The sequence below is a fragment of the Oryza sativa genome, chromosome 9 (assembly GCF_034140825.1).
Source record: "Oryza sativa Japonica Group chromosome 9, ASM3414082v1".
Taxonomy (NCBI): domain Eukaryota; kingdom Viridiplantae; phylum Streptophyta; class Magnoliopsida; order Poales; family Poaceae; genus Oryza; species Oryza sativa.
In genome coordinates, this window is record NC_089043.1 from 9,501,904 (window position 1) to 9,573,992 (window position 72,089).

Below are 72,089 nucleotides of genomic sequence, written 5' to 3' on the forward strand. Positions count from 1 at the left end.
CTATGTTTACGCTCAGCATATCCCAACAATACATCATCAGGGGTGATGCGTGTCCTACTCCTACCCAAAAGTAAGAAAGACATGGCCTTTATTCTTCTGCAGTATATATGTTCTATGTGGCTATGTGCATAATGCCAATTGTTTTCTCTCTTTAGTAGCATTCTTTTATTTGGTTGGTATAGAAGTGTAGACTGCATAAACTAAAGCTAGTAGAATCACAGTTACTAGGATATGTTTTCTACAAGGGAGCGTATCCTATGCACACAGGCCCTCGCATGTACACACCGTGTACACCAACTAAAAATTATCACAAAAAATTCTAGGAAAATTCATACATGTACTTTCAATAGTATTACATCTACGTGCAAAGTCACATCTTCAAATTCATTCACAATAGAGAATAAAAAAAAAGATAAAATTCTGACAAAATTGCAATCTTAAAACTGTCAGATTTTTTGTTTTTTTTGTTACGGCTAAAATATAATGAATTTGACGTTAAGATTTTAACCCTAGGTGTAATACAATTGAAAGTATGTGTATGATTTTTTCTAGATTTTTTGGTGACATTTTTAGTTGGTGTGCACGTGTGTACACGTGAGGGCCTGTGTGTATAGGATATGTTGTCTACAACCATATAATCCAGTTACAGATGATTAAATCTAAGGGATTGTCTAGAGTGTAAACCAACAATACAGCAATTCAAACAAAACTTCTTGTTTTGTGGACCAAAGAAACTGGTATTTTAAAACAAAAACTAGGATAAGTTTTATGACATACTTTAAAACTTACGGAAGGAAAATAGAGGTGTTGGATAAAACCAACAAAGAGACCATATCCATGACTTATCGGCTTATCACAGCTGGCTACAATTCTTTTTTTCTCTCAGTGTATTTTCTTCAGCTTGCTGCACACAGTTTTACAGATAGAGCATCATTGATAATATATACCTTTATCCCTTCAAATTGCATTGAGCAGGTAATACCAGACGAAAAAGTTACATCTCTACGAATCTTCTAGCTATTTAATGGAATTTGGACCAGCACAAGAAATACCATCAGATGGTCATCACACATCTGATTGTTACCGGCCTGTCATTATATAATTTTCGTCAAAGCATCGAATAAAATGTTCCAGAATCTACACTGCAAGCCTGCATATTGCTCCATGGTTTCTCCGCAATTCAGGTTTACGTCAATGTTCTGCTTGGCCATGATGATTTGTACTGTAAGGGATCTATTTGTAATGTAAATAAAAACTAAACTTGTGATTTTTTTTTCATGTGTGTAAGTTGTAATACAAACATATTTTTTAAATACATTTTGGTTTGCTTCATATTTTGTAATGCATGGGCCTATGTTGCAGTCTGGAGTCTCGCACCATGGTCCATGGAGAGCCTGAATGTCGCAAACATTTTCTTTATAGTAAACTACATGGCCGGTCCTTAAGTTGGAGCGAGGTGTCGCTTAGATTCATGATCTTGAAAAATCGATATTAGGATCCGCGATCTTGTTTAAGGGACTCATTGAGTTCCAAAGGACCTCTGACTAGGTTGACTAACTTACGTGGCCGTCTAGAGTTGCAACATATTTGCATTTCAGCACGACGACGATAACGACAATGAGGAGGGAGGCGGGTATGGCGGCAGGTTGGCAAGCGTGCGTAGAGAGGGAGAAGGGCGGTGACGGGCAGGGAGAAGGGCGGGACGGCGGCAAGCCCTTCTCAGCGTCGCTTGTGGTGGCTGCAGTGGGACCTGCAAGCGCTGGGCAGGCCGTCTCGAGGACCCAGAACTGGCCGAGTCGAGGTTGCCCCACGCTAAAGGGAGCGGGAAGGGCGAGCAGGGCAGTGGTAGGCGGCTTCTAGGGTTTTGGAGGGTTCAGCTTGCAGCGGCGAAGGCGAGATGGTGTCGGAGAGGGTGAAGGGGACGGTGAAGTGGTTCGACGCTACCGCGGCTATGGAGGCGACTGCAGCAACGGCGGGGGAGGAGGCGGCCGTGTGTGCTACATGTGTGGTGAGGAGGGCCACAAGGCCAGGGACTGCTCCTAGGACGGCGACGACGGCATGGGAGGTGTACAACGGACGATGGCCTCATCAGACATGGCCTACCTCGACGGCAGCGGCGGCAGCGGCGAGGTCATTTCCTCTAGACCTCCACTATGTCCGGGTCAACGAACCCCGACTCAGCGTCGTCCACGGTGCCGGTGTTGTTGTCACCGCCCTCCCTGAGAATACTCCTAGCTATGTGAGTAGGTGAGGGCTTCCACTGGTGGTAGCTGGGCTCGTGGGTAGAAGACGAAGATTTGGGGGAGAAGGGTTGCATCGGAAGCGGGGGAGCCAAAATGCGGGGGGAGGGGGGCGAAATGCAAATATGCTGCTACTCTGGACAACAACGTAAGCCAGTTAACCCGGTCAGAGGTCCTTTGGACTTGAATGAGTCACTTAAATAAGATCGTGGACCCTAATGTCGATTTTTCAAGATCATGTACCTAAGTAACTGATGAGCACCCGGCGGCGAATGCCCTAATTTATCCCTCTCTTTCACGGTACCAATAATAATCAAATAATTAAAGCTCTAAATTTTCCTAGACAGCAGCAAATTTAATGCACACGATAGCAAATCAAGCAGAGCGACCAAATTAATCCAGCTTAATAGCAAAATATGAAAGGACCAGTCTTGGCTTACAGTAGTAAAAACCAATCCCTAGATAGTAGTACTCCACCCGTGTTCCTGAGACACGATCAAAGTAAGTGGACTTCCAGTAAAATCCAGAAAACGTCCCTAAGAGATGGATCTCCTGATCACGTCACTCTCCAAACCTCAGCCGGCGGCAGCGACACTTCAATAGATAACAGATGGGAGCGCCATAAGCTTTTTCCGAGAGAACAAACCTCGATGAAAAAAAAAACCCCCTCCCGTACTGCTTGGTAGAGTTTATATATAGTATATACGGCACGCAGGCCGCAGGCCAACTCAAATACGGCGCATAGGCCCATGACACAGACTAACAGAACTCTGTTTGGACTCAAAACAGGAAAAGTCTAATCACTTTGCTAATTCAGCCGCTAATGACCCTGCTAATGATAATTAGCTAATTAGCCTACCGGTAGAGGAACTGAACCAATATATATATTCTTTGAATTGCTTCTTTTCTTCCTGCACAGCAACTTGTATTTCTTCCACCAAAAATACCTGGCTCTTGAACACATCAGTAACACCTTTCTCTAACTTTAAGGACCGGCCATATACTTTACTCTTTTCTTTAATTGAAACAATGCAGGAGAAGCCCCCCACAATATAATTTGGATACCTCCTCTGTTTCATATTATTTGTCGTTCTAGCATTTTTTTTTATTCAAAGTACTTGTCATTCTCACATTCAAAAGCACTTTTAAAGGTGACATTGCCTCTATCCTTCACTAATGTAATCACAACTAGATAGAGGCAACGAAATCAGTGAGGATAGCAACGGAATCAGCCGAATCTCATAGGTTTGCGTGAGATTGGCTAGAATATATATATATATATATATATATATATATATATATATATATATATATAACTGTTTAAGACGATATAGAAGAAGGGCATCAGATTTTACGAGCCACACAGCTTAAACGCAGCTAGGCAATTCTTCGAACATATGTGGTTTGTGGAAGATTTGCATAACCGAAAGAAGCAACATGGAGGAAGGATTGCACTGCTTCCCATATCAGCCACCCTCGCGGCAGCAAACTAACTGAAGTCAACCAGAGTAAATTTTTTTTTTTAAAAAAAGAGGGACTAATTTTCTAAACAATTGTGTGCAGAACTGCAGTCTGCAGACTCAAATCGATGATCATCCCCAACTTTTGGGCCAGCCCAATGCAAGGGAAGGAGAAACAGGCATCACAACTAAGGGCGCGGGATTATCAGCAGCTTACCTTGCGGTCTTGTCAGGATCGACGGCGGTTGAGAAGACGAGGAGGAGGAGGAAGGCGAGGCGGGGCGCTGGCGTCGGATCTCCAACCGTGAGCTACAACAGATGGCACATATGCTGACGGGTCCAATATCTCTCCCTCCGGGCAAATCCAGTCCAGCCCATCAGCGATCTGCGGCCCACTGTAAAGCCCAATCGTGATTCTGCCTTCCAATCAAGGCTCATATAGGTTTCCGGATGATGGGCCTGTTTTTAAAAACGAAATCAGCAGGTTGGATATTTTTTTCGTTAACGAAAATGAATTCAGAAATATTTTGTCGGAAAAGGAATCGAATATGATAAAAGCAGTTTCCGTCGGAATTTGGAATCAGGCGGAAACTTTCCAAAATTTTTTTCGAAATTTCCGAAGTTATAGGCCCATACAATACAATAGCCAAATACTTTCCCAAACGCAACAATACCTCCCCTAACCCTAGACTTAAAGAGAAGAGAGTGAGGGACAGTGAGAGAAATTGAAGATTCCAGAGCCGAGCGGTGGAGCGGCTAGGGTTGGCAACCGGACTGGTTGGGGCCAGGTTGGGCTGAAATGGCCCCACCCACGACCCCCCGACTTCTCCACCTGGCCAAATCAACTTGCAGGGCCAAATCAACCCCTGGCCCCGGCCCCTCCGGGGCGCCTCAACTTGCAAGGAGGTGCTGTCCGACCAATATTCTGCAATTTCAGTAAACTCCAGGATCTGCGCATGGGATGGTCCAAAATGCAAACAGATCCAATTTTTCATTGTCACACATGTTGAATCTACTTGAACTTCATCTTTGTAGGGTCTATGAGGGAAATATGATGACTTTTCGAGCTGGCTGGTTTCCAAAACTCGAGAAACTGTACTTAGCTGACATGGAGCATCTCAGTGTGATTGAAAGGGAGAGTAGCACCATGCCGATCATAAATTATGTAAAGCTAATTGGTTTGAAAAGTATGATGACAGTTCCAGCAGGGTTTCAATATCTTACCTCACTTGAAGAGGTAGTTGTTGAGGATATGCCTGAAGAATTCAAAAGGAGGTGGCAAGGACAAGACCATGTGTACATCCAACATATCCCAACATATCATTTGCACTGATGCAACTCCAGTCCAAAAGTAAGAAAATTGGCTTTTGTTCCTCTGCATTATGCTCTATGTGCAGAGTCTCTAGTTTCTTTTTCCCCTCTTTGGTAATACATTCTTGATTCAGCTGCTGTAGAACTGTATAATGCAGAAATTGAAGCCGGTAGAATCAGCTACTACCTTTCAGACTATATAATCTAGTTACAAATTCTGAAAAATAAACTAAGAAGCCAGAAGCTGGAGAAGCTGGGTTTCAGAGCTTTTCCAGATTCTCAGAAGCTGGCTACCAAACAGCTGCTTCTCAGAATCTAAAGCTCCCCCAAACAGGCCCCACATAAGGGACTGTCTCTAGTGTCAACTAATAATATGGTTAATCATGCAAAAACTTCTTGATTTGCAGAAAATCAACTTAATTTTAAAAACAAAAATAGGATGAAGTGTTATAGCATTCTTAAAAATTCCAAATCATAAATAGAGGTGTTAGACAAAACCAATATCAATGACTTACCGCATCTGAAGCTGCCGCCATACATTTTGTTTATTTCTCACTGTATATGTTATTCGGCTTGTTGCACATAAACTTGTAAGATTGTATGCCATTGACAATTGATAGGGTAATATATATGTGAGCAATATTGATATATCTTTTTGCCATGCAAATTGCATTGAGCAGGTAACACCAGATGGAGAAGTTAGTTCTGTACGAAGAACCAGCTAGCTGTTTAATTGGAGGTTGTACCAGCAGAAAACATACCATCAGATGCTCATCACACTGTGACTGTTAGTCTGTTACTTGTCATTAAATAATTTTCATCAAAGCACCGAATGTGTAATAAAAAGATCCAGAACGTCCACCGCAAGACTTCATAACGCTCCATGGTTGCTCTGCCATTCAGGTTTACGTCGATGTTCTGCTCTAAGTGATTTGTTTACTGTGAGGTGTCTATTACTATTATTGTATATTTATTTGTACTGTGTGGTAAAAGCTAATTACTTGTGATTTTGTCATGTGTGTAAGTTGCAACACAAACACATATTTGAAAGACCTTTTGGTTTGCTTCATATTTTGTAATGCATGCACCTATGCTATGCTGTAGTGTGGCGGCTCGCACCATGGTCCATGGAGAGCCCGAAACGTCCAAAACAAATTTACAGGCCACACAGGCTTACACGCACCTAGGTAGGCTTTCATCGTGCTACCAAAAACACAAATATCTCGAATTTATTACGAACCGGTAGTACAGATGTTCTTTAATGCCGGCTAAAATGCCAAACGGTACATCGGTTCAAATATTATCGGACCGTATTAGGTCTCCCGAATCTTTAGTATCAGTTGGTGTCAGTACTAAAGATCAGCACTTTAGTATCAGGTGATGTCACCAACTAGTACTAAAGATTATATTGATCTTTAGTACTAGTAACACCCACTGATAGTAAATATCATGTCCTTTTTATAGGTCTTTTGCCTCCTCCAGCCCGAGCCATTGCTGCAAAGTAAAGGAGGAGGAAGAGAGGTGCTGCTAAATTTTTTTGTGAAAATATTTTGGTGCTATTATATAAATCTAAGGGATCTAAAAGGTTAGCAAATTTGATTCACCGTGATTAGTCTCATCCTTAATAATTTGGCTTAATATAACTAGTTTAGTTCAGGTGGTTGGTTGGACATGTTGCAACGTGTTGTAGCGTTCGACAGTGGAGATTAATATTGGTTAATTTACTTCAATTGTTTTAATTCTTTCAACTACTGCTTTTAAATGCTTGCTTTATGCAAATAACCACCTAGCCTCCCTTGGAATACCTTGTATCATACCTCCTCTTGGTATTACTTGCTGAGTATAGTGGGTAGTACTCAGTCTTGCTTTATCTTTTCCACCTCAGTGAGGGAGTACTTTTCGGATGGAGTGGGCTTCGTCACTGCCATCAAGGATGCCTGTGGGGTGGAGTCGCCACGCTGCGAGCATCAAGTTGTTTAGTTTAACTCGCCTTTCTCTTTTCCACTGCATTTGCAAGACTTTTTAGAGAATCTGTCTCTTGAAACCCATTTCGTCATAACCTTTAGCACGAAAGTCGCCCTACCTAGCACGTCACTGTCGACGGAGTAGATCGTGACTATGGTATTTGCATAGTATGGGGATCGTTGAAACCAAAGTACGTAGGACTGAGGTCAAAGAGACGAGAGACCAGGATTTTTATACAGGTTCGGACTCCCTTAACTGACAGGTAATAGCCCTACTCCTGTTGGTCGAAGCAGGCGTTGCTCTTATATATCAGAATCACACAAGTACAATATTTGGGATAACCTATCTAGTCGTTGTCGCCTTGGCGGCATGGCTCTCCACACGTAGTCGACTGCTGGTAGTCTTCTTCCTCAAATATGAATTCGGTGTGATCAAAGACGACGCTAGATCCCACTTGTCGGCCTCTGTGGCTTCAGATTAGGTATGTCTAGGCTTCTCCTTGATGTCAGTATCTGTCTTGGCGTGTATTGATGTGTGTTGGGTATCTCTCCTCTCCTCCTACAGGTCTTTGTATTTATATCCACATATGTCCCCTTATCCAAATATAACTTGAGAGGCAAATATGGATACAATCTGAGTAGTCCTTTTAGTTTTCAACTTGAACTCTGCTTCTCCTTTCTTATTCGGAATACCTTCCGTATATGAGACATGATTCCGTATAAGACTTGAAATATGGTGGGTCACATCGAGCTCAACCCAAAACTATTGGGTATGCCTTATCCATAACTTTGACAAGCCGACACTCGACGGAGGTGAACTTTGCCCCGCAATCAGCGCGGAGGACGCACAATTTGCAACCGGTCACCACTTCCACCCTTGCCTTGAAGCATTTAATGGTTGCAGGAGCCTCACTCTTTGATGTTAGTAGGAAAAGCCACATGTAGCGAGTCAGATCATCAATGAGCAAAAGGAAATATTTTTTACTGCCATGCATGAGTTGACGGCAAGATGGGTCCACGGATGTAACCGTGCACTAGGCCAAACCAGCCAGTTGCTCAGTGCAACGACACCGTCGGGAACGGTGCACACTGCTGCTTGCCTATCAGACACCCATCGCACACTTGGGTCACATGCTCCATCATAGGGATGTCGCAAGCTGTGCCGTAGCTTGCCAACGAGAAGTGCGTCGAAGTTGATGTGTCCGTATCTGGCGTGCCAGACCTATGCTTGATCGTTCGTTTCCCTTCGCAACGAGGGACATCAGTTGTGAAAGCTCGATGTGAAGCACATAGAGGCAGCCTGCCCCCCGGTGCACCCTGCACAGCAGATGTCGTTTCGGATCATGCAAGGTGAGGACGCCGTCATCGATCACTGTCTTGCAATGTGCCTTGTCGAGCTCTCCGAGGCTCACCATGTTGCTTCGAAGCTTTGGGATGTAGTAGACCCCGGTGAGTGTGCAGTGTTCGCTGTTCTTGTAGGCAAACAACACTATGCTGCATCCTTCGATCCACGCTCTAGATGCATTGCCGAACTTGACCTTGCCATGATGCCGGTGTCGAGCTCGAAGAAGGCGTCCCGGGAACCAATCATGTGGTTCAAGACGCCCGTGTCTAGAATCCAGTCCAAATCAATAGGCAACCCTTCATCCCGGAGAGGTGAGGGTGTTCCTCTTTCAGAGTTACCTCCCAATCAGCCATCAAGTGATCGGCGGCAGGGGCGAGCTCGCACACTTGCACCATCAAAAGTGTTGGCTTGCCTTCTTCCTTGGTCCGTTCTGGTTCAGCCACGACGAGGTTCGCCTAGGCCAGCTTCTCGCGATTGCTCTTGGCTTTGCGGCAGTCCATGGCCCAATGGCCAAGTTTGCCGCTATAGTGGCACTTGTCCTTGGAGAGGTTGCGGCCTTGGGCTTGCGCGTTCGACGGTCCAGACTTGCTATTAGTCTTGTTCCCATCACGCCCACGCCCGCCACGGCCGCGTTGCTGCGAGCTCAACGCGTTCACCCCCCCAGTGCCAGTGTCGTGGGAAGGGTGCCCACCATCCTTGGCAAAGAGTGCATGGCCCGTGTGCTCCCTGTCGAAATCCGGGTGGTCATCAACGATGAGGAGCCGGCCTGTGAGATCCTCGATGGAAAGATTACTCAAGTCAAGCAAAGTTTCAATGGACACTGCCATTTGATGATACCTGCAGGGTACAACCCAGAGCAGCTTCTGCACGAGCTTCTCCTTAGACATGTCATCACCAAGGAGGCGGAGGTTGCTGACAACCACCTGGAGCCAAAGGCTGAAATCCTCGACTTGCTCGTCGCTTCTGAATCCCATGGACTCAAAGGTTTGGCGAAGTTTTCTGTGCTCATGACTCCTTCACACTATGTGCCCCCAATCACATGGACTTGAGAGCGTCCCAGGCATCCTTGCATTGTCCTTCTCGGCGAGCGGCCAGAGCATCTCCACAAGCACGGCTCACAGGATTGCCGAAAGCACCTGGTGAACCTCGTGAAACGGCACGTTGCCAGCGTCGACAGCACCCCACAGGCCCTAAGCCTACAGGTTGACGTGCATCAACACCGCCCAGTCAGAGTAGTTGGAGCATGTGAGTATAGGATAGGAGATGAAGTCGCTCTCCTTGACGACCCGCTGCATGACGAGTTGTCATCTGCGTTGCCGCGGTGGAGACGGTGAACGTCACTCGCCCGCATGTGCGACGCGGCGTGTGGAACTGGCCACCAACGGGAGCTGACATGGCTCTGATACCAAATGTCACTTGCACGCTGATTTTCTCTCTGAAATTAGAAGAACGCACGCGGACAGAATTTTTGGTGCTGCAAACAACCCCGCGACATTTTCTGGTTTTCTTCTTTGCACTACTACAAAAGTGATTTTTATGTACGAGGCCCCCTCATTTTTCCATGCGGACCATAACTAGTGGCGTCTGCAAAAATCGAGGGTCATTTTCCTATATGGCTGCTTAAGTGGCCTGTATGGAAAAATCGATTTTCCCATACGGACCTCTTAAGAGGGCCGCATGCAGCTCACTTAAGCGCCCGCATGGAAAAATCGATTTTTCCATACAGGCTACTTAAGAAGCCGTATGCAAAAATAAAATTTGAAAAAATTGAAAAAATTGAAACTAGTGTATCTCACTCATATGAACTCCAAATTGGATGATTTTTTTTTCTAAATGTTTCTAAAATCATGCTCTATTATGTTATTGTGTTCTTACTGGTATTATTTTGGCTATTTTTTCTTGTGACTTTGTTTTATCAATTAAAAATTTGAATTTCAAAAGTTCAAATAATAGTTTTATAAAAACTATATAAGTGTGCATTTTGTGAACAATTTTACAAATCACTTTGTCGGATGAAGAAATGACCAAAATAGAAGTTATACAACTTTGTTATTGATGACTTTTTCAGATGAAATCATTTTGTATTTGAAAATGTTGTTTGAAGTTGTTATATTTTGAAATTCAAATTCAAACTGTTCAAACCAATACATATAGAAAAATGATCAATACAAAAGTTGTATATCTTGATAAGTTATACAACTTTGTTGTTGACAACTTTTCTATTTGAAATCATTTACTATGTTAAAAATTTATTTGAATTTCTTATATTATAAAGTTCAAATTTTATATAGTTCAATCAAACTCGGATGGAGAAATGACCAAAACAAAATTGGTAGATCTCAACGAGTTCTAAAACTTTGTTTTTGGTAACTTTTTCATATGAGTTCATTTAATATCATAAAATTTGATTCGAAGTTATCATATTTTTCAATTAATTTTTTAATAACTATTTTCGCATGCAGTCCACTTAAGGAGCCGCATGCAAAAATCGGCTCCTTAAGTAGTCCGCATGCAAAAATACCACCCTAATTTTTCATCTCCCTCCACTCTCTTTTCCTTCCCACCACTTCAAATTTTTTCTACCTCATCTCCTCTTTCCCCCTATTAATTTATTACTCTTTCCCCTCTCTCTCTCCTCTCTCTCCCTCTCTCCCTCTCAGAGTAGCTGGGCGGCGGATGGCAACGGTGTCGATGGCATCGGCGGGTGGCGGATCCTGCGGCGCCGCCCTCGGGAGGGCCGGATCCACCGCCATAGGGAGTGGCTACAGCGGCGGCGAGCGGCACGGCTACGGCGGCGGCTCGGCGTAGCAGCTACGGCCCCTGCTCCGTAGCGGCGTCGATGGCATCGGCGGGCGGCACGGCTACGGCGGCGGCTCGGCGGCCCGTCACCCCCCTCCTCACCGCCGCCGACAACAACAACGATGAGGCGACCCTCCCCCCTTCCTCAACGCCGCGACGGCGGGGGCGGCTTGGCCGCCTCGGGTGGCGCCGCCGCACCACGCGGATCCGGCGGGGGCGATGACAGCGGGCGGCGGGGGAGACGGATCTGCCGCCGGCGACGACGCCAGGCGGCTGGGGCGACGGATCTGGTGCCGCCACCAACAGATCCGGCGGGGGCGGCGGGGGGAGACGGATCCACCGCCGGCAACGACGCCGGGCGGCTGGGGCAACGGATCCGGTGGGGGCGACGACGGCGGGCGGCGGTGGGGCGGCGGGGGCGATGGATCCGCCACCGGCGACGGCGTGCGGTGTGGATGCGGCGCTCCGGTGGTGGGCTAGGGTTTGGGATTTTTGGATATTTATTTTTTTTGTTTGCTGAATTTATTTTCGCAAGCGGCCGGTATAAACGACCGCATGTGAAAATCGCATCTTTGTATGTGGATGCGCCAGCCGCATGCAAAAAGAGTGGTTTTTGCAGACGATTTTGTCCATGCGGTTGGGACAACCGCATGCAAAGATGCTTCCCAACCGTATGGAAAAACCCTTTGTGTAGTAGTGTCGACTTAAGTACTAAGCTTACATGCAGACTCCAAGAAATGAAAAACCCGAGAGGCCAAAAAGACCTCCGCCTCTCGCGTCATCACCCACATTGAGGCGAAACTGCGACCTCTACTGCTAAAGACTCGCTCGGCATGACTGGACCAGAGCACAACGCCCACACTGCAAAAACGCAGTCGTGTACAACGAAAGACAACAAGAAACACGAGAAAATTAAAAAAACAGACCGACAAAAGACGTGCTACAGTGAACATGAAAAACACACAGGATTACAATTGCGAACAGCGGCATCGATCGTGGGACGTGTGGCATTCGGCAGCGAGAAGAGGGTGGAAGCGACGATGGCTACCAGCAGGGGCAGCAGCGGCCACGATCCGGGTCCCTAGTGCTTTCCGATCGAAGTAAGTTCTATTTGCATAGAAATCCATGCACAAATTATTAATTTTGATTAATGTAAAATTTCAAGTCCACAAAGGTTTTCTTGTAGATTTGTTTGGGAGGCGATTCTCAAGGATAAGTGTGACATATGAATATAGATGGCCATAAGGCCCGCCTGGCACGGCCCAAGGCAATCGGGCCAGCACGGCACGGTCGGCCGTGCCTGCCCACGGGCTGCACCTCAGGCTTAGGCACGACCCAGCAGCAGTCGGGCCGTACCATGCCAGCCCGAAGGCACGGGCAGCCCATCGTGTCTTCTTTGAAATAAGTCTATTTTTCTATCTCCTCTTTGGGCTGTGACATATATATAACTAAAATAAGTCTATTTTACCTCCCACTTTTTTGGGTCGTGCCATAATACATCTATTTTTCCTCCTTATTTTTGTGCGTGTCTTACATATGGTTGAAAATAAGTCTCTATTTTGCATCCCTGAACTTCGTGCCAGACCGTGCTGGCCTAGCGTGCCAAGGTAGCGTCCCAGGCACGGCACGGCTGTCTGGCCGGGCTGGCACGGGCACGACCCGAGTAAGGCCGTGTCGTGCCTGGGCCAGACCAAATCACCGGGCCTTGGGCCGGGCTGTCGGGCCTCAGGCCATATGGCCATCTATACATATGAATGCACGCACGGTTCAATCAAACCAAATCTTGGCCACCCACCACTGCCTCACTTGTGCTAGCACATGCATGGACGCGAAACGATCCCTGACTAGGCATCTGGATGAATATCGGTTTGTGCGCCAGCATAAATCGGCTTTGAATGGAAGAGATTACCAGCTTTGGCAAGGGTGATCCTTGAGTTGGCCATGGTGGCATGATCAATTGGAAAACTATCAAAAATATCCCACTACGATCCTGTTTAGCACAACTCTAAATCTTTTTTTCTAATTCTAAATCTCAGATCTATATATGGTAGGATTTATCGGCGTTGTGCTTCTAGTGGTAGGCGACGTACCCGTCGATAGCGAGGCGCCTGTGGTGACTTCGTCAATCTCAAGTATTTACCGGCGCAGTCTTCGAAGATGCTCATAGGGGTAGGGTTTGCGTGCATGCGTTTATAGGGGTGAGTGCGCGTGTGTTGTGAGTGTCTGTATTGTACTCTGTAATTTCAAAAAAAAATGGGAACAAAATTATTTATCCAAATGTATATTTAGATCTATGAATTTATGGAGATAGAATAACCAGCAAAAATAAATATTGGATCCGGAGTCGTGCCAAAAAGGATCTAATAGCAACATTGCACGAGCTTATCTAACTTTTATTATTCCACTGTTTATATAATGGTACACTCTATTGTCATTAACTCACGCGATTTCCTCGTTTATATTGTAACAAATTTTATTTTACTTCTATGTACCCTACACATAGCCCATCGGAAGCAAGGTTTACACCCTTTCTTTATCAAATAAAGAAATTGTGTAGTCTTTTGTCATGTTTCCGTGCAACTGCATGGTTCAGATAGTCATTTTTTTTAACATAGTTCATCAGCCCACAGATGTATGGTGCTTTCTTGCTGATGTTTGATCCAGCTATCCTTGGCCTCCTGCTCCAAACTGAATGTTGAGTTCATAGTTACATCTTCAAATATGATATCCCACATATTCTCCGAGAATAAAGACATGTCAGGCACTGCAAACAAATTTTCAGGCTTCATATCGTTCTTAGGCTGATGATCATCCGAATGATTAGTCAGCCTTGTGCTAGCATATTTGTCGTTGATGGAAGAGTATTTTGGGGAATCTGTCTCAACAATGTCTGGACACACCATGTCATTGCCAAACTTGCATGTATGTTTGCCAAAGTAATCAACGTTGTAGAGTTTCACCACACTGTTGCTGCTATTGTCATTCTCTATTTGTTGCACAGTCTTGGTTGCCATACAACCTTGTCCTTTTTGGTTGGTGCATCTATAATAACTCCTGGAGACATGCATGTACATTGCAGCATTATTGCATGTCCTAAAGTACACAAACTTTTGTCAATTTAGTATCTGTAATTGAGTGGTAATCGACTTCTAACCTGGAGTGCTTGGTTTTAGAAATTGACTTTTGCCCATACTTTCTCCATTCATATCCATCGTAATCTGGAGTTGCTGTAACAACTGAACCGGTGTGCTGAGCATTCTTCCTGCAAACATGAAAATAACAAATTATACATCCGTTATTCCTTACTCCAGCCATGCCATCCCCTAAGATTTTTTACATCTTCTCAAAATGAGTGTAGTATCATCTAACAAGTGTCTTTTCGTTTATTCGTGCCAACGGTAAATATGCATCATTAAAGGTGTTGCATGCAACCAAGCAAGGATAATTTTTATTAGTGCAATGACATGCAACATTTAAAGTATGAGCAATCCACGAAACACGAATCGACGAAACACCTTAACCGATGAGGATTAATTTGAGAATGATGAATATTTAGGCTCCGTTCGTTACCTCCCTTTCCCAACCTCCCTCTCTCGTTTTTCGCACGCACGCTTTTCAAACTGCTAAACGGTGCGTTTTTTGTAAAAAATTTCTATATGAAAGTTGCTTAAAAAATCATATTAATCTATTTTTAGAAAAAAAATAGCAAATACTTAATTAATGATACAATAATAGGTGCTTTGTTTTGCGTGCCGCCCGAACACAGCCTTAGGTGTCCCTGGGCCTTTTACGTAGGCCATCCCAACCCAGAAACTATCAAGTAGTTTCTATACTTGCCATATCATATAGACACTATGTGTAGAAACTATACATCCAATGGATGGTGTCTTCAAATTAAATTCCCATTCAATCATCTCTCTTCTCTCTCATTTTATCCAGCTATCCCATTATTTTCATTCTTGGTTATTGTGTAGGCCATTCCCAACCCAATGACTAGGATGATGTCCATAGCATTAAATAAGTTGTCACATCGGATAAAAAATGATGTGGCAAGTGAATAAATGAGGAAAGAGAAGGAAACCATGTCTTGCATAAGACATGGTTTCTACATAACATCCAAGACATCATGTAAGATAAATAATATTAAATTTAAGTATGGAATAGTGGTGTTTGCATTTAAGAGTAGTGTTTTAGTACTAGTTTCTTGATGATGTGGAGTTTATGGAAACTATGTCTGGTGTCTTGGGTTGGGAATGACCGTAGAGATGGTTTCTTGCATGAAAAATGGTTTCATCTTTTTACATCTCTCCTCATTAACTTTCTTGCCACATCATATTTTTACTTATGTGGTGATGTATTTAATGTTATAGACACTAGATGACATAAAGGGTTGGGGATGGCCTTAGGAGCTGATTAAACTGGGATGGAGGGAGAAATTCCTAAAAGAACAAAATAATTAAACACTTTATTAAGTATATTTTCGGAGAAACGCACCTTCTCTTGTTTTTGGTAACTGTACCATCCTCAATAAAGACCTTCATGTTGTCTAAAGCATTCCTACCATTCCCTTTGTCTATTCCAGGATCCGAGTTCCCGCCGTCACATACCTCAGCCTGAATTTTGGAAATAATTCCATTGGAGCAGCAGAGAATATCATCGAAGGCATGTACAATATGATCTGCTTGCACGTTGTTGAATCGAAGGATTGGTATGATGTGATTCTTCAGATCAATAAGAAGACCGTGCTCTCGTTTCATCTCCTGAATGATCATTCGGTGGTCAATGCAACAGAAGGATTCAATATTGGCACTCATCTTCAGTTACATAAAAAGTGATAATACCGAATCCTTAGCTTGCTAAATACTTCAGTTCCCTTGCAGATATTTATAATACGATTGCATGAATGAATGTGGGGAAGCCTGGAACTAATAATTAGAACAAGTCAACAGCAAAACAGTACCCAGCTACATCGTAGGGATGTGTTGTCACTATTGGAGAAACCATCTTTATCGGGTCGGCCAAAATCCACAGTAACCCTAGTTCATTAAAAAACCGGGACTAAAAAGTACCTTTAGCCCCGGTTATAAGCGCAGCAAGAAGGGGTCGTCAGCCACCCTCCTCCCCCAAGATCTTTAGTCCTGGTTGATAACACTAACCGGGACTAAAGATCATGCAGATATTTACACCCAGTTGGTAACACCAATCGAGACTAAAGTTAGCTTCCTTTATATATGTCTTCTTCCTCCTTCAGCCTAAGCTAAGCTTCAAAATTTCTTGAGGAGGGGAGGTGCTGCTAAAATTTTCTGTGAATTTATTTTGGTGATAATATACAAATTGGAGGTGTCTAAAAAGTAAGCAACTTTATCCTCCAATGTTTTTTCTTAGCATATTACATTTAGAGTTATGTTTTGTATACATTATTGCCTCTAAAAACTTTGATGGAAGTTGATCATAGAGAAAATTTGTGTAGGAAAGAAAGAATATAGAAATTTTGTTTATTTAGAATTTTATAAAAAGATGTGATAACAGAGTTGAGAAGGAAAAAATATTGAAAATTAATCTAAAAGAATAGAAAACAAAGTTAATTTAAAATTAAAATAAGTACAAGACATTAAATATTTGTTTACAACTTTAAAAAAATTAAAACAAGAATGATATGTGGGATTATTTTATAATTATAGTATGAATAATTATATATAATTATTGTATAATTGCTTAATTGGTATGACTTTTGTTGTTTATTTTTACGATTTTTGTGCATTTCATGTAGATGGATCAGCAATGGTTGTATGCGGACCGACGGTCGAAACAGTTTATTGACGGCGTGCATTATTTTTTGGGAGTGGCCGATGCTAACAAGCATAAGGGTTTTATCTGTTGTCCATGCATTAAGTGCAAAAAAAAATTAGAAGGGGTATTCTGCATTAAGAACTATTCATTTCTACTTGCTTGAGTCGAGGTTCATGCTTAGCTATAATTGTTAGACCTCGCACGGAGAGCTAGGGGTTCAAATGGAAGAAGATGAAGTGGAAGACGAGAACATTCTGGACTGGGCTCAGTACGATGGATTTGAAGGAAATAGAACGGGCGAGGTGGACGGGGCTGTTAAAGATAACAACGCTGCGGATGATCTTGGTCAGATGCTGCGGAATGCCAAGGAGGACTGTGAAAGTGAAAAGGAGGTCTAGAAATTAGAACGTATCTTAGCGGACCACAAAACATCATTGTACCCAGGTTGCGAACAGGGGCACAGAAAGTTGGGTACCGCTCTGAAAATTGTTGTAATGGAAGGCAAAAAATGGTGTTAGTGAGAAGGCATTTGGCGATTTATTGAAACTCGTAAAGAATATTCTTCCGGAGGGAAATAAATTGCCCAAAACAACGTACGAAGCTAAGAAGATAGTCTGCCCTCTAGGACTGAAAGTTCAGAAGACATACACATGTCCGAACGATTGTATCCTCTATCGCGGTGAGGAGTACAAGAACCTAGAATCATGCCCTGTTTGTAAGGCACTACGATACAAGATTAGACGAGATGATACAAGTGAAGTTGACGGACAACCATCGAAGAAGAGAATTCCTGCTAAGGTGATGTGATATTCCCCTATAATACTACGGCTCAGGCGTTTGTTCAGAAACAAAGAGCATGCTAGAATGATGCGCTGGCACGCAGAAGAACATGGGATGTTGAGACACCCCGCCGATGGTTTGCAGTGGCGAAACATCGACAGAACATTTAAAGACTTTGGAGATGATGCACGAAATGTAAGATTCGGTTTAAGTACGGATGGCAAGAATCCATTTGAAGAGATGAGCAGAAGCCATAGCACTTGGACTGTTTGCCAAAGTAATCAACGTTGTAGAGTTTCACCACACTATTGCTGCTATTGCCATTATCTATATGTTGCAGAGTCTTGGTTGCCATACAACCTTGTTCTTTTTGGTTGGTGCATTTATAATAACTCCTGGAGACATGCATGTACACAAACTTTTCTCAATTTAGTAGCTGTAATTGAGTAGTAATCGACTTCTTACCTGGAGTGCTTTGTTTTAGAAATTGACTTCTGCCCATACTTTCTCCATTCATATCCATCGTAATCTGGAGTTGCTCTAACAACTGAACAGGTGTGTTGAGCATTCTTCCTGCAAGCACGGAAAGAACCAATTATACATCCGTTATTCACTACTCCATTCATGCCATTTTGATCATCCCCTAAGTTTTTCTACGTCTTCTCAAAATGACCATCATCTAACAAGTGTATTTTCATTTATTTGTGCAAACAGTAAATATGCATCATTAAAGGTGTTGCATGCAACCAATCAAGAGTAATTTTTATTAGTACAATGACATGCAACATTTAAAGTATGAGCAATCCATGGAACACGAAGCGACGAAGCACCTTAACTGAAGAGGATTAATTTAAGAATGATGAATATTGTGCCTTTTACTTAGGAGCTGATTAAACTAGGATGGAGGGATAAATTCCTAACTAGAACAAAATAATTAAACACTTTATTATCTTTCTTTTGTTTTTGTAACTGTACCATCCTCAATAAAGACCTTCATGTTGTCTAATGTCGAAACAGTACTAGAAGAGCGGTTTTTCCGTGCGGTCAAATGTGATTTTCGCGTGCGGGAGGGTGGCCCTCACGCACCCAAGGATCTGCGAAAATCATGATTTTTGCATGCGGGTGGCGCACCCGCAAGCGAAAATCTGATTTTCGCGTGTGGGTGCTTATGTCGGGCGCACGAAAAAACAAAAATCCAAAAATTTTTCAAAAAAATGAATCCGGTGGCACCGCCTCATCGTCCTCGTCGGCTGAGGACCCTGCTCCCACCCTCGTCGTCGTCGATGGCAGCCTCCGCGCAGCCGTCCGCCCTCCCGCCGGTCTCCGTGGCGCCTGCCGCCGGCATCCGTGCTCCCCTCCGGCCGCACCGCTGCCGACGCCCCTCCCCTCCGCCGGATCTGAGGAGGGAAGGAAGGGGAGGAGAGCGGAGCCGGATCCGCGCTCCCGCCAGCTTCCGTGCTCCCCTCTAGCCGTAGCGCCGCCGATGCCCTTCCCCTTCGCCGGATTTGGGGATGGAAGGAAGGAGAGGGGAGGGGAGTGGGATCCCTCAGGGGAGAGGGCGGCCGGTCACCGGATCCGTGCGGGGATGGCCGCCGCCCACCAGATCCCGCGCGCCGTTGCCGCCACTGCCTCCGTCGGGACTCAGGAGGGGAGGAGAGGAGAGGACGGGGAAATAGAGGAGAGGATAGAAGAAAAAGAGAGAGAGGAGAGGAGAGGACGGGGAAAAAGAGGAGAGGAGAGAAGAAAAGGAGAGGAGAGAAAGTGGGGAAAATTTAAAGTGGGTAGGAGGGAAAAATAGGTTGGGTATTTTGGCGTGCGGCTCTCTTAATAGGTCCTCACATGAAATAGACTCATTTTCGCATGCGGTCCATTTAAGAGGATCGCACGGAAAAATCAATTTCTCCGTGCGGTCCTCTTAAATGGACTGCACGCAAAAATAAGCCTATTTTCCTAGACACGACTAGTTATGGTCCGTCTGCAATCTAAATGAGTCCCTATTCACGAAAATTGTTTTTTAAGTAGCGAAAGCATTCCTAACATTCCCTTTGTCTATTCCAGTATCCGAATTCCCGTCATCACATGCCTCAGCCTGAATTTTGGAAATAATTCCATTGGAGCAGCAGAAAATATCATCGAAGGCATGTACTCCCTCCACCCCATAAAAAACGAATCTAGAACCGGATGTGACAACTACAAATCTAGACATGGCCCTGTTTAGATTTCAACTTTTTTCTTTAAAATTTCAACTTTTCTATCACATCGAACTTTCCTACATATACAAACTTCCAACCTACCAATTTCTTCAAACTTCCAATTTTGACGTGGAACTAAACATAGCCATATATGTCCAGATTTATAGTACTAGGATATGTTACATTCGGTACTAGATTAGTTTTTTATATAGTTTTTTATATGACGGAGGGAGTACAGTATGATCTGCCTGCACGTTTTTGAGTCGAAGGATTGGTACGTTGTTGAGTCGAAGACCGTGCTCTCTTTTCATCTCCTGAATGATCATTTGGTGGTCAACGCAACAGAAGGATTCAATGGCACTCATCTTCAGTTACACAAAAAGTGATAATACCGAATCCTTAGCTTGCTAAATGCTCCAGTTCCCTTGCAGATATTTATATTACGATTCCATGAATGAATGTGGGGAAGCCTGGAACTACTCCAATAATTAGCACAAGTCAACATCAAAACAGTACCCAGCTACATCGTAGGGCTGTATTGTTATTCAAAGGGAGGGTACTGCATTTAGGATCGTCAACATCAAGAAAGTACAGAGATATCAAAAGAGTGGGTACTATCATAGCTAGCATTGTCAACATCGAAGCAATACATCAACCAATCTCAAGCTAGTTTCCCATTGGTCCATGTGGCACAATATTTGCTCAGACCTAGCGCCATAGAATATCAGAGCAGGTACCATAGCAGGCTATTAGCTAGCTACAAACATATTTTAATAAGATAAAATATGAGATATTAGAGCAGCAGGCTAAAGATCTGTAGCCAGCTGCAGCACGGATTCCAAGACACAATATGTGTATGACAGGTGGGACCATATACTAATAGTATAGTAAGCAATTATTGTATGAATTCGCTATTAGATTGGCTATAGATGAATTGAAGCTAGTAGTGGGCTATACTATTAAACTTGCTCTCAAGGGCAAACTCCAACTGTCGCCTCTAATCATCTCCGTGTTATTTTGCAGCTGATTCTAAAGCTAACTATAGTACAATAAGTTGGCTAGTTGTGGTGGCTGCACCTCATCTAACAAATAATTAAGAGAGAATTTATTCTATACCACTGAGTTTGTTCGAGTTTAACGATTTACCATCGATATTATCTTTTTCTATAATATACCGATGACTTTATCAATTGTTTTACAATACGCCATTGGACTAAGCCTCATTTTAAAAATACCTAAAATACCCTTATAGACATACAAGGTTAACCATTAATTTATCCCATTAGAAGTTTCAGAAAAATATAAAAACTTTTATGTGGCCTCTTTACACATTTAAATTCGTATAGATGTTTCAAGTTTTTTACATTTCTATTTTTATAAAAAAATATAACTATTTGTTATATGCTATATAAAACACTTCTTTATCGTTGTTTTTAATATAAATCATCTTTCCTAAACTACATATATAAGATATTTTTTATTAAATCTTTTATAAGCAGATTCTCTCTCACATACGGCATAAAGATTTTTTTTTCTAAAAACTACATATACCAGAAAAAACTTTAAACTTGTATACAAACTTTCATGTTGTGTACAGAGGCCACATAAAAATTTTCATATTTTTGTGAAACTTCTAATAAGATAAATCAATTGTTAATTTTGTATGTCTATAAGGGTATTTTTAAAACAAGGCTCAGCCCAATGGCATATTATAGAACAATTGATAAAGTCGCCGGCATATTATAGAAAGAGACAATATCGATGGCATATCATTGAACTCGAACAAACTCAATGGTATAAATGGTATAGAATGGATTCTCTCAATAATTAATTATATATATACACATATCTTCACGGCGGAGCTACATTATCGAGGAGGGGGTTCCAGGAAGCCGGTTAAGAAAAAAATTTAACTATAGTTTCACCATATATGCATCCAGTCAATTCAAAAGTCAATTCAAACTCAAACTCAGACACCTGTATTAGCTTAAACTCAGTCAAAAACATTGTAGAGCAAACGAGTGGCATCCTCTCCATTTAATTCTAGTTCCGCCTCTGCATACCACTACGTGAGATTATTACTACTACATAACTCATCATCATGAACGACCGATCCATGTTGGGGCTTTGAGGGATTGAAATAAATGTAAAATCAAATGTGTTTTTGATTATTATTCTGTGATGAAGAATTGGCATTGGAGATTATTGGATTTACAGGTGAATCGTAGGTTTATCATTTTATATGGACCGGTCAGACCGGGCCGGTGCGGCCGGTCAGACCGGCGTGTATTGCGCGGTCAGACCGGCGCAGCCTGTGGTCTGACCGGCCGACGCTGTGTCAGTTTCGGTTTCGGGTTATTTGTTTGGATATCCGTGATTATTTCATGATTATGACTTCTAGATGCATGGATACTATATGTATGTAATACCGTTGTTTGCTACTAATGAGTCAAGTTGGAGATAGCTTGGTCTTGGAATATGGTTTCTTTGTTTATTTCATGTGTAGGTGGTTTGATGCCTCGGGAGAGTATTTGCGGTGATGGACCGCGAGTCGGCTTGGGATAAGACGACGTCCGTGGTGGTCAGAGATCATACGGAATACTTAGGCTAGAGTTGATGCACATGGTTGATGGGGATTCCATATGGCATACGATGGAGGTATTGTGTAACATCCTCAAATTTTAAACTAAAATTTGACTGCATCATGCTGGTTTTAAATCTTAGACTAGCAAAATCAAAATTCCCTTTAAAAGTTCTCTTTTTATTCTTGATTTTGGTTCAAGTATTACCCCTAGAATTCTCTTAACCTAGTTTACCAATAAACCATAAATTGTTGCCCTATCCTAAACCTTAGTGAATTCAGCAAATTTCCTTCAAATTCCAAACCTATTCTTATTTATCGCCAAATATCTAAATACCTCCTTTTGATCTAGCCGCCAATTTAATTCATGTGGCTTGATTTCCTCTTCGGCACAAGAATAATATTATTACAAATATTGTGAATAATTGCTCTTGTGCTAAGAAAATATATTTTATCCTTCCCTTCCACAAATCCAAATTCCTATTAGCCTCAAATACTTCTCTAAAATCCATGCCATGTACTTTGGGGCTAAAAATCCTATTTATCTTCCTCTTAGTTTGCTTGCCTCATTCCCAAAAATATTTTGAGGAATTATATTGTTAATTTCTCTCTCATTTGAGTGCTTCCAAATAAATTCCCTCAAACTCCACCTCAAAATATTGCACTCAAATAAATTAGGAAATCTCCTTTGTGAATTCTCTCCGAATTCAAATTCTTCGCAAAACCTAGTTATCCAAATCAAATATACAAATTAGACTTCTTTCTTTTTGTCATCGGGCCGAAACTCTGTTCTGTTTTCCTTTTGGCCCAATCCTTTTTCTTTCTATTTTCCTCCTTCCTCTTGGGCTGCCGGCCCAGCTAAGCCGAGCCGGCCCAAATCAGCCCACACCCCAGCCGAGCCGCCTCCTCCTCCCGTGCGCGTGTTGCGCACGGCGCACGCCGCCGCCAACTCGTTTCCGTCGCCGCTAAGAAAACAGAGCCGGCCGCCGTTGCCCTTCCCTGCACGCCACTGCTGTCGTCGTGTCCCTCTTGCCCTCCTCCTCCAAACTGACGTCAGCCGCTGAGCCGAACCGACATGCTCAGCCAATCACGAGCGGAAGCCGGCGCCGTGTCCCTCTTCCTCACGCGCGCCGCCGCCGGCGCCGTTTTCTTCTCCCCTAAGCAGCCGTCGCCGTGCCTTCCTCGTCCTCCTCCGGACCGACCTCCGCCGCCTATAAATAGCCGGCCATCCCTCTTCTTTTCCCCACAAACCGAGCTCTCTTCTCTCTCTCCATCCATGGCCGATCGTCGACGCCGTCGGTCGATCTCCCCATCCGTAGCTCCACCTCCCCTGTCCTCGCGCCACCGGCTTCGCCTCCATCCGGCGAGTCCGTTTTTCCCCTTTCCCCTCTTCCTCCACCTCTAAGTCAAGCCACCACCGCCATCATCCATGCCGGCTCGAGGTGAACCCTTGCCGCCGCCGTTCCGGCTATATATCTCTCCCTCTCGGCCAGCCACCTACCTCCCCGGGTGCGCGTCGCTCGGGAACACGCGTGGCCACCGCCGTCAAGGCCGTTCATCCACCGGAGCATCGGCGCCCCTCCTCTCCCTTCTCTCTGTTTGCTCGGCTGGAAGAGAAAAAGAAGCAGAAGAAGGAAGGAAGGAGGAAGAAGAAAGAGAAAAGAAGAAGAAAAGACAAATAACTGACAGGTGGGCCCCTGTACAGTACTATTTCGTAATTTCCCTATTTAATTTGAATTCCAAACTTTAGAAGCCTATATCTTTTAAAATATAAACCCAATTCCAGTGAAACTTGGACCAAAATTCTTCTAAAATCTTTCTCTATCTTTTGAGGCTATTTTTGCTATTTTCTCATTTTATTTCGTTTTTGCCTATTTTTGGATTTTATTCGAATTCCTTTTGAATCTGAATTTTATATATCTAACCCTAGGTCTTGAGGATTCTTCTGACACACTAGATAATATCAGTCAATCTCAGGACATCGAGCAAGGCAAGTTACCATATACCTTTTGATCATTTAAGTCTATATTTTACAAATTATTTAATTATAGCCTTCTATTCAATATTCTATTTTCTATGCATAAATTAATCATAGAAACCCAGATAATTTAGTATTGCTTATTTTGCTTACAATCTGGTTAAAATACCCTATACTTAGATTGGGACAATACGTATGATTTGGATGATTTCCGGGTGGCTAGTATTGTCTCAATCGATATAAGTTCTACCAGGTACTTATGTCGAACGAACGGGTACGACCGCAGTTTCTAGAATGGGGACAGACCTAGTTATTAGGTTAATTGGCAATATGGCACCTCTGTATAGTGGTTCTTATTTTTAAGTCCTCGTGCAGGAGGCAACTATAGCCGCGAAGGGCAAATTTAACCATTACCATGTACAGGTAAATGGTTTGCGATACTCGAGTATAAATTATATGGTATATTTCTAAACCCTGATCGAGATGACATGGTGTCATACGATCAGTTCCCCTTAAATACCTCGGGAACGCCAGAACTCCTCTTGCTGCTGTTAATATTACGTTCAGAGCATATGAGGATACAAGTTCATGGAACAGGTGCCATAATTGTTAATGACTTAATGCTGGGCCATGACTAAAGCCGATAATTATCAGCAAGTCGTGGACTGCGGGTAAAGCGTACATCTGCTGCAGTAGAATATCTTTGAAACTATTCGAATAGCCGTACTCATGGAGTTGAGTACCGGGACTCATATGGTACCCTGGTTAGAAATCTAAAGTTTATATGTTTTATAAATTCTGCTATAACTTTTCCAGATTGTCCAATACCGCTTTTTGCAAAGAACCCTATTATATGTCAATGCATATCATATTTCCGTGATAACTTGCTGAGTATTGCGAATACTCACCCTTGCTCTTATTAACCCTTTTTCAGATTTGGGTCAAGAGGAGGACCCCTGTGATTATTATTATGATGACTCTGATAACTTAGAAAATCCCTAGAGGTTATACCTTCCTAGTCAGAATGTACTAGAACTTCCGCTGTGTAATATTAGTACCTATGTTTAATTAGGTGAGTACCTACCCTTGTAAAACCCCTAGTATTGTAAACTTTAACGTATGCAATGAAGAACCAGTTGTATTACATGTATCAATATTTACTGATCCAGGGATTGATACATTAATTTCAGTCGGATCCAAGTTATTAGTTTTGGGCTCCGACAGGACTGGTATCAGAGCATATGTTTTGACTATAGGACAAACCCTAAGGATTATTAACCAATTTAAGTTTGAGTTTACTTCAAACTTAATGTTTTAAGGGGGGTAGATTTGACTTGCGAACACACAATATATATTCTATTTATGTATTTCAGGTTAATGGCAGAAAGGCATGAGCGAGAACATATTGAGACGGTAATTTCTATCCATAATAATGACTACACTGATAAGCTAATCAAGTTAATGACGAAGCTAAAGATAAGTGAACAACCGGAATTCTATTCTCATGCTTATCGGAAGGAGATCATTGGGAATATGATATGACCATAAAGATCAACCCACCTAAAGGAGAAGATGATATATACTATTTCCGGATGCGTCATAGGCGAGACACGCTATAAACTGTTTTATATGATGCATCTAGGGAGGCTTTCCTATGCCTCCACCATATTTATCAAGACAAGTTTCTGCATTCTCGATATTTATTTCATCCTATGCGAGAACCAGGCGAAGACTATTGCACCCTCCAGAATAGACCGTCATCAACAACCAGTGAAGGAAACCATGTCTGTATGGATGAAAGCTGCTGATGACATGTATGAGGAAGCCCTAGAACACATGGATATGCAACACAAACGTTTGGAAGATGCTAAGCGACAAGAAGCTATTCTTAAGTACAAATATCATATATTACAAGAATTGTATGATGTGAAGGATAAGCGAATTCTATATTTAATATTTGTATTACGGGCGCGTCATTCCGTCTTCACCAAGTCCCTGGGATAGATAGTGATGATGACGATGATGATGATATGGACGGACATATCTCACCGGTATGTGGGGATGAGCCACAAGGGCCAAATCCTCAAGATAATGGTGAGGGAATTCTACAAGGCTTACCATCATCGCCGCCATTATATCCTATCCATTCCGAGGATGAAGCTGAAGAAACGCTCTCAACTATGGACATTAATGAGCCTAGTCAGGAGCTTGAAGTAGCAAGGGGAACCCGGATGTTTCATATTAATGACCTAAATGTTCCCCCAATCTGGACTGAAACTCCAGAAGAAGAAGATGATCCAGAAGAACAAGTGTTCGAGATGCAAGAACATATTTCTATGTATGCTGATGATTAAGGAGATGATGAAGATCCTTACCCATGCTCTGCCCCTAATACTGCTGCATCTTCTGCACCTCATCTTGAATTTTTTTTACACTTCGCACTTGCATCGTTATTCACTAACCCCGCGGAAGGTAGTGGTGAGTGATTTGATGATTAGGAGTTGTAGATAGTGTGTTAATAGTTAGAGGTCATATAAATAAATAAACTTGCTAGTATAGGTTAGCAAATGACCATACTCCTCTCTAACCCCTATGTGAAATTACCCCTTCCTTGGTTTCTTTTGCTTTCTTTCTTGTTTCTTCTTTTGCTTTTGGTTATTACTTTTCTAGTATGCATCATTTACAATACACTATCCAGAAATAAAATCTATGGTTAATTAAGGATGTTAACTCCCCTTTGAAAAGACAACAATTATCCTTGTCTAGATGAATTCAGTCAATGGCAGTTCAGGTTAAGGTGAGACAGGAGATATTCCTCCTCCAAATCCTGCCACCTTAGCAGAAGTAATGGCAAGACAAACCCAACTATTACAGGTTATAGCACAGAATCAAGGAAATAAAGGTTAAAGCGCACATGCAGAATTCATAAGGATTAAACCACCAGTCTTTTCTAAATCCAAAGAAACTATAGACGCCGAGGACTGGCTAAAGGCTATCAAAAAAAAATTAGCCTTAGTCAGAACAAATGAGCAAGAGAATGTAACCTTTGCAACCCATCAGCTAGAAGGATCAGCCAATGAATGGTGGGAAGCATATCAAGTCTCTATAGAAGACCCCACCCATATTACCACATGGGCAGAATTTACTACAGCCTTTAGAAATACCTTCATACCCACTGCAGTAATTAGAATGAAGAAGAATGAATTTCGAAGACTAAGGCAAGGTTTTATGTCAGTACAAGAATATTTAAACAAATTTACACAACTTGCTCGATATGCTGCCTCGGACATTCAAGATGAAACAGAAAAGATTGAAAGGTTTATAGAAGGATTATGCTATGAGCTACGAGGACTGATGATCAGCTAAAATCATGAAATTTTTCAAAGCTTAGTCAATAAAGTGGTCAGGCTAGAGAATGACCGCAAGATAATGAAAGGACTTCGTAAACGAGGAATGAATCTTCAACGACAATCTCCAACTAAAAATCCGCAACAGATTCGGAAGCCCTATCCTTTTAAGCCATCTCTATTTAATACAAGGCCGGGTATGCCACCAATAATCCAAATACCAGGTATTAGTATGGAAGATTCCCCATGCTATGTTTGTAGGAAGACTGGACACTTTGCAAGACTATGCCTCAATCACCAAAACACAGTGCCCAGACTTCCAATCAAAAACCACCTACCTCAGGCTTGATAAAGAAAAATCCTCCAATCATTAAAGTTGGACCAAATTTTGAACGCGGCAAAGTACACCATATTAAGGCAAAAGAAGCTCAGCAGGACCCTGACATCTTAATGGGTATGTTTATCATAAACTCTAAACCAGTTATTGTCCTATTCGATTCCGGTGCTTTTCATTCCTTTATATCCACAAAAGCCAGTTGAATCCAGTGTCTACCTAAAGATATATTTGTATGCTTATACCAAAAGAAGAAGTGCCAGTGGTGCAAGAGTATCTGGATGTATTTCCAGAAGAACTACATGAATTACCCCCAGATCAGGAAATAGAATTTGTTATAGAACAACTTCGTGGAACAACACCTATATCAAAAAGACCTTATAGGATGCCAATTAATGAATTAGAAGAATTGAAGAAACAAATAGCCGAGTTGGAAGAAAAAGATTTTATTCGACCAAGTTCTTCACCTTGGGGAGCTCTTGTGCTATTTGTTAAGAAGAAAGATAGAAGTTTAAGGATGTGTGTATATTATCGAACTCTAAATGAAGTAACTATCAAGAATAAATATCCCTTGCCAAGGATCAATGATCTATTTGATCAATTAAAAGGAGCTAGCGTATTTTCTAAAATAGATCTTCGATCGGGGTATCATCAATTGAAGATCAGACAAGAAGACATACCAAAGATTGCCTTTGTAACAAGGTATGGATTATATGAGTTTACAGTTATAGCATTTGAACTAACAAATGCTCCGGCTTATTTTATGAATCTCATGAACAACATATTTATGGAGTATTTGGACCAGTTTGTTGTCGTGTTTATTGACGACATTCTTATATACACCAAAGATGAAGAACATAAACAACATCTTCGATTAGTACTGGAGAAGTTAAATCAACGCCAACTTTATGCCAAATTCTGTAAGTGTGAATTTTGGCTAGATCAAGTTGCATTCTTGGGACATATAATTACCAAGAATGGAGTTACCGTAGATCCAGAAAAGATTAAAGCTGTGATGGAATGGAAGGTACCAACATCGGTACCTAAAATAAGAAGTTTTCTTAGGACTTGCTGAATATTATCGAAGGTTTATTAAAGATTTCTCTGCTATTGCAAAACCCATGACCAGATTACTTAAGAAAGACAAGGAGTTTGAATGGACATCAGAATGTCAAAGTTGTTTTCAAGAACTAAAACATAAGCTTACTACTATACCAGTATTAATCTTGCTAGACATCCAGAAGGATTTTGAGATCTACTGTGACGCCTCTCGACAAGGACTAGGTTGTGTCCTTATGCAAGAAGGTAAAGTAGTAGCTTATGCATCAAGACAACTAAGATCTCATGAAGAGAATTATCCAACACATGATTTGGAGTTAGCAGCAGTTGTACATGCATTGAAGATTTGGCGACACTATTTGATTGGAAATTATTGTAAGATCTACACTGATCACAAGAGTTTGAAATATATTTTTACTCAGACAGATCTTAATCTTCGGCAAAGAAGATGGTTAGAATTGATTAAAGATTACAATTTGGAGATTCTATACCATCCAGGAAAGGCCAATGTGATGGCTGTTGCCTTAAGCCGAAAAGCTTATTGCAATTTACGACAAGAAATACTGTCAGAACAATTACAAGCAGAATTGCTTAAGTTAAATCTTGGTATTATTAAGTTTGGAGAATTAAACACTTTGGAGTTAAAACCTACCTTGATGGATCAAATAAAAGAACATCAGAAGGAAGATTCTGAAATACAAACTTTTAAGGAACGGAAGGTGCGAAGAAAGGCTGCAGATATTACTAAAGACCTGGAAGGAATATTATGGTACGGAAATAGAATTGTCGTACCACAATCAGGAAATCTAAGAGAAATAATATTAAAGGAAGCACATGACTTTGCCTATTCTTTACACCCAGGCAGTACAAAGATGTATCATGACCTAAAATAATTATATCGGTGGCCAAACATGAAACGATATATTGTAAAATATGTCGCACTATACCATGTTTACCAACAAGTTAAAACAAAACATCAGAAGCCTACTGGACTACTGCAACCCTTACAAATACCTAAGTGGAAATGGGACGAAATAAGAGTGGATTTTATTATTGGATTAGTCAAGACTTCCACTGGATATGATTCTATATGGGTAATCATTGATAGACTTACTAAAACTGCACGATTCATTCCTGTGAAAACAACTTACACTGGAGCACAACTCGCAGAACTTTATATGACAAGAATAGTATGCTTACATGGAGTACCAAAAAGAATTATTTCCGATCGTGGTACCCAATTTACTTCACATTTTTGGCAGAAATTGCATTATGATTTGGGAAGTTATTTGGATTTTAGTACAACATTTCATCCACAACCCGGAGAACAAACGGAAAGACTAAATCAGACATTAGAAGATATGTTAAGAGCCTGTGCCCTAGATTTTGCTGCTAGTTGGGACAAATGTTTACCTTACGCAGAATTCTTATATAATAATAGTTATCAAGCCAGTTTAAAAATGTCACCACATGAAGCTTTATATGGAAGAAAATGTCGAACACCATTGATATGGACAGAAACCGGAGAAAGAAGTATATTTGGAACAGACCTTCTAAAGGAAGCTGAAGAAAAAGTTCAACTTATTAGAGACAGACTTAAAGTAGCTCAATCTCGACAAAAGAGTTATGCAGACTCTAGACGGAGAGAGTTAACTTTTGACATTAGTGATTATGTTTATCTAAAGGTTTCACCTTTACGAGGGATAAAAAGATTTAAAGTGAAAGGAAAACCAGCCCCTCGTTATATTGGACCATATCAAATAATTGCTAAACATGGAGAAGTAGCCTATCAATTGGCTTTACCAGATTATCTATCTGATGTACACCCTACATTCCATGTCTCGCAATCAAAGAAATGTTGGCGCATTCCAGAACAAGAAATATCAGTAAGTATTGTTGAACTCGACAAAGATCTAACTTATCCGAAATATCCTATCAGAAGATTGGAAGAAGCACACAGAACAACTCGTACCAAGGTGATATGAACGTTTAAAGTTCAATGGAATCATCATACAGAGGATGAAGCAACTTGGGAACGGGAATATTATTTACAATTGGAATTCCCGTATCTATTCGAAGACTCCTAAGCAAATCTCGGGACGAGATTTCTTTAAGGGGGGTAGGTTTGTAACATCCTCAAATTTTAAACTAAAATTTGACTGCATCATGCTGGTTTTAAATCTTAGACTAGCAAAATCAAAATTCCCTTTAAAAGTTCTCTTTTTATTCTTGATTTTGGTTCAAGTATTACCCCTAGAATTCTCTTAACCTAGTTTACCAATAAACCATAAATTGTTGCCCTATCCTAAACCTTAGTGAATTCAGCAAATTTCCTTCAAATTCCAAACCTATTCTTATTTATCGCCAAATATCTAAATACCTCCTTTTGATCTAGCCGCCACTTTAATTCATGTGGCTTGATTTCCTCTTCGGCACAAGAATAATATTATTACAAATATTGTGAATAATTGCTCTTGTGCTAAGAAAATATATTTTATCCTTCCCTTCCACAAATCCAAATTCCTATTAGCCTCAAATACTTCTCTAAAATCCATGCCATATACTTTGGGGCTAAAAATCCTATTTATCTTCCTCTTAGTTTGCTTGCCTCATTCCCAAAAATATTTTGAGGAATTATATTGTTAATTTCTCTCTCATTTGAGTGCTTCCAAATAAATTCCCTCAAACTCCACCTCAAAATATTGCACTCAAATAAATTAGGAAATCTCCTTTGTGAATTCTCTCCGAATTCAAATTCTTCGCAAAACCTAGTTATCCAAATCAAATATACAAATTAGACTTCTTTCTTTTTGTCATCGGGCCGAAACTCTGTTCTGTTTTCCTTTTGGCCCAATCCTTTTTCTTTCTATTTTCCTCCTTCCTCTTGGGCTGCCGGCCCAGCTAAGCCGAGCCGGCCCAAATCAGCCCACACCCCAGCCGAGCCGCCTCCTCCTCCCGTGCGCGTGTTGCGCACGGCGCACGCCGCCGCCAACTCGTTTCCGTCGCCGCTAAGAAAACAGAGCCGGCCGCCGTTGCCCTTCCCTGCACGCCACTGCTGTCGTCGTGTCCCTCTTGCCCTCCTCCTCCAAACTGACGTCAGCCGCTGAGCCGAACCGACATGCTCAGCCAATCACGAGCGGAAGCCGGCGCCGTGTCCCTCTTCCTCACGCGCGCCGCCGCCGGCGCCGTTTTCTTCTCCCCTAAGCAGCCGTCGCCGTGCCTTCCTCGTCCTCCTCCGGACCGACCTCCGCCGCCTATAAATAGCCGGCCATCCCTCTTCTTTTCCCCACAAACCGAGCTCTCTTCTCTCTCTCCATCCATGGCCGATCGTCGACGCCGTCGGTCGATCTCCCCATCCGTAGCTCCACCTCCCCTGTCCTCGCGCCACCGGCTTCGCCTCCATCCGGCGAGTCCGTTTTTCCCCTTTCCCCTCTTCCTCCACCTCTAAGTCAAGCCACCACCGCCATCATCCATGCCGGCTCGAGGTGAACCCTTGCCGCCGCCGTTCCGGCTATATATCTCTCCCTCTCGGCCAGCCACCTACCTCCCCGGGTGCGCGTCGCTCGGGAACACGCGTGGCCACCGCCGTCAAGGCCGTTCATCCACCGGAGCATCGGCGCCCCTCCTCTCCCTTCTCTCTGTTTGCTCGGCTGGAAGAGAAAAAGAAGCAGAAGAAGGAAGGAAGGAGGAAGAAGAAAGAGAAAAGAAGAAGAAAAGACAAATAACTGACAGGTGGGCCCCTGTACAGTACTATTTCGTAATTTCCCTATTTAATTTGAATTCCAAACTTTAGAAGCCTATATCTTTTAAAATATAAACCCAATTCCAGTGAAACTTGGACCAAAATTCTTCTAAAATCTTTCTCTATCTTTTGAGGCTATTTTTGCTATTTTCTCATTTTATTTCGTTTTTGCCTATTTTTGGATTTTATTCGAATTCCTTTTGAATCTGAATTTTATATATCTAACCCTAGGTCTTGAGGATTCTTCTGACACACTAGATAATATCAGTCAATCTCAGGACATCGAGCAAGGCAAGTTACCATATACCTTTTGATCATTTAAGCCTATATTTTACAAATTATTTAATTATAGCCTTCTATTCAATATTCTATTTTCTATGCATAAATTAATCATAGAAACTCAGATAATTTAGTATTGCTTATTTTGCTTACAATCTGGTTAAAATACCCTATACTTAGATTGGGACAATACGTATGATTTGGATGATTTCCGGGTGGCTAGTATTGTCTCAATCGATATAAGTTCTACCAGGTACTTATGTCGAACGAACGGGTACGACCGCAGTTTCTAGAATGGGGACAGACCTAGTTATTAGGTTAATTGGCAATATGGCACCTCTGTATAGTGGTTCTTATTTTTAAGTCCTCGCGCAGGAGGCAACTATAGCCGCGAAGGGCAAATTTAACCATTACCATGTACAGGTAAATGGTTTGCGATACTCGAGTATAAATTATATGGTATATTTCTAAACCCTGATCGAGATGACATGGTGTCATACGATCAGTTCCCCTTAAATACCTCGGGAACGCCAGAACTCCTCTTGCTTCTGTTAATATTACGTTCAGAGCATATGAGGATACAAGTTCATGGAACAGGTGCCATAATTGTTAATGACTTAATGCTGGGCCATGACTAAAGCCGATAATTATCAGCAAGTCGTGGACTGCGGGTAAAGCGTACATCTGCTGCAGTAGAATATCTTTGAAACTATTCGAATAGCCGTACTCATGGAGTTGAGTACCGGGACTCATATGGTACCCTGGTTAGAAATCTAAAGTTTATATGTTTTATAAATTCTGCTATAACTTTTCCAGATTGTCCAATACCGCTTTTTGCAAAGAACCCTATTATATGTCAATGCATATCATATTTCCGTGATAACTTGCTGAGTATTGCGAATACTCACCCTTGCTCTTATTAACCCTTTTTCAGATTTGGGTCAAGAGGAGGACCCCTGTGATTATTATTATGATGACTCTGATAACTTAGAAAATCCCTAGAGGTTATACCTTCCTAGTCAGAATGTACTAGAACTTCCGCTGTGTAATATTAGTACCTATGTTTAATTAGGTGAGTACCTACCCTTGTAAAACCCCTAGTATTGTAAACTTTAACGTATGCAATGAAGAACCAGTTTTATTACATGTATCAATATTTACTGATCCAGGGATTGATACATTAATTTCAGTCGGATCCAAGTTATTAGTTTTGGGCTCCGACATATTGTGTGCATATGAGATGCGGAGTCGAATTTGGAAGGAGTCCAAATTTGGTATGATTGGTTATGTAAAGTTTGTTTCTTGTACTAGAGGGTTTCTTAAGGTGTTTAGGACTCCTAGTATGAGTTTGGTTCGTGGCTTTAGGCTGCCTACCTCGGGTATAAATAGAGGGGGAGCGTGAGGCTTCCCGGTATCGCTTTAGAGAGCAATTGAGTTGAGTTTTGAGTTAGGGTTTCGAGTTTAGTCGAAATTTTTGTAAGGAGTGCTGTTAGTGCACTTTGTAAACACAAAGAGAAGTAATAAAGTCGTCATCCATTTTAAGAGTTCTTCGGTTTGTGTTTGACTGGGTTTCGGTGGTCTAACCGGTGATATACCGGCGGTCAGACCGGCGGCATACGGGCGGTCAGACCGGCGGCGGCAGCAAGCGTGGCAGGCATCTCGGCGGTTCGACCGATTGATCTACATCAGTCAGACCGACGTTCATTAGGCGGTCAGACCGGCGCATACACTTCGGTTAGACCGTGATCCATTGAATTCGAGGGTAACTTTTATTTCCGCTAAAAGTTTTCGGTTTTTTGGGTATACCAACCATTCACCCCTCCTCTGGTTGGCTTAGTTCTTGTGATTCGATCCTACAATAAACATTGATAAAGATGTACACTTACAAGCAATTTTCATAGGCCTTTAATTAGGTCGAGACTGTCACTTATAACACTCATCGGTGATGGGGTTAGGTTTCGGCCTGACAAAGATAATCTACTACGGAACTCGTCATTGGTGAGAAGTGAATTCTATCCTATGGCCGTATATTCTTTTTTTTTTGGACGCAAGGCCATTGGCCAGCTTTTGATTGAAAGTGAGAGTGGTGATGCGAACATGAGTAGAAAAAAAATACCACAATAGATGAAATAGATAGAAGTCATATGACTATATGAGTGTGAGTAGCTCATAGTTCATGAATATGTATGGTAGCAAACACTGGAAGGAGGACCTCTTTAGATGGCAGAATTCACAACGCGAGACATCATACATCATCAAAACATCAAATATTACAACTTGCACATTCGCCGCCGCAGCAACTGGGATCGGGCTTGCAACGAACGGACGACTACACCATCGCTTAGCTTCCGATGGACTTTATCTGCACGCCGCGGCGGATGGTGGCGACGCTAGGAATAAGGCGGTGTTTGGATCCAAGGACTTAACTTTAGTCTATGTATTTAGATACTAATTTACAGTATTAAATATAGACTACTTACAAAACTAATTACATAAATGAAAGCTAATTTGCGAGATAAATTTTTTAAGCTTAATTAATCCATAATTAGAGAATGTTTACTGTAGCATCACATAGCCTAATCATGGATTAATTAGATTCAATAGATTCATCTCGCGAATTAATCCAAGATTATAGATGGGTTTTATTAATAGTCTACGTTTAATATTTATAATTAGTATCTAAATATCCGATGTGATAGGGATTTAAAAGTTTTAGTCTTATCTAAATAGGGTCTAAGCATCTTAGAAGATATGTAGGACGAAGAGGAGAGCAATTTCGCGTGCTTGATGTGGCTTGTGCATAGAGATGGGCCGAGGAGAAGCAGCATATCACACAGTTTCAGTTGCATGTCCACATGGAGTGGTGCTATCGTCAGCGCTACATTAGTCGTCTGTTCTCACTGTCCTCGATTCTCTTTCTTTCACGTAGGAAAATGATGATGTATAATTTTTTTTACCTTGCGGTTGTGTTCTATTCCTATGAGTTCCTAATTCACCTATCTCTTTTTATCTACGCATATGCTTTTCAAACTAATAAACGGTACATATTTTACAAAAGTTTATATATAAAAGTTGCTTTCAAAAATAATATTAATTTATTTTTCAAGTTTTTTTTATAGCTAAAACTTAACTAACCATACGTTAATACGTACTGAGAGGAGAGGTTCCTAGCCCCTCCAAAAGAACAAAAGCAACTAGTCACTCTATCGTACCTGCCGAGAGGTTCGTAGAGAGCGAGAAAAAAAAATCTGTAGGAGAATGCTGTGTGCGGATGTGCGATCTCCCGGACACAAATTTTGACAATTTGACCCTTTACAAAAAATATTTTTACAAATAAATCGTTGCCAAAACTTATTTCAAATCTGAACCTTTTGCTCAACGCCAAATCGTGTGGCGCTGAACTTAGACACCTCAGCGTCAAATAGCATGGCGCTGAATATACGTTGGTACGCTGACTTAGTCTCTCATCCGTCGTGGCACGGCATTCAGCGTCAGCTGACGTGGCGCTGAGGTGTATAAGTTCAGCGCCACATGATTTGACGTTGAGCAAAAGAGTCAGATTTGAAATAAGTTTTGGCAGTGGTTCATTTGTAAAAATAGTTTTTGCAAAGGGTCAAATTGTCAAAATTTGTGTCTCCGGGACATGAGGCGCAACGGCCAAAATTAACACACCTGCATCACTGGCTTCACCGCATGTGTTCCTCGAGCTACTTCCTTCCATGGGCTGTCACAATGATGCCTGTCTTTCCGACATGTACAGCACTTGGGGGGTCTAAGCTTGTGGGCCTTAATGCTCTATCACAGCAGTAATATATTGATCCCATCTACAATAAATCAGGACGTCACTGTTCATAAAAAAAATCAGTTCCTAATACACAAGATAACTCCAATACTGTTAAATCATCGCTTGGGAGCTCGCTGAAACTAATATTTTTAAACAACAGTACAACTATAATTCACCTATATATGTGTTTTCTTTAATTTATCTTCAATCTTTAAGATTTGTAAGACTGCTCTTCTTGGCACAGGTATATATATCATGCCATAATATATACTTCCTGAGAAAAAATTTCTGCATCATCATAATAGACTTTTATTGTAACTAGGAAGGTAGCCCGCGCATATGCGCGGGTATGTGCGTGAAATTTTATTGTGAATGTCTATGTGTGGGAGGTTTTCTATTAAAAATATTCTTTTACTTTATCATAAACGAAAAAATGAACTTATTTAACATACTTTGAACACTGGTTACTTGCGACATATAAATTATGATATAAAATTAATTTAAACCGTGTAGTTTTTAATTTATGAGTGGGACATCGAAAAAATTGGTAATTAACTGTTGGATATCCGTGACATTATTTTATAATATCCAAAGGAAATGGAGAAAAACCAATCACAAAAGTATGACAGAGCCCGCAGCCGGTGAGGTGGCTCTCTGGGTGGCGGGGTTTCAAGGAGGGCCCGTAAGCCTAGGCCTGTGGGTCCGCATCGTTCCCGTACTCGTCACCGCTGCAGCGCTAGGGCCACGTCGGCGCCGATGCTCCGCCATACACCGCACTTGGGGAGAGCACAACGTGGGCCACCTCCTGGTTCATGTTGAGCAGGGCGCCGTAGAGGACATTCTGTTCCAGTCGGTCTCGCAGCGGCACCATGCCACGCAGCCGTACCCTCCGCCGCCCATGTTGTGACCACCACAGCATCAGAGCTATATGCGAGCAACACATGGCAGAAAAGGGGCAAAATCATACTTTCGTAATTGTTTCTATCTCATTTTCATTTGGATATAACAAAATAATATTGCGGGTATCCAGGCAGCTAATTACCATTTTATTTTTTTCAGTGTCTCATAGCAGATATACATCCTTGTAGTGTCTTCTAGCTAATCACATATTTTTTTAATGTCCGGTAGAAAATTTTGCCTTTATTAAGTGGAGGCCTCTATGCATGTGGGTCCATAATGTAATTTTTTGTTAGCATTTAAATATGGTCAATTATTGATTTCACTTAAAAAAATAATAGCTGGCTAGACCTAATAGGTGGAGATTCGTTTGTGGTCTTTTTTTTCCTATAAAAATAATTTTAATTTTAAATATCATAGAGATAGGAAAAATAGAGAAAAGTAACACCACACACCACATGGGGACAGGGGTGAGGGAGGGTTTGGATGTTTCATTTATTAAAAAAAGGTTGATCTGATGACAAAAAATAATGTGTTGATGTTTAAGTAAAAAAACAGATGGTTAGATTTTTTTTCCCAGATTTATTAGGATTTTTTTCTAATTTAAGTGAGACAAGTAGCAGCTTAGCATACATTTATGTACTTTAATGCCCATAGGGGTGGAGAGGAAGGGAATATGGTTTGGGATGTTTTTTTTTAAAAAAAAATAGATACAATAACGATGTAAAATTTTACATAATGTGTCCATCGATTTAAGTGAAAACCAATGGATGAATGTTTCTCTAATTTAAGAGTTTCACACAATAGTTTAGAAATATTTATAAGATGTTTAATGGACTTTGATGCCTATTTGTGAGATTTTTTTCCATAAAGATATTTTTAATTTTAATTGTGATAGGAATATAAAAAGAGAAAGGAACTGAAGGAGCGTACAAATTGATCAGTACGTTCGTGGTGCACGAATATAGGGATGTGGGAGATTTTAGTTTTTTAAGATATATCTCGAATAATACGACCACCTATTTAATTGAAAATCGATGGTTAGATTTCTTTATTTTATTAGGGTTCCATGTGGCGACTTGGGAGTAATTGTATTTTGGGGGTGTTTTTACGAGTAGTACTTACATGAACGGGAGATTAAAAGAAGGGAGTTCTTTTAAATAGATCTAATCTAACAGTTGAAAATAACGGATCCATCAATTTATGTGAAAATCAAGGAGTAAATGGTTTGCTTTTTTTCTTAGAAATTTTAGGAATTTCTTTTATTTATTATAGTGACACATGACGGCTTAAAAACACTTGTAGAATTTTCATGAACTTTTAGATAATATATAGATTTTATATAATATAGACTAATATATTTTATTTTTAAAATAGTATAAAATCCTCTTATAAAGCCCGTCGATTTTTTTAATGACACTACGACGTATGCTTTTTTTTTCTTTACTTTATCGCTTTATCGTTTTTCTTCTCATCCGGTGAGGTATCCTTCATCGTTTTTCCTTCAGATGTACTTAGAATAGTTTGTTTTCCTTATTCCGGCCCACAGAAGGAAAAGTATTACTTTTAAAATAATATATACATCTAATCTAATGGTATATAATATCGGGTCCACCACACCAATTTAAGTGAAAATCGGTGGTGAGATTAAACAGTGCCATGTGACGATCTAGGATTATTTATAGGAGCGCCACGTGGTGGTCTAAAAGCGTTTGTAGGAACTTTTATGGACTTTTAGTATATAATAATAGATAGATTAGTTTAACTAATTTAAATTATTTACCTCTCAACTAGCAGGAACATTTTTTTAATAATGGAATAGAACAACCTGGCCTTTGCTCAAAGTACTACAACCAATTATTACAATCTAGCGCTCTTTTTAAAGAGTATTTCAAAGTAGCAGGAAAGTATATACATATATACAATTGTGTTCCTATGTACAACTTCCGCCGTCACATGAGCAGATTATTTATTCTAACTAAACTATATTATGTTATATTAATTTGTATATTATCCAATAATTAGTATGTATTGCATCTGAGTAATTTTGTTCTATGTTCGTTACTATACATATACCTCTTCAAAATATAGCATATATAGAAGAAAACCTCGAAACGAGTGTAATACCTTATTTCCGGCCAAGAGAGAGAAAAGAGGAAATGAAAATTATTGGAACCCGATTTCTACGTAATATAATATGTTTTTTATACAATCATTGTGCATCATAAGCTCAAATACCTTTAAAAGGTGGTTGCTAATGTTAATGATTATTTTTTAAGAACACATCACCCCTACGAATACGCACACGCACCCTACGTCTATGAGCACATCAATAAGACTGGTCTGGCATATTTTGAAACAGTAACAACACTCCGTCCAGAACCGTGTAGCCAGCTCATCCGACGAAAGACTTACTTAAACATACCACCCCACTAGCTTGCACTTTCATTCTCACTTCGTGTAAAAGGATTAACCCAGGAGTGGTATGGTTAGACGGAACATGCCTTTATAAGTTTGTTCTACTCTCGCTACTAGAAAAAGCATTTTCGGCGACGTAGGGCTTTTATTTTCACATGCGGGTATGCCCATCGGAGCGAAAACCCCACCGGCAAAGACGATAACAGGGGAGGAGTTGGCCGGCCGCCTGCAAATATCGATTATCGAAGGCGGACCACATAAGCAGTTGGATTCCTGGATCCAACTAGGATCTGTCATACACAGCATACCGTGAGGTTATCGCCAGGGTCAGAGCAGCTGAAGGACAAGACTCCAGAAGAGATAGCTGAATACAAGCTGGGCTTGCACACGTAGAAAATGATTATTGTCGCACAGTACATTGGACGAGCCTTCTTGCACTTTCAAGATAAGAGAGTCATCCTAGCCGCTTATAATTTTAAGTAAGTCTGGTACATTTCTCTTCTACATATATGTCTTATTTTAGCGACTAACTGCACTATCGTTAATATGTAGCGATCATTATATATGTTTAATCATCTACCGAAGCACGAAACAGTGACAGTCTTGGACCCTCTCGATTATCGTCACCAGTCGTACAAAGAATTTCTAACAATTTTACAGTAGTAAGTGATTCTGACACTTGCATGTATAATATGAATATATCATAATTAAATATCCTCCTTAATGCGAAACAGTACGAAATCCATACAGTACGTACAACTACTACAAGTTCAAGGGTGGAGAACAGATTCGAACAAGGGAGAAGCTGCTAGTGCATACATATTGGCCGGTAATACTCCACTCACTTAATGTATTCCAATTGTTTCACTAATTGCAAAATTTAACTATTTTCTTCTATGATATGTTATGAAGTGTCTCAAGAAACCTAGAGGCACTGTCCTCTGCGGATATTACGAGTGCGAATTCCGCAGGGTTAATGGGAGGTATAGGGTTAACACAGAGGATGTAAGTCTCTAGACTATAAACTAGACAACTTCACATATATATGGTACTAATATACTGTGTTTGTTCAATGCATGCAGTTGCCAAGAATAGAACATCGAACAAGCTTTGACGATGCAGGCATCACAAATATCCAGTGCGATCTATGCCACTTCATCCACCATGAGTGTTGTAATGTGGAAGGAAAGTTCTTCGACCCAGAGGGTGCCCTCATAGCTATAAGTGACGAATTCAAGCATCTTCGGGAGTGGAGCAATGCTGTGCCATAATGTAATTAGATAGCGTATTTCAAGTGACAATGTCAAAAAAACTATTGTAATATATATTTTGACAACACTTTTATACGTAGATTTCTCAGTATCAAAAGCTTGTTAACTACTAATATTATTCCTGCGTCATTTTCAATTAACTAATTAAAAAGTAATTTATGGGAAAATTATTATTGTATCAAATTTCAAATATTTGTAGCTATCTTTGTAGGCGGCAGTTTTTTATTTTTGCAGGCGGCCACTGCCTATTTTCGTAGGTGGCCCATCTAGCTACCTCACCGGTGATCTTTGGAGTAGTTGGGGTACAGGAGGAGCCGCCGTTCGCCTGGAAAGACGTGTTTCGGCCGCCGGCGAAAATGCTTTTTCTAGTAGTGTCTTATGAAACTAGCGAGGTATTAAACATGTGCACAAAGCTATCATGGGCCACGCACACACACGCACCCTACGCCTATGAGCGCGTCAAAAATACTGGTCTAGCATATTTTGAAATTGTAACAACTCTCCCTCCAGAACCGTGTAGCCAGCCCATCCGACGGATGGATCCAATTACACATACCACCCCACTTACACTTTTGTTCTCGCTTCGTGTAAAAGAGTTAATCCGGGATGGTATGGTGGGAAGGAACATGCCTTATAAGTTGGATCCACTCTTACTAAACTAGTAAGATGGTACTAAACATGCGCACATAGCTCTTATGAGCCACACAAGCCAGATCCTAATTGAGCGAAGATGTTACATACACCCCCATCAAAGGACCTGATGTCTCCGTCGGTCCAACATACCCTTTATCCACATAGGCATATGCTCACACACTGACCCATATGAGCAACGGCGAGGGTCGGCTCCGATACCATCTATAACAACCCTCTCTCCAGAACCGCACAACCAGTCGCCCATCCAACGAGCAGGCCCACTTACACATACCACCTCACTTACACTTTTATCCTCGCTTCATGTAAAAAGATTAACCCAGCAGTGGTATGGATGGATGGAATAGGCCTTATAAGTTGGTTACACTCTTACTAAACTAGGAAGGTGGTACTAAGCATACGCACAGCTCTTATGGGCCACACAGGTAAAATCTTAATTGGGCTACGATGTTACAGGGACTGAAGAAGTTATCAAGGGCGCCTCCCCCCTTGACGGATATATTGTCTCACTACTACAACAAAGATTTTTGCGTGTGGTCGAAAACGATTTTCCCGTGCAGATGGTCAGCCTGCACGCGATTTTCACGTGCGGGTGCCTCATCCGCACGTGAAAATTGGATTTTCGCATGCGGGCGCTTAAGCCGCCTGCACGAGAAAATAAAAAATCAAAACAAAAAGAAAGAAAAACAAAACCCTAACTCTAATCTACCGCCGCCGCCGCTGTCCTCACCGAGGCCCGCCGCCGTCACCCCCGCGGTCACCGGCTACGGATTCGTCACCCGCTCCCGTCGCCGGCCGAAGAAGCTCCTCCCCTCTGCTGGATCTGCAAGGGGAGGGGCATCAACTCACATCGATCGTCGACGCCGCTGCCGCACCTCCTGTCGACGGTCGCACTTCCACGTCTGCCACTGACGCCGCCGCACCTCCAGATCCAGCGCGGGCCGCCTCCGTCCCACCGCATCCCGCCACCGAGGGTCGCAGGCCGCCTCTGTCCAACCACCTCCCGCCGCCGAGGGGCGCGGACCGCCTCCCTCCCGCCGTTGCACACTGCCTCTCGCCGCTCTGCCGGATCCGCCGGACCCCCATGCATCCCCTCCGCCGGATCTGCAAGGGGAGGGAGGGGAGGGGCCACGCACCGCCACCGCTGCCCTTCTTCCCGCCCGCAGCCGTGGGAGAGGGAGGGTGTCGACCCCCGATTTTGGAAATCGGAAATCTTCTGTGTTTATGTCACGCCCGGAAATTCACTAGTAATTTCCGAACTAATTTGTGCATAAAATCCTCGTCCAGGAATCAGCCGAGGTACACAAACTGACAATTTAATATACAGAATCATCAATAATAACGTTACATACTTACAAAAGAAAAGAAAACAGCAGCGGAATTAACGGTCTAGCGATGGCTTCAGCTCCACTCCCACAGGCAGCTCAACTGGGGTATAAGCCAAACGTCTTCTCCTTCTGGATCCTTTATCTTCAACTGAGGTTTGATGATTATTGCAAGAATGAGCATATGACATACTCAACAAGCCACACAGCAAATATGCAAGTGCACAAGGATACCAAAGGATGGCATAATATAGGCTCATTTGCGAAAGCAGCATTTAGCAAAGAGTTAAGAGTAGTAAAACAGTAGAGTAATTAATTAAAAATTTTAATCAACACTGAACAGCACACCCATGCTGCACAGGCCCAACCATCCTGAACAACCATACCCGGCTGTACAGATCTAACTCCAAACCAGGAGCTAAGCAAATTATTACCAAGTATAACATCCATAATTATTGTGAGAGGTGTGAGACTAATCACGAAAAACATTGCTCAACCCGCCCATAACCGCGGGCATGGCTATTCGAATAGTTTTACTCTGGCCAGAGGTGTACCACTGTACCCACAAGACACAACCCCACATCATGTCACCATGTGCCTCAATACCACCACGGTACCTCGGAAAGGAGTTGTGACAATACCCCTTGCACAACATAATCCATTACAGCGCACCTTTCCTGGATCATAATCACCCCCTCAAAAACCAGAGGCATGGACTCCCCAGCGACCCCCGTGGACTTCTCGCCACTTCTCAGTCTGGCGCACTATAATGAATCACGCTACACAAAAGATAAAGCCGTTGCCCACGCTGGCTTGTGGTTGGCACGATAAATGTTTCACAACAGTAGCTCGCGAACCGGTCCTTAATTGTCATGAGCACGACTCTCAAAACCATGTGCTCACAACCCACCATTATCAAGTTTTAGTTGGCAAGTAATTAATTAACCAATCACGATTGACCATCGTGAACTATCATTAAGCCATCCTTAAATAATAGTGAGTCATAAGTTATCCCAATAGTGTGCTAATGTTTCTAAGCATGGCTAAGCAATCATAACTAATATCTAGCTGAACCAATATATAAAGCCCAACTAGTCAAGTTATAATAACCCAAGGTATCAAGGAATAAAGTAATCAATGCAAATTGGCCATAACAAAGGAATAAGTTCACACCACCCGGTGACATTCGAAAATAAATGCACAGTTGAAATAAATAGAGAATTTAAATATAGGATCAACATGCTCAAAGGATTGTGTTTAGGATCTGTGTGACTTGCCTTGCAATAATCGGTCTTCAATTAATCTTCTTGATCACTTCCGACGCACTCACGAACCTTCGCAACGACGGAAACGACAAGCTAACACGCAAAACGAAGAAAAAGACTAATAAAAACCAAATAAACAGTACATATAAAGTAAACAAACATGTAGATCATGATTTTAGATGAATTTAGCAACTTGAACCACTCAAAACCGAGTTACGATGATTTAGTTATGAATTTCCGAAGATTTAATCTATTAGAAAAACAGGAAAAAGAAAAACGATGATGACATCATGATGACCTCATCAATGGCCGGACCAAGATGGCGACCTCGCCGGAGATTGGATGGTCGGCTGCGACTTTGGAGGACATGAACACGTAGAGGACGACGAGACGAACCCAACGATACTCACCCTCGTGCCAAACGACGACCGACGACGGCCGGCGACGAGGAGGCGACGGCGGCGGCTCGGTTGACCGGCGGCGACGGGACTCCGGTGACCGGCGACAGCGGGGAGAGAGCGGCCGGGCTTCTCCACACCTCGGCGCACCTTACGGCGGTGACGGCGACCGGCGGCGACGACGGAGGCGGCGGCGCGACGCGGATGGAGCTCGGCCGGCGACGGCGGTTTGCTTGGCGGCGGTGGCGACGGAGCTACGGAGCACGGAAGAGGACGGGAGAGGGGGCAAACGAAAGAGGAGGACTAGGGGGTCCTATTTATAGCCTTGGATTGAAGAGATCGGACTCCTCCCGCAAGAAATCGATCCGGGAAATCAAAAACTCGGTTTTGGAGATAAACTCGAAAACGAGTTTGATTCGGATAAGATACTCAACGATTTGCTCCGATTTTTGGGGGTAAAGATAGAGGAGGATAAGAGAAGTATTTCCCCTCAACTAATTTTGGAAATACACGAGATAAAAGGCCGGATTTGGAGGGGAAAACCGCGGCTATACAGGTACTGTGCGGCTGGCTCGGGCTCTGTCTCCAGCCGGCTGGAGATTGAAGATGACACTGCAGCAGGGAGGCAAACTAGACTTTTGGCTGGGCTTCTACTTCTTGGCCCGATTGAAAAAAGGGACACAAAGCAGACTTTGGAGGAGGGATAAGGCCAGCCGAAAGGAAGGGAGAATGGGCCGAGGACAGAAGCTGAACTTTTCCTATTTCGGCCCGAAAAGGAGAAGGGGATTTTAAATACTTTTCCAATTAAATTAATCACTGAAATGATCTTTGAATTGTTAAAAATACTTCCTATGCTCAAATAATTCCAAGAAAAATCTTGAAAATACTTGGACACTCAAAGTACTTAACAAAATTATAATTAGACCATTTAATGATTAATTTAATATGTGGGTAATTACTGAAATGCTCTTTGTAAGATTAAAATTAGGAATTGAGCTCCGAAAAATCCGAGAAAATTCCAGAGAGTATAATTAACCATGGAGAATTTAATAAAAATTAAATCCATCCATGCTTTATATTTAGGAAATTTTATTTCCCACATTTAACTTCACTTGTAAATTAATGAACATTTAATATAAATTCTATTATTAATTTATTAAATAATTTATAAATCCTGAAACGAAAATCAGGATGTGACAGTTTATCAGTACTAATCCCTGGATCAGTAGTTGGTACACACACACATAGCCAAATCACAATATATCACGAATGAATTCAGGCTAAGAGAGTTAAACGCTTACATTAGGGCCAGGCAGGCCAACAACTAACAGAGAACAACAGCGGAAGACAAAATAATACAAGGGCCCGGTTGACATGCCACAAGCATGGGAACGAGACCTAGAATGGAACCACACTCCGATCATCTTGTTAGGTACGCAAGCGTACTAACAAGGGCTTCTCTTCAACACTCTGCTAAAAGATATATATAGAGCAACAATGAGTACAAAAGTACTCAGCAAGCCACCACACAAAATGCAGTAATGTACAGGATAATACAAGGAGTGGCTATGGTTACTTTGTGTAAAGCCGAGTTTTCAAATATCATTTCACAAACCTAAGACCTAGCATAAACTGTTCAAGTTTTAGTTCCATTGTTCATTAAACAACGACGGTTCTGTCCACCATCCATTGTGTTCCCAAGGATAGCTTCCCGCCACTGGTCATCATGGTTTTCTGGGGTCTACTCCTTCTTGCCTCTCGAGAAGTTGTTCCACCAGTACAAAATCATCATGCAACATCCCACCCAACCAGTTTAAGAATTTAGAGTCTAGCCAAGTGTAATACATGTCCCGGTGCTCAATATCCGCGAGCACGGCTATTCGAATAGATTAGGTTTACTCACACTGCAGTGGATGTACACTTTACCCGTACTCCGCGACTTGCCCAACACATGAGCCTATGTCCCAACGAATGAGACTTGCCACGGCAAAGCCTTTCGATAACCTCACATTGGCAGTACCCGCTTCATGAACTTGCATCCTCATGCACTCTAGGCGTCATAAGTTTCTAACAATGAGAGGAGTTCTGGCGCTCCCGGGAAGGGAAGACTCACACATGCATTAAGTTTTAGTTAAGTTAAGTTTACACATGGCAGTCCTACCGATGGCGACACCACTGTAAGCACTCGCCCCTCGCGGTCCCACCAATGGCTGCCCCACCGTAGGCCCTGCCTCACACACATCAAGAATAACCACTATGCAGGGATACTGCCTCCGCTCGGCTATGTACTCCGCTAGGTCTATACCCATACGAGAAGTACGGTTGCACGAGGGTCGTTTCATGCTTAACTTCATGGCTCGGTCCTTAACTGACCAGGGACGGTACTAGCCTTTTCCGGACTCCACCCAAGTACCCCAGCCGCCCCAGTCGAAAACAATGTTTAATTTTATTTCTCCTTTCACAGTTCGTGTCATCCTTGTCATGGCAATGTGGCGCTCATGTCTCCACATGCCGCATCTCAACTACCTTCCCTAAGGTAGTTACCCAAGCATATAGCACTTGATAAATATGAGAATGCATGATTCTAATTAGCATGACTAAGCATTTGTTCAATATTGACTAAGTACACACGATAGCAGGGTTTACAATGGTCATACAGATAATCAATATCAAGGCATGGCATATATAACAAGTAGGACATTCATATTCATATATATAGCATGCAATTTTATTTAAATCAACATAATTTTCGCAATAGGTTCAACATGCTCAAAGATTAGTGATGACTTGCTTGCTCAGGATAGTTCTTATTCTTGGTATAATCTTGATCAACCTTCACCTCCTGGAAGCTGCATACGTTGCCTCACGACTAATCGATACACCAATACTATAATACACAAGAGAAACCAATATTCAAGCAACAATCAATATGCACAAACAAAATATAATTGTTAAGGTCGAACATAGGGTTGCTCATACTACTCGTGTTTGCTAGTGGATTCTAATCAAGCTAAGAGCTTAAGGTTTCTTAGTATTTTATATTGTCACGATAGCTCTATTGGTACTAACTAGCACAATATACGATATACACATTTTGCTAATATGTGGTTTAGTCTACCTACAGAGTTATGGGAGGGTTATATGACTACGCATGCATCTATTCAGATAAATGGTCTTATACTAAAGGTTCTGTTGTTGGATGGATTAATTTAATTAGGATCAACAAGCAATCACAGAGAATCATTTATATTATTATTTTACCAATGAAGCATTATTTTAATTACGATCATATTTTACTTGTCATTATAAATTATAAAAGGGTTAATAATCATACATGCTCTATATGTTAGATCGGTGAGGTTATAGGTACAGATTATTTGTCTGTGTGGTCTCGTAATGAGGTCAAGATTTATAATTAGTGTTTTTATCTAACTTTGATGTTTATCAAACAATTCATAGTTTAATAGGTGCAACAGTAGGTGATTGACTTACTGTGTACGTGTTAAATGGATGTACTGTACATGCGAGTTCAATAATATGTTAATTGGATTATTTACCGAACATGAGTTATTTGTTGTTCTGTTAAATAATAGGTGTCAACCAAATTATATATATACTACTATATAGGATATTGCACTGGTTAAATCTATCATTTGATTGATTCCATCACACCCAGCTCTGTCATTATACCTCATGGACAAACTAAGGACTGTTATGTGTTGTGGAGATTATGGATATCCCATATCTACATGGCGATGATATTTGGACTGGATATAGGATACCGAATATATATAGAATATCTTATTTGTATCTCGGGTTTGTTTCTTAACTTGTACATCAAGGAAACACCTTGAGACTTAGTCGGTTACGACTGTATTTTACCTGTATTTGTATATTCCGTTAGGGATATAGATTATCTTTTGTAACACGGACTCCTTCCCATATATAAGGGGGGTCCAGGTGCCTCTAGGGGCAGATGTTGATTTTCTCTAAATCATACAATCAATAATACACTCGGCGGATTCATCCCCGGACAGGAGTAGGGTATTACTTCTTTTATAAGAAGGCCTGAACCTGTATAAATCCTTTGTCTCCAAACCCATACACTTTCCTAGCTTGATAGCCACCCCCTTTTATTATTGCCGAAATCTAGTTTCGACAGTTGGCGCGCCAGGTAGGGGTTGCGTCAAGCTTTTCGCCGATCAGTGCAATGGGTTCCATCTCCAGCATCGACGACCTCGTCTTCCCACCCGGGCAGACGTTTCGGTTCGGCAGCCTCGACTTCGTCACCAACAACTTCGGCAAGATCTCTCTCCTTGACTCGGAGTCGGACCAGTCGGGAGAGAACCAGATTTCGGCCCCGTTTGGACTCCCAAACGCGGCTGAAAGTTACTTCAAGACCATCTCGACCGAGTCGGGTTCAAACCACTCGGGCGAGATCGCATCTTCACCAACGTCACCAGATCAAGATGATGGGGCTTACCCACCGATCCTGATGAAGCTGCCCGACGATTTGGCGGCCGTCTCCATCACGACAGCGTCTCTTTCCCGTAGGCCTAGGCGGAAGTCGGCTTCAACACCGATTTCGCCTAGCTTCAGGGAAGTTGGCGTCATCCTCCAACCACTCGGCACGGTTTCGACGGATCAGCTAGATGGCGACTACAGCTCTCCCACCGTCGACTCGCGCCCCACCGACATCGTGGAGTACGACGAGTTTAGCTCTCGCTACCACGACCCGGATCTCGACGACTTCGACGGAAGCCTAGATGACAACTACACCCCTCTCTACTTTGGCGTCTTCATGGCCAATAACGAGACGGAGGAGCAACGCCAAGCCCGGGAGACCGAAGCGCGTCGCGAGACTGAGCGCCGCCGACTGGAAGAGGAGCATCAAGCACAAGAACAAGAACGGTTACGGCATGAGCAGCAGGAGCGTGAGCGGACCGCGAAGGAGGCTGAGGATCGACGGCAGCGAGCTTTGGAAGCAGGGCGCCGGGCGCGTGATCTCATCGGCCAGCAAGATGTTGAAGGGACGCCGGTTTTTCGCACCCCTCAACAGAATGCGGTTGCCGCGATCACCCTCCTCGACACCCTACTCAGGGAAAACGAGCTCAATCAATCCGATCACGTCGTCAACATCTTGAACCAGACGAAGACTATGATTGCGGCTTCGGTCCCAGTTAACTCCGAAAGCGTCCACACGCCGACTGGCAGCCGAGTCCCCCACTTCCGATCTCATGACTACCGTCATCCAAGCCTCAGCATCACCGGCGCAGGATCCAATCGCAGGAGCAGGGGCCACGACGAGCGGTCTGTTCACTCACCTCCCGACCACCATAGGGAGCGCCGAGTGGAACGGCCTCGCTCACCACCTCGTCGCCGCCCCGTCGATCTTCGCGACACAATCATACAGCGCCGCGCAGCTCGAGGCTATCATCACTCGCCGGACCGCCACGACGACGACCTTGACGGAGTAGCAGCCTTCACCGACGACCTGCGTCGAGTGGACTGGCCAGCCGGCTTCAAGCCGACTGGAATAGAGAAGTACGATGGTACCACTAACCCAGAATCGTGGCTTACCATCTACGGTCTCGCAATCCGCGCAGCAGGAGGAGATAGCAAGGCCATGGCGAACTATTTACCAGTGGCTTTAGCGGATTCCGCCCGATCTTGGCTCCATGGGTTGCCCCGTGGTACAATCGGATCTTGGGCCGAGTTACGTGACCACTTCATCGCCAACTTTCAAGGCACCTTCGAGCGTCCCGGCACACAATACGACCTCTACAACGTCATTCAGATGTCCGGAGAATCCCTTCGAGATTACATCCGGCGATTTTCTGAACAGCGTAACAAGATCTCCGACATCACCGACGACGTCATCATCGCCGCATTCACCAAAGGGATTCGCCACGAAGAATTGGTTGGCAAATTCGGGCGTAAGCCTCCCAGGACAGTCAAGCTCATGTTTGAAAAAGCCAACGAGTACGCCAAAGCTGAAGACGCCGTCACCGCGTCAAAGCAGTCGGGTCCTACTTGGAAGCCAAAAAAGGATACGCCAGCTTCGGGAGGAGGTGGAAGTAACAATCATAAGGACCGCAAGCGTAAGTCTGCAGAACTTGTTGCAACCGCCAGTCACTCTTCTCGACAGCGTTCGCGCGTCAACACGTTCGACAAGATCATGAACTCCCAATGTCCGCACCATCCTAACTCCAACCACGTGGCCAAAGATTGTTTCGTCTACAAGCAATTCGCGGATCAATACACCAAGACTACACGGAAGAACTCCGACGAAGAACAAAGCACGTCGAGGAAGAAGGACGACGGCGACACCCCGGCAGGTTTTCAAGACCACCGCAAGGAGCTCAACCATATCTTCGGCGGCCCCCTGGCTTATGAGTCTAAACGGAAGCAAAAGTTGACCGAACGGGAGATCAATGCTGTTCAGCCCGACACGCCCCAATATCTTCGATGGTCAGAGATTGCAATCAAGTTTGACCGCTCGGATCATCCTGACCGAGTGGTCCACCCGGGGCGGTACCCCCTGGTACTAGACCCAGTGGTCCGTAATGTCAAGCTTCGCAGAACCCTCATCGACGGTGGCAGTGCACTCAATATCCTTTTCGCCAAGACCTTGGATGATATGCAGATTCCTCGCTCCGAGTTAAAACCAAGCAATGCGCCTTTTCACGGCGTAATTCCAGGATTATCCGCAACTCCACTCGGCCAGATCACCCTCCCGGTCACTTTTGGCACTCGGGAAAACTTTCGCACAGAGAATATCAGCTTCGAAGTCGCCGATTTCGAGACAGCATACCATGCCATACTCGGACGCCCGGCATTAGCCAAGTTCATGGCCGTCCCGCACTACACTTACATGATGATGAAGATGCCTGGTCCCCGAGGAGTCTTATCCCTACGGAGTGACATCAAGCAAGCCGTCACATGCGACAAGGAGAGTTGCAACATGGCCCAAACCCGCGAGATAGCGTCTGCTCGAGAGGATATCCGACTGGCTGCAGCAACGGTGGACGAAGGAGAAGTGCCCGCTACCAAGACTTCAAAAAGTGGAGAAAGCGAAGCCAAGACTAAGAAGATTCCCCTAGATCCCTCTGATCCTACTAAAACTGCTGTAATAGGCGCCGAGTTAGATTGTAAATAGGAAAGCGCGCTCATCACCTTTCTTCAGAACAATAAAGATATCTTTGCGTGGAAACCATCTGATATGCCCGGTATTCCTAGAGAGGTGATTGAGCACTCCTTACATGTCAAAGAAGACGCCAAGCCTATCAAACAACGACTCCGCCGATTCGCACAAGACAGGAAGGACGCGATCAAGGAGGAATTAACCAAGCTGTTAGCAGCAGGCTTCATTAAAGAAGTCCTTCATCCCGACTGGCTGGCAAACCCAGTTCTAGTTCGGAAGAAAACAGGGCAATGGCGCATGTGTGTTGATTATACTGACCTCAACAAATCCTGCCCTAAAGATCCTTTTGGGTTGCCTCGCATTGACCAGGTAGTCGACTCGACCGCCGGCTGTGAGCTTCTCAGTTTTTTGGATTGCTACTCGGGGTATCATCAGATCCGACTGAAGGAATCCGACTGCTTGAAGACTTCATTCATCACGCCCTTCGGGGCATACTGCTACGTCACCATGCCATTTGGACTCAAAAACGCAGGAGCAACTTATCAACGTATGATCCAGAGATGCTTCTCAACGCAGATTGGCCGCAACGTTGAAGCCTATGTGGATGATGTAGTCGTCAAGACCAAGCAAAAGGATGATTTGATCTCGGATCTAGAAGAAACCTTCGCGAGCATCCGCGCTTTCAGGATGAAATTAAACCCTGAAAAGTGCACCTTCGGAGTACCGTCAGGGAAGCTGCTTGGTTTTATGGTGTCTCATAGGGGCATCCAAGCCAACCCGGAGAAAGTCACTGCTATCCTCAACATGAAACCGCCAAGTACCCAGAAAGATGTCCAGAAGCTGACTGGATGCATGGCGGCGCTCAGCCGATTTGTTTCAAGACTTGGCGAGCGGGGGATGCCCTTCTTTAAGCTACTAAAGAAAACAGATGATTTCCAGTGGGGACCTGAAGCACAGAAGGCCTTCGAAGATTTCAAGAAACTCCTCACCGAGCCACCCGTCTTAGCTTCACCACATCCGCAGGAGCCGTTGTTGCTGTATGTGTCAGCCACCTCCCAGGTTGTAAGCACAGTCTTGGTCGTCGAGCGTGAGGAAGAAGGCCATGTCCAGAAAGTCCAGCGACCGATTTATTTTGTCAGTGAGGTCCTAGCCGATTCCAAAACGAGGTACCCTCAGGTTCAAAAGCTGTTATATGGTATACTAATTACTACCAGGAAGCTATCTCATTATTTTCAAGGTCACTCGGTAACGGTGGTCACATCATTTCCACTCGGTGATATCCTGCACAACCGCGAAGCAAACGGACGGATTGCTAAGTGGGCTTTGGAGTTGATGTCTTTGGACATATCATTCAAGCCCCGAATTTCAATCAAATCCCAAGCGTTAGCTGATTTTGTCGCCGAATGGACCGAGTGCCAGGAGGACACCCCCGTGGAGAAGATGGAGCACTGGACCATGCATTTTGACGGGTCAAAAAGACTTTCGGGCACTGGAGCAGGAGTGGTTTTGATTTCCCCAACTGGAGAAAGATTAAGCTATGTACTTTGGATACATTTTTCGGCGTCCCACAATGTCGCCGAGTATGAGGCCCTCCTTCATGGACTGCGGATTGCAATTTCCCTAGGGATAAAGCGTCTAATAGTTCGAGGTGATTCACAGCTGGTTGTCAACCAAGTTATGAAAGAGTGGTCCTGCCTTGACGACAATATGATGGCATATTGACAAGAGGTACGCAAATTGGAAGAAAAGTTCGATGGACTCGAGCTCAGTCACGTTCTTCGACACAATAATGAAGCCGCCGATAGACTTGCCAACTTTGGATCCAAGCGCGAGGTGGCGCCCTCTGATGTTTTCGTCGAACACCTTTATACGCCGACGGTACCTCACAAAGATACCACTCAAGTTGCGGGCACTCATGACGTCGCTATGGTTGAAACCGACTGGCGAGAACCCCTCATTCGATTTTTGACTTCTCAAGAACTCCCCCAAGACAAAGATGAAGCCGAGCGGATTTCAAGGCGGAGCAAACTTTGTGTTATGCATGAAGCTGAGTTATACAAGAAAAGCCCTTCAGGAATTCTGCAACACTGCGTATCTTTAGAGGAAGGGAGACAATTGCTGCAGGACATATATTCTGGGATATGCGGAAACCATGCCGCTGCACGCACCATTGTCGGCAAAGCTTACCGGCAGGGTTTTTTCTGGCCTACTGCAGTGTCCGACGCCGACAAGATTGTGCGCACGTGCGAAGGTTGCCAATTTTTCGCCAGACAAATTCATTTACCAGCTCAAGAGTTGCAAACTATCCCGTTGTCTTGGCCGTTTGCGGTGTGGGGGCTTGACATGGTTGGCCCGTTTAAAAAGGCAGTCGGCGGTTACACGCATCTCTTTGTGGCCATTGATAAATTTTCCAAGTGGATTGAAGCTAAACCGGTTGTCACAATCACAGCAGATAATGCTCGAGACTTCTTCATCAACATTGTGCATAGATTTGGAGTGCCCAATCGGATCATCACTGATAATGGCACACAATTCACTGGCGGAGTTTTTAAAGACTTTTGTGAGGACTTTGGAATTAAGATTTGCAATGCCTCAGTGGCACATCCCATGAGCAATGGACAGGTGGAGCGAGCCAATGGCATGATACTTCAAGGGATTAAAGCGCGTGTCTTTGACCGGCTAAAACCCTACGCCGGCAAATGGGTGCAACAGCTGCCATCGGTACTTTGGTCTTTGCGAACTACACCCAGTCGGGCCACAGGCCAGTCACCCTTTTTCCTTGTCTATGGGGCAGAAGCAATGTTGCCGAGTGAAGTTGAATTTGAATCTTTGCGCTTTCGAAATTTCCGTGAAGAACGCTACGAAGAGGACCGAGTGGATGACTTGCACCGATTGGAAGAAGTCCGCGAAGCAGCTTTGATTCGGTCGGCTCGATACTTACAAGGGTTGCGGCGTTATCATAATCGCAATGTTCGATCCCGTGCCTTTCTAGTCGGCGACCTGGTTTTGAGGAAAATTCAAACTACACGAGATCGGCACAAGTTATCTCCTTTATGGGAGGGGCCGTTTATCATCTCTGAAGTCACCCGGCCAGGTTCCTATCGACTCAAGCGCGAAGACGGTACTCTCGTCGACAACTCTTGGAATATTGAACATCTTCGCCGTTTCTATGCTTAAGCTTATCATTGTATTTCCCTATTTTGACTGTCAACATCAAGTTTTCTTCTTGCCGTTGTCAGTCGGGGGCTATCATCATAATAATGGAGTGTGATTTTTTATCAATTTAATTTGCTTACTTGGTCTATCATTGCCTTGTTTGATTTTTTCTACTTAGTCTGCGAGGACTGAAAGTTTTTAATAGCTTCTTTGGGTTTTAGGCTCAACAAAGCTTGATAAAAGCTTTTAAGAAATCAAAGACTTGGTTAGAACTATCAAGCACAGCATAAATACACCAGTATTGTACAAATTAAGCCTCCATTTGCTACATTTACACTCAGTCAGAATCAGTCCTTTCATCATCAGAGTTATTATTGCTCGGCTGAAGGTCGTTGTTGCGGAATTGCTCTACAACATCACTTGCAATCTTGTCAGCCGCACTTTGAGCATTACTGATAAGATCAAGAGCAGCTTCTTCACTTGTCCCGTCTGCAAAGCCATCAATGGTATCAATTTCAATCCTCGGGTACAAGGATTTGGTCATCGCCAATGCCATACTAGCTCCCATACTTCCAGCTTTCTTGATATTCTTGAAATATACATCCGGTGCAACTCTCAGCTTGTCAAAGATTTCGGTTGCGTCAAGTGCACTCGGACCACTGTTATTAAGGAACATAGCTTGGACGAGTGGTGTAGCGACATTGGCGACTTCGTCTCTTGCTCCTTCAAGCTTCTTGATCTTACCAACCAGGACATCAAACTGAGCTTGAGATTTGATTTTACGGTCTACAAAACACGTTTATAATAAGAATCTGCTGCATTAAAGAGAGGACAGTTCAAATTGTCAGCTGGCAGTACCTTCAACCTCCTTCAAGGCTGAGTCCCTTTCCGCAGCCAGTTCTACCTTGTCTCTTTTCAAGGCTTCAATTTGTTTCTCCATCTGAGCCATTCTGGTGGCTTGCGCTGTTTGAAATCCAAATGTTTGAGGGTACAGTTATGACAGCATAAATCGATGGAACAGATCTGGAAGATTACCTTTTGATGAACCACTCAGCTCGAAGTTTGAATCCTGGAGCTGAGCAATTCGCTCCCTTAATTCTTTCTCCGTCTTTTTTGCGTGCTCCTTGGCCTCATGTAGCTGTTCCCTAACGGCTTCAAGAGTTCCCAAATGTGGAACCAGCTTTTCTAAGGTTGTAGTCTTGGCCTCATTGCGAAGATGGATTCTCTGCACGGTGGTTCATGGATTAGTTTTGCTAACGAGAAAACAAAGTCATTAAAGGCAGTCACCTAGAAGACTTACATTCACAATGCGAGTAGCTTCTCCAAGTACTTTCTTCAGCTGGCACACTTCCTCATCTTCTTTTTGGCGATTTATGACAATGCCGGAAACTTGAGAGTTCTCGTCCCACCACTTGAGTAAGATAGGAGGACGAGAGTCATCAGCTGCCTTTATGCGGAGAATTTCTTCTTCGTCGCCACCTAATGGACCTGATGTATTCCCAAGACATTAGACGAACAAGCTGGAGTTATTCAGAACGGCATCACTTGAGAAGATGAGTTACCTGAGGATGTGCCTAGCTGAGCGTGAGGTGATCTTTGCTCTTTATCCGGAGACCCAATCACCGAGTCATTACCAGCTTTTGGTCCTTGAGAAGTTGTCGCCTGTGCTTCAGCTTCAGGAATCTCTTGATTTAGACCCACATCCGACTGGTTTCCAGTCGGGGGCTCTTGGGTTGTTGCAGTTTCAGTAGCTGCCGACTGGTTTCCAGTCGGCGGCTGGTCACTCGGATTGGCCTTGTCATCCGAAGCATGGGCGCCAGTCGGCTGACTTTCGGCAGTCGACTGGTTTTCGGCAGTCGGATCAGCATCTTTGGATAAATTTGACTCTGTGGCAGTCGGATCAGGATTTTTTCTAGTTGGATCTATATCAGACGGTTTCCTGCAAAGTGTCCTTTCGGTATTCAGCGTAATTTCTATGAGAGAAGCATGCCAAAATAAAATGGTATCGAGAAGTTTATACCTGGAAGATGTTCTAATCTTTGGCATTTGACGGCCAGCCAGTTTTTTCCTGGGCATGGTATGCTTTGGGAGTTTATTGGGCGTGCCCTTGTCCCCAGATTTGTTGCTGTCATCGCCTTCGTCGTCATTAAGCACCAGCTTTCTCTTGCGAGAACCTGTCTGCCCAGCCGGTTTGGAGGTTTGAGGTTGCGGGTCTGACCTGATTGTCGGCCCTCCACTTCCCTGAACGGTGTGCTGGCGAGGAGATCGGCGTTGAGCAATTGGGGGATCAGATTTCATCAATACGTACTCCTAAATGAGATGCTTCCACGGTTAGCTCACTCAACATGAAGATAAAATTATATTTTGGTCATGAGTTAAAGGTTTCAGATACATACCTGTGGAGGCGGATTGAATGCATTATATGGTACAACTGGCAGCTGATGTGAGTAGCTGACGACAATAGCATTTGAGAAGATTTTATACATTCTCTCCTTCATGATTTTAAAGTCCAGAGAGTCTGGGTCTTCACGGTTTGGATCATGCTTGCCGTCAAACTCGAATGCTGTGCGGGATCTCTCTTTGATTGGAGCTAATCGACACTTAATGAAATGCCGAGTGATTTGCTCTCCCTGTAAGCCTTGCTCTTTGAGCTTCAGCATGCGTTCCATCAGTTCTAAGGCTTGGGCAGCTTCATCTCCCATGGGAAGAGAGTTCCAGGTATCTTGGTATACTGGGGGAAGACAAGAGTACTCGGGAAGAGCAGGCTCAGGATTCTGAACATAAAACCAGTTCGCATGCCACCCTTTGTTTGAGGTCTTGAAAGGCATAGAGAAGTACTTCTGGCTCAGGGTTCCCCTCAACTGAAATCCTGCCCCTCCGACTACACATGGCTTATTCTTGTTCGGTTGGGGCTTGAGAAAAAAGATTCGGCGGAACAGAGCGAAGTGGGGTTTAATTCCCAAGAAGGCTTCACAAACATGGATGAAATTGGCGATATGGACTATGGAATTTGGGTTTAGGTGATGCAAGCTGATTCCATAAAAGTTTAATATCCCGCGGAAAAATTTTGAGGACGGAAGAGCGAAGCCGCCATAGAAGAAATGAGAGAAGACCACAATCTCGTGTGTATCGGGGGTCGGAAAAATCTCACCGCACGCTGGCCGCCACCCGATGATCTCCTTGGCAGGGAGAACGCCGTGCGCCACCATCTCCTTCAGGTTCTCTTCCGTTACGTCGGACGGCGCCCATTGGCCTTCAAAGCTTTCTTTCTCCTCCGCCATCGATTTTACCCGAATGCGTTGATTTGATTCGAGGGATGGCTAGGAAAAGGTGAGGGATTGAGGCGGTGGATCACGGGAAGGATTTTGATGCACTTTTCGAAGGTGGATTTGAGCGGAATGGTGAACCCTAGTTTGCCGGCGCAGTTCTTTACTGTAGCAGGGAGTGGGGAAAATGGCGAGAGTTCCGGCGGGGAAGACGAAGTGTTGCTTGGATCTCGGGATTTCTCGTTAAGGGTATCGGAGGTGCAAATGGGCTTAGGCCTGAACAGTACCTCAGCCCAATACTTTTAACAGCGTGGCCCATTGTGTTCCTTAGGGACTTAGGCATATTTTTTGCTTTGGCAATTTATGCGCACAATAGTGTTGCCCAATGCTGATAAAATCCTTTTTTATGCGGTCATATAATTCTTTGGAATTATTGCAATGCAAATTAAAAGGTGCCCGACAGAAAGGTGTTATGCTGTTTTTGTAAGCTTTTTTAGGCTACAAAAGCTGTCTGGGTTAACTTGGAATGACTTGTTTTTACCATAGTCATTTCCTTGGTATGTTATATGCCTGTTTTCATTATGGTGAATAGTCATAGCCTAGGCTATTAGACTTATTTATTACCATAATTTTTATAATACTTGGTGGGTAATCTTTAGAGTTTTTATTCGGATGCCTCTCGAGTGTGTTCATTCGTGAACCTTTTAGAGTGTTAACCACTCGGATTTCTTTTGTTATGGCTAAAAAGCAGTCGGCTAGAATGCCTCTTTAGGCGCCGCATATGCTTTTGTCATATGATGCATGATTGTGCTATTATTTTGTTCTCAACTATATGTTTAGTTTGTTAACTAATCACATAGTTGGGGGCTACACCTAATTAGGTGCATCTATTCGATGCACCATATTCTTTATCTTTTCGCCCTTTACAGTCTTCGTCTTCGCTACTCGGCAGGCCTTGGCATGAAAAGTTTGAAGCACTCAGATTATTATCTTTGAGAAGGCTATGATGGTTGACTGCAAAGGTCTCGGGGGCTACTGTGGAGATTATGGATATCCCATATCTACATGGCGATGATATTTGGACTGGATATAGGATACCGAATATATATAGAATATCTTATTTGTATCTCGGGTTTGTTTCTTAACTTGTACATCAAGGAAACACCTTGAGACTTAGTCGGTTACGACTGTATTTTACCTGTATTTGTATATTCCGTTAGGGATATAGATTATCTTTTGTAACACGGACTCCTTCCCATATATAAGGGGGGTCCGGGTGCCTCTAGGGGCAGATGTTGATTTTCTCTAAATCATACAATCAATAATACACTCGGCGGATTCATCCCCGGACAGGAGTAGGGTATTACTTCTTTTATAAGAAGGCCTGAACCTGTATAAATCCTTTGTCTCCAAACCCATACACTTTCCTAGCTTGATAGCCACCCCCTTTTATTATTGCCGAAATCTAGTTTCGACATGTGTGTACTTAGATTTTCAGTTATAAACTCATTAAGTTAATCCTCTATTTAGACAATGACTAAATCATGAACTTGACTATATATAATCATGGAATAGTAAATGGGGAGCGTATCCTATGCACACAGGCCCTCGCGTGTACACACCGTGTACACCAACTAAAAATTATCACAAAAAATTCTAGGAAAATTCATACATGTACTTTCAATAGTATTACATCTACGTGCAAAGTCGCATCTTCAAATTCATTCTACATAGAGAATAACAAAAAAGATAAAATTCTGACAAAATTACAACCTTAAAACTGTCAGATTTTTTGTTTTTTTTGTTACGGCTAAAATATAATGAATTTGACGTTAAGATTTTAACCCTAGGTGTAATACAATTGAAAGTATGGGTATGATTTTTTCTAGATTTTTTGGTGACATTTTTTAGTTGTTGTACACGTGTGTACACGTGAGGGCTTGTGTGCATAGGATATGTTGCCTAGTAGGGAGCGTATCCTATGCACACAGGCCCTCGCGTGTACACACCGTGTACACCAACTAAAAATTATCACAAAAAATTCTAGGAAAATTCATACATGTACTTTCAATAGTATTACATCTACGTGCAAAGTCGCATCTTCAAATTCATTCTACATAGAGAATAACAAAAAAGATAAAATTCTGACAAAATTACAACCTTAAAACTGTCAGATTTTTTGTTTTTTTTGTTACGGCTAAAATATAATGAATTTGACGTTAAGATTTTAACCCTAGGTGTAATACAATTGAAAGTATGGGTATGATTTTTTCTAGATTTTTTGGTGACATTTTTTAGTTGGTGTACACGTGTGTACACGTGAGGGCCTGTGTGCATAGGATTGCCTCCTATGCACACAGGCCCTCACGTGTACACACGTGTACACCAACTAAAAAATGTCACCAAAAAATCTAGAAAAAATCATACCCATACTTTCAATTGTATTACACCTAGGGTTAAAATCTTAACGTCAAATTCATTATATTTTAGCCGTAACAAAAAAAACAAAAAATCTGACAGTTTTAAGGTTGTAATTTTGTCAGAATTTTATCTTTTTTGTTATTCTCTATGTAGAATGAATTTAAAGATGCGACTTTGCACGTAGATGTAATACTATTGAAAGTACATGTATGAATTTTCCTAGAATTTTTTGTGATAATTTTTAGTTGGTGTACACGGTGTGTACACGCGAGGGCCTGTGTGCATAGGATACGCTCCCGTGCATAGGATATGTTGCCTAGTAAATGATACTAATATCTCCTATCTTTGCTTTAAATTGAACTAATACATATAGCTACACATGGTTCCCATAGTGACAGAACATGTTAACAACAAATATTCCTCTACCTAGTTCACTGTACAATGAAAATTTTTATTTGCTAGCACATTTTTAGTTTAATCATTATCTAATCATTTGATATTAATTATTTAATAATTATAAATATATTTTATCAAATAGTAAGTTATATACTATTGGAAAGATTATGAATTTAGATGAATTTAGGTTCAAGTTTCACTCGAATTGGCGCTAAAATGAATAAATTATGCTAGCTCAAAGATTCAAATTTGTATTAATTCCGATAATTGTGAAACAGTACTGTTCCTAATTGATTTGTTTTTAATCCAACATAAGCTACTGTGACTGACAGGTGGGACCAGCCCAGGTTGACTAGGGTCAAACCGGCTGTTTTATTCACTGGTGGGCCCCATACGTCATAGAGAGTAAACTTAATTTTGATTTTAATTAGATTTCTAATCATCCGAACCCACGCGTCATAGGCTCATTTATCCGGTGTGAACTAAGTAATTACTGTGCACTAATCAGGGTGGGTCCCACACGGTTCTCTCTCTTCGTTCTTCTCCCATCGTCTTCTTCCTCCAGCCAAGCCGCAACCGCACGAGTGACTACACGCGGCGTGGCCAGGTCAGGGCGAGGGTGGCTCGGCGACCGCCAGGGGCGACGGGGAGATGCTCCGTCGACCACCCGCCGGTGGCAGCCGGTGCGCGAGGAGACGGGGGCGCGCGGCGCCATCAGGCGACGCCATGCCCGAGCTCGGCTACAAGGGGCTTCGGTGCTAGGGACATCCTCCGGCCGAATTGAAGGGCGCGGGAGAATCTACGGGGTATGGGGATTCGATTTCACAAACTATATGGAGAGGGGAGCTCCCGGGATAGCCTACCCACGGAGAGCTCGCCGGCGGCGAAACGGCGACCGGGGCGGCACGGCCATGGGCGCTAATCGCCGATTTTGGAGCCGGCGCTAGCAATTATATGTACGGAGGACGCTACGGGCGCGAGGGTGTACCGCGAGACGGCGAGACGGCGAAACGCAGCGAAGTGGAGCTCGACGCGGTACAGGACAGGGGCAGACGGCGGCGACGTAAGGTGCTCGACGGCGTTTCTTGATGTCTAGCGGCTACCCGGCTTCCCCCATGGCGACGGCGGCAGCACGGCTCTTCCTCCACTCCCTCCAACGTCCAGCTCCGGCCGGGGAGCCTCACAATGGTGATCTCTAGCGGTGGTGAGAGGGTGATCGCAAGGTGTTCGATGAAATGCATTGGAGGAAAAGGCAGAGAGGGATGGGGATTTTGTTGGGGGCTTAGCTTAGGGTGTAAGGAAACGTTGGGGATAAGATTGCCAACACATGCCTGGACGAGCTAGAGCCCTAATGGCGATTGGGTAAGAACAATGAGGTGGATGACGGGATAAAGATTGATTTCCTTCTCCATTAAGGTTCTGTGGCTCCATCATCGCACCTAAAGCCTAAAGTCTGTGCGTTCTAGCTCTACCTGTGGCAAGAGGCTCCGTTTTATCCATTGGGCGCGAATGGGGGCGACGGGACGCGTGCACATGGGCGACAGCAGAGCGACGGCTTGGTGAGAGCGGTTTTCCCGGCGTAGGGCAGTTGGCTAGGGCTAGGGGTGACTTGGGATGGCGCAGCGGCCGTTATCCCTCGGCATCGATGGCGACACGCGATGGGACGGGGTGACGCAGGCGCCCGTGGCGGCGCAGCCTTTTTGTGGGAATCCGACGGCTCGGTCGGGCGACGGGGCCCACACGAGCGCGGTGTGGCGCGGTGCGGTGCACGGACACACCTGGTGTGGCGCACGTGTAGGGAAGGTGGGCGTGCGGCACATCCGCGACCGAAGAAGGCGGCGTCGGGTGTTCAACCGGGTAGATTCCGAGTCGAGCACCTGGTGCGCAATGAACAGTACCGGTGGAAAATAAAAGAAAAGGAGAAAGAGGGAAAAAGGGAAGGGCTAAACTGCAAAATGGCTAAGATTGGATTTGGAATTGAAATGTAGCTCTACACATTTTGGATTTTGGTAATTCAAATATTTCATTTGAATATTTATTTATTTATTCATTAGTTCCCAAATGAATTTGCTTTCCATTAGATTATCCAAAAATTATCCGATATAACTTCTAGGCTTTGATATTTCTTAAAAACTAATTAAATATACTAATGTGACCTTCAATAATACAATAGCACATTGGTCGAGTTTATTTGTATAACAATGTATTTTACATGGACATGCTTAATCTACTATTCCATAAAAGTAAATTGAGACTTGGTACAATATTGATCTAAATGTTTAATTATACACTCTCATAAACGCATTTTATATATAAAGCTTAATTCATTTACATGACCAATTATTTTATCTGAGTGAATTTTATGTCTAGAAATATATGTTAAATATTAATGTAAATATTCCAATGAAATACTCATCTATAAATAGGATCACTATAGTGGTGTTCATCATTTCATGTGGATAGGTTGTCCTTTTAAATTGGTTTTACCTCTATATGGATTATTATAGTTTAATATTTGTCCTATAAATTAAATTAGTAATTAACCTTCTCTTTATATGGCTTTGTTGTGGTGTGTAATTATTTATAGAGTTCATAATAAATATCTTATTTTTATAATTATTAATTAGTTGTATAGCTTTAGCTTACTTTTCAATTGTGACAATTTATAGCTTGGCAAGCAATTGCAACCATAACATCCAGTATGATGCAAAAGTTTTAAAAAGTTCAAAATTTTAGCAATTTTTATTGTCAGGAATTTTCAGGATGTTTCAGGATGTTACAGAGGGAGGTGCCGAGCGCCGCCGCTGTATCGCCCGCCGCCGCATGCTGTCGCCGCTGGCCGGCTAGGAGAGGAGAGGAGAAGAGAGGAGTGGGAGGAGAGGAGGAGTGGAGTGGGAGAAAGGGAGAGAGTGAGGTGGGAGAGAGGGAGGTAGTGGGGCACTGGACGGAGGGCGGAGGGGCTATGGGCGCGAAGGGATATCGAGCGCTCGATGTAGGGTGGGCTATTTTCGTGTGAGGGCCTATTAAGTGATCCGACACGAAAATTGATTTTCATGTGCGGGCGATGGCCTGGCGCCGGTCCCCCCCCCCATTTTCCTGTGCGGTTCCACTTACGGTCCTCCTGGAAACAAAAGGGTCCGCCGTCGAGGAAAATCTTTCCTGTAGTAGTGTCTACCACTAAAAGAGTAATTAGCCGTAAATATGAGCACCTATTCCAAGTTTAGAACTTGAACCTGGGTGGGTTGGTCTCATGTCCCAAAATCACCTTAAAATACATTCTTTAAATTATTCCTAGAATTTGTAAAAATTGGTTTAAAGCCCTCAACAATTAAAATGTGATATTTAAAAAAATCAAATGAGGCTTGAGGGATGTTGGAGAAATAGGAACCGGGTCCCCTTTAATTCGGGATCCTGAAGTACCATGGGCCACATTATTACTTTCTTCCATATTTATAATTCATTTCTAGGTCAGAACCTGCCCACATGGGGACTGACAACTAGCATAGAACGAGAACCGGGGCCCTCGCTTGTCGGGGCCCAGGACCCCAGTTTCCAAAAGATTTACATCTTCAAGATACACATAGATACAACCACGTAGTAGAATAAACTCGTAGAGTTCTGCCATCATTAACTCCTTTCATCAACAACATCTTTGAGAAGCTCGTCCAACATACCAAGAACTTCTATTACAATGCTCGACTACCTTTTGCGGACACGCTTGGGGATTGCTATATAGGGACTGCTATATAGCATTTGAATGAAATTTGGGGATGAAATCTTACAGATTTTGGACCATTGGATCCATGCCAAGATTCGTGTATCGGCTTCTCTCCTCCAACTCTGGCGGGCTCCCCTTCTTCTTCGGGCCGGCGACGCCCCAACTTCGGTGGGTTAGGGTTTGGGGTTGGGGTGAGGGTAGGATGGGGTTGGGGGAGGGGGAAGATTGGGTTTCCTCGGGGCTTAGAGGGATGGCCGTGGGCGGCGGAGGACCGGCGGTGAGCGGTGGACTCTGGCGGGCAGCGAAGTGGCGAGGGCGGCGCCGAAGCCGTGGGGATGGAGGAGGGCGGTGGGCCGGCGTCGGCGGAGGGGGCAAAGCAAGCGTGAGATTAGGAGGCGGCGGCCGGTGGTGGTGGATCCGGCGGCGGGGAGCCGCCGGAGACGGGGAAGACGGCGGGGTGGGGGCACCTCATCGTCGCCGCCGTGAGGAGAAAGAGAGGGGGAAGGGGGAGGGGGGGGGTGGGCTCGCCGGCGCCGTTGACTCTTTCCGGCCGGGCGGTAGCGCGGTGGGGGGGTGGCGGCGGGGAATCACGGGAGAGGACGGGAGGAGAGTGGTGGCTGCGACTCAGTCACGGGGAGGAGGAGTTAGGGTTAAGGGGCTGCACGAATCTCAAAGCATATCCAATGGTCCAAAGGTCCAAAATAATGAGTTTGTAGGTTTACAGAGAAAAGTAAGAATTAAGCTGGCTACGGTGAAACCCGAGCCACGCTATGGGCTCCTGAAGCCCCTAATGACCGTGCCCCAGGGCCAGAACTAGCACAGCAATGAACGCGGTAGTAGGAAATTATGGCTACACGTAATCGTGGCCCAAACGCCTTGAAAACCATTTCCGTCACGCGACGAGACATGTAGGGGCTCGCTTCCGAGCTGACAAGTGGGGGATTCTGGGATGTTGGGGTTTGCTTGGGATGGAAATGTCTATATATTTGTGTTAAATTGTAGCGGACATGGCTAACAAAGACATAAGGCTAGCCAATAAAATAAATTTACTATTTTGGTAAATAAATTATCGGTCTTGGTTTAGAACAAATTAACATGACGGGTGTACATCAGAGACGTCGGTTCTAAACAAGAGGCCCTCACCAATGAGTCAATCCATGATGGTCTCTAAAGTACACCGACAAAGGTGACTAAGTCATCTTTGTCGGTTTGTAGTAGGGTATTGTCACAGATGACTCATTCATGACAGTCCGTTAGTTGACTCATTTACCGGGTAAAATCTTATTAGTGACGGGCATTTTAGTTCGACCCGACACAGATAGTAACGGCTGTGTTCCTAACATATATGACTTTCCACATCACTGACCAATAATACATGACAAAATCTCTCATAGACACAGATGAGGGTTCCCGCCCGACACAGATGACCTGTTCCGCACTAGTTGAAGAATCTGAGCACAATTTTTGAAAATCTTGAACCGTTTGCTGTACTTACAATTTCTATTCATCTGTCTACTTCTCCAAAGTTACTGGAATTATATATCATTGTTTAATGCATTAGACATGTTCACAAAGAAATGATCCCATCGGACGTGCCAAAAGCGTGTTAACCCAAAATATAACGCAACACATGAAGACCTGAGAGATCTGCTTAATTAACTCTAGCATATGTCCAAATTTCTAGGTTCAAGGTGTGCCAATTAGTTTAGTTTGATCATGCAACTAATAAAATAGAAAAGTTAAATCGCATGGCCAATCGGCTAATGGGACGATATGAAATTGTGTGCCCAGCCTATGCCAATGGAATTTGGATCAACGGTATGTAACCAATGGAGTTTACATATATAAAATAAAGCAATTTATACTGTTATCGGCCCAATCCTAATGCAATATAATTATTGATAACCATACCTTATTAAACACAATCTTCATAGCTTAGACCAAACGGAGACAATCTAAGATTGAGATTAATAAAGATAAAAAATAGATAATAATATGATATTGAATATTAGCTGATGTAGTGATTCAGATGATAGCAGATTGATAACTCATCGGCTGAAACTCCAATGAAACCTTAGACAAAATTTAACGATTTGTGCAAATCTACTTAAGTATCAGAATCTAGTAGATCGGATCTAACCGAGACAGTACGTGATTGATAATAAGTTTGATAGATCTAAACAAGATGGTAAACTCTATATAAAGTGATCGACATATTGAATATAACCAAGATAGTAGTAACAATCCAAGAAGAGCCGATATATCATATAAGCAACACAACCGAGAGATTAATTAGAATATCGAACTTAACCGATCGAGGAAACAGACGAAGCACTAATTACATCAACACAAGCGAAGTTGGTGAAACTTAATCTCGCCGTAGTTGGAAACAAGCCCAACTTTAAACAAAAACTCACCGAGAACGAAAACTAGGGTGACTGTGTAATGAAAGTTGTAATGAAAGAACTAATTGGGCACACATATATTTAGAATGAGTTTTTATGTTGGAGGTGGGAACTAATCCCTCGTGCGTGCAAAACAAAGCAACTCAATTGCTCAAGATTAATTAAGCATTAACTAATTTTGTTTTAAAATGGATTAATATGTTTTTAAAACATTTTTTGTAGAATTTTTTTTTTAAAAAATGTACCGTTTAGCAGTTTGAAAATCATGCATGCGAAAAAAGAGGGGGGGGGGAGAGCTAGGAACTTCAAGCAACGAACTCAGCCTTATACCTTGGGTTAAAACAAGTCCGGTTTTTACACGATTTGATCGGTTTATGACTATCGTCTTTAAAGAAAAGAAAATAATAGACTTGCCTTCATGCCGGAAAAAAAACAATTCCAAAACAAAACTTTATATGGTACACTTCCAACTACACCTGCTGGAGTCACAGCGTAATCTATCTCCCTGACCAGCCTTAATTGACGGCAGTCACCAAATTTTACCGTTAACAAGCTAATAAGGTAGCTAGCCGTCAGCAAAATTCTTTTACCTCTCAAATGACATTCAACATGGAAGGGGTTTTATTACAGTAGTAAGTGTCACTCAATTCGTATAAAGACAGAGAGGATGAGACCAAAATCGTCTTGCTTGTATTTTATTGCCGGCCTAGGCAACACCAAAACACGTGCTATTTGATGTGCACGGCAAAAAGGCCAGGTTGCCATCACTCGTGGTTGAGCAATCCTCAGATTCGACTGCACTGCAGTCACTGGAGTCTTGGCAGGATTTGATGACAAGATGAGATATTAGCTTGCAGCCACTGCAGTCGCTTATGCTAGAAGTCGCTTATTAGCTTGGTACCACTCGCTTCAAGTTCAATGGTTGAAAACTAACTTCTTTTTTTTTTCTGACAGATCTAGCATAAGCGACTTCTAAATGTCTGGCAGATCTACCGAAAAGAATCCCTGGCTCTGGTTTCCAGCTGCACGGAATTCTAGAAAAATCTTACTTCTCCCTTTTGACGGAAAATACGGTGATTTGGGAGTTCTGCTTAGCTCCGGTATAGAATCAAATCTTGCATTTGGGTCTAGGGTGCGTCAGTTGGTTTGATTCTGCAACTAACAAGATAACAGTAAAAATAAGTCAGAACAACGATAGCCGATCGGCCGACGAGCCAATGACATATCGTTAGGACATTGCCGATGCAAATAGATCGAATCAGCTATAAGGTTTACGATATATAAATAAAGCAAAATCCTAAACATATGCCACTGGTTGCAATCTTAATTATTCTGTTCGATTGTGCAGGTTAAGTTATGAATGTTTTTATTCTAGCCGATGGATATTGTTTAGGTTGAATATAGATAATGTATTGGCTAATACTCCAATACAACCTTATACAAGAATATCACCTTAGTTAAATATAACAAACAAGATCCAATCTCCAGATATAAATGTGTGGCCAAGATTGATTTTAAGTGTGATATATTTACATAGGGTGTTACACTTGCATAAGGGGAAGATATATCATATAAAGCAAGAGTAAAGAATATTAAACATGGAAAACATCCATCTATCAGGTAATATTGGCAGAAACCTCTATGCTACCGTTATTTCCAATCGATACCAGGTTAGTTTATACTATTTGCCAACCCGTGCGTTGCACGGATTGTTAGTATTGATAGTAAATATTAAATTTGAATTAAAGGTGTGGGTTACCATTCAAATTATAAATTCTCATATTAAAATAAAAAGGGTGCACTTTAGCTACAACTACTTAACTATTAATTTTGGATTTTATAATAAACGAATAAAACACTAAAATTGAGTGTGCAAAAAGAGCATGACATCATGATTATTAATTATAAATTTCATAAATATTAAATTATAGTTCATGTGATTGGAAATAAGATGACTTATTTAATAGATTTTCAACACAATCTACCATCTCAATAACATGATCCATCAAATTAACGTGTGTTGGACGGGCTATTATTATTCTTATTATAAATAATAAAATTTTAGTAATAAGTGAAACATGTTAGTTATTTTACAAATTATACCTATTTCGTGTAAAAGAAGAGTCCGTGTTAGTTAAAACTTGATAATTATTAATTTCGAATTAAACAAAAAAATTAATTTGAAAAGGAAAAAATGGATTAGGAATGTATTATATTGGTCAACACAATCATGTATTGATTGGAAAAAATATATTAGGACAAAGTATGGGCTAAGTTTAGTAGCTATATAGGTATTACTTATTAGGGGGATAATTGCAACATTCAAGAGACTTCAATCAATGTTAGAACCGGGAAAGTATAAAATAGGTCATATAGAACAAAGCAAGTTCGACAAAATACATGTGTAAATTGCACATGTGGCGACAGTGAATAGATCTTCTTATGTGCAAGCGGGCTATTTGAGTGATTTGAGTAATAGATCAGTATATTCTCTCTCCTTCAAAATTGTTATTGACAGCCTAATTTGTTAGTGAACTATGGGATTTTATTTTATTTTATTTTGTTTTTCATCAAATTGATTATCTTACGGACAGAACATCTCATTCAGTATAGGCAAAAGCTCAGCAACATATTTCATTATTGCAATCAAAATCAGAAATCGCAAAAATATATTAGATGTGTCACATTTGATATGCAGGTTTGGCACAATACATCAAAATCAGAAATCAATAATTTCAATATTATACCTTGTGAAATAGCAAGGTTGATTCCAAAGAAAGGATTTTGTGCAGTAGCCGTTGCCGCGTGCGATGTGCTTGAAAAATCCATTAATGATTAATACACAGAAAAAAAAATTAAAAACATGTTTCCCATAAAAAAGAATTAAAATATACTTACGGAAAAAGAGACGCATCATCGGCTCATCGCTTGGGATCCATAGTTGTCACTCCTTAGATTAATCATTGTTATCCTGAGACCAATCATCCATAGTTTTTTTTATTGTTATTCTATGATGAACAATTGGCATATAAGATTATTGGTTTTGATATTTGGAGATTATTGGCGAAGTGGTTTTGGAGAAGATTAGATTTTTAGGTGATTTATAGCTGATGTTGTTTGTCGGATCCGGTCAGACTGGGCAGGTGCTGCTGGTCAGACCGGCGCTATGCGAGCGGTCAGACCGGTCAACTCGTGGTCTGACTGACCGGCTCTATGTCGGTTTTGGTTTCGGGTTGTTTGTTTGGATATCCATAATTGTTTCATGTTTATGGCTTCTAGATGGATACTATGTGTATGTAACACTGTTGTTTGCAATAATGAGTCAAGTTGGAGATAGCTTGATCTCGGAATATGGTTTCTTTGTTTGATTCATGTGTAGGTGACTTGATGCCTCGGGAGAGTATTGCCGGTGATGGATGGGGTGTCGACTTGGGGATAATGCGACGTCCGTGACGGTCAGATATCATGCAGGATACTTAGGCTAGAGTTTAATGCACGTGGTTGGTGAAGATTCCATATGGCATACGATGGAGGTATTGCGTGCGTATGAGATGCGGAGTGGAATTTGGAAGGAGTCCAAATTTGGTATGATTCGAGTTTATAAAGTTTGTTTCTTGTACGAGAAGTTTTCCTATGTAGATTAGGACTTCTAGTATGAGTTTGGTTCGTGGCTTTAGGCTGCCTATCTCATGTATAAATAGAGAGGGAGCGTGAGGCTTCCCGGTATCGCTTATGAGAGCATTGAGTTGATAGTTTAGTTAGGGTTCCAAGTTTAGTCGAGATTTTCGTGAGGAGTGCTATTGGTACACTTTGTAAACACAGAGAGAAATAATAAAGTTGTCATCTACTTTGAGAGTTCTTCGATTTGTGTTTTCTTGAGTGCGGCGGTCCAACTGGCGAGTTACCAGTGGTCAGACCGACGACCATGCGGCGGTCAGACTGGCGGGCACAAGGCGATCACACCGGCGGCAGCTACAGAAGGCATCTGCTGATCTTGGCGGTTCGACCGGACGTTTCACTTCGGTTAGACCGACAATATTCAGGTGGTCAGACCGGTTCATCTACCTCGTTCTTCAAACCGCGATCCATCGAATTTGAGGGTAACTTTTATTTTTTCTAAAAGTTTTGGTTATTTGGGTACACCAGCCATTCACCCTCTCTGGTTGCTTAGTCTTGTGTTTTGATCCTACAAAATCAACTGATGGCTAGCATGAGCAATGGCTGCAGTGCCAGTGTCTGCACGACGATGCTGTACAAACGGAAATTATATGCACATGTAGTTTTAGATATCTAATTTTTAATCACACGTACATTGTATGCGTTGGTTCTTTTTCAAATAATATTTGGCTTAGACTAAAAGAACAGTCTGAATG

The 72,089-nt window shown here is 42.8% G+C and overlaps 1 protein-coding gene and 3 long non-coding RNA genes across 5 annotated transcripts; 2 read left to right on the forward strand and 2 right to left on the reverse strand.

The window, feature by feature from the left end:
* The first annotated feature begins 23,707 nt into the window (after positions 1-23,707).
* On the forward strand, positions 23,708-25,675 carry LOC112936444 (uncharacterized). Its single transcript, XR_010735137.1, has 3 exons — positions 23,708-24,151; positions 24,393-24,452; positions 25,375-25,675. It is a non-coding gene; the product is annotated as an uncharacterized lncRNA (long non-coding RNA).
* A 6,793-nt stretch (positions 25,676-32,468) lies between these two features.
* Positions 32,469-34,345, forward strand: LOC136351877 (uncharacterized). Its single transcript, XR_010735138.1, has 3 exons — positions 32,469-32,912; positions 33,154-33,213; positions 34,136-34,345. It is a non-coding gene; the product is annotated as an uncharacterized lncRNA (long non-coding RNA).
* A 5,739-nt stretch (positions 34,346-40,084) lies between these two features.
* Positions 40,085-45,812, reverse strand: LOC136351911 (uncharacterized). Of its 2 annotated transcripts, XR_010735198.1 has the most exons (4): positions 45,223-45,812; positions 44,825-44,905; positions 43,579-43,698; positions 40,085-41,560 (listed from the first exon to the last, which is right to left on the reverse strand). It is a non-coding gene; the product is annotated as an uncharacterized lncRNA (long non-coding RNA). The 2 variants fall into 2 exon arrangements; XR_010735197.1 differs by lacking the exon at positions 40,085-41,560 and having other exon boundaries at positions 42,683-43,698.
* A 9,942-nt stretch (positions 45,813-55,754) lies between these two features.
* On the reverse strand, positions 55,755-61,719 carry LOC4346574 (uncharacterized). The gene is made up of 7 exons (XM_066304372.1): positions 57,907-61,719; positions 57,531-57,820; positions 57,073-57,449; positions 56,811-56,998; positions 56,546-56,735; positions 56,369-56,473; positions 55,755-56,296 (listed from the first exon to the last, which is right to left on the reverse strand). The coding sequence occupies exons 1-7, from the start codon at positions 58,789-58,791 to the stop codon at positions 55,848-55,850; spliced, it is 2,484 nt and encodes an 827-aa protein (XP_066160469.1). The 5' UTR covers positions 58,792-61,719; the 3' UTR covers positions 55,755-55,847.
* Between the last annotated feature and the right edge of the window lie 10,370 nt (positions 61,720-72,089).

What these genes read in the sequence shown, in the direction of transcription:
- LOC4346574 (XM_066304372.1), bottom strand. Translation starts at nt 58,791, where the DNA reads ATGGCGGAGGAGAAAGAAAGCTTTGAAGGCCAATGGGCGCCGTCCGAC. An exon ending in TCAGCTAGGCACATCCTCAG is followed by an intron (nt 56,999 to 57,072) that starts GTAACTCATCTT and finishes GGAATACATCAG; the next exon opens with GTCCATTAGGTGGCGACGAA. An exon ending in GCTGAGTGGTTCATCAAAAG is followed by an intron (nt 56,474 to 56,545) that starts GTAATCTTCCAG and finishes GATTTCAAACAG; the next exon opens with CGCAAGCCACCAGAATGGCT.